Consider the following 72,089-nt stretch of genomic DNA (forward strand, 5'->3'; position numbering starts at 1 on the left):
CAGAGGGTTGAATTTGACCCCGTTGACTGGATTCTGTCTCTGTCCTCAGGTAAAACCTCCTCAGTTGGGTCCAACAGATAGAGCTAGCCCCTATCTCCGGACCAAAAATAGACAAGACGATGGATAATGTCCAAAAACATAATACCTGTAGCAATATACCATCGTCACAAACTTTTAGATCTTATTTAGAATACCTAAATTAAAGCAAAACGTTTTCATAGCTGCACATTTGTATACTTGCCTGTTAGTGGTTTAGTGAACCCTGTAGGTGCATTACACGCCGATTCTGCAACTAGACTGTAGTATACAGCAGTTCTTGACTCGCGACAGGTTACACCAGGTTAGGGTGGTGAAAAGGCAGACCATATTCTGCACTGAAGCACAAGCACTGAAGGCATTCATTTATATTCAAAATAATTTTGGAAACCTGCATTGTGGATCAGCTTTGTTTCGTGTAACGTTCGACGGAGGTACACACCGAATATCTCACGATTTATGATTAAAAGACATTTCGTATAAGAGACAAAACATTCACAAAACTTGGCAAGATGGTTACCCATACGTAATTCCGTAACGCCTTTAGCCATGCAGAACCGACTCAATAACTTTCCTGAACTACCACTGCATAAAATTAACCTCCATTAAGATATTGCACATTAATTTTAGTTTACGCTATACCTATTGCGTGAAACATATGAAAGAATATAGCAAACATAGTTCTTCCACTCTATCTCCTATCACATCGCGTCATTGACCGGCAATCATGGAAGATCGGAGGCTTGCATAACGTACGCTTGCTTCTCTGTACTATTAGTAGATGTCCCTACACGTACTCTCTTATTTTCAAGAAATTTGAAGTAGGAATGTAGGACAAAATCAGGACATAAAGATAGCTAACAGACTTTTGAAAATGTGAACAGTTCAAATATTTGTGATCAAATAATCAAAATTTGATTATAATATTAAGAGAAGATTGAATTCGGCCAATGCTTGCCAACATTCAGTCCAGGGATTTTGTCTTTGCGTCTGCTGCCTAAAAGCATAAAAATTAGATTATACAAACCTGTTATTTTTCCTGTGATTCTGTATTGGTGTGAAATTTAGTCTCTGACATTAGGGGGCAAGGTGCTGAGGAGAATATTTAGACCAAAGAGAGATGAAGTGACGGGAGATTGACGAAAAATGCATAATGAGGAGCTTCATAACATGCATTCTTCTCTAAGAATAATTAGAATGGACTACAGGCAGTTATATCCCAGAAGCTAGATCTTTTTATTACCAGGTACTTTATACGAACTGAAGCCGAACCGAGATGAAAGTATATTAATTTAAAGGATGATTTGCACTGGGGAATTTTCCTGGCAGCAGGGGCCTGAAGTCACAAAATTAGAAGCTAGCAAGCCATTTATATATGGAAGGAACAAAAGCGAGGAAATAGGCAGCAGATTATGACTCTGACTTGAAGTACGTAGAAATTCCGATGTCTGTTGAAATCTACCTGATATTGTAGGCTTACAGGTAATTCAATATATAGTTATCAGCGATTGAATTTGCTGTTGCAAAATCAAAGCTTTCGAAAGAGTTCTTTTTAAAAAAATAAGCAGCAGAACGTGTTCCAAAGTTTTCTAACTCGTCTTTATCTCCGGTTTCGGTAGTACTTTTCAAGTTGAACATTACCTTATTTATACTCAATAGGGCACAATATTCTGTTGTCCCTTAACAACCGACCTGGATGTCATCACAGTCTTTCGATTTTTATTTTGCATGCTAAGAGCTCTGTATTTTCATTTCGATCAATTTCTCGCAATAAACCGTCTTCACATATCTCCTGCACATCAGGATCATCATTACTACAGGCACGGTGCTCTAGATGCTGAATTCAATCATAATAATGTATTTTGAATTACAGATGCATTGGTAACAGGTATAAAATACGTTCATGATTCCGTGGAACACATTTACCTGTGTTATATTTTAGCGTCCTGTTGCACTGATTTAAGTTCATGATTTGTTTATTCCGTCTTGCAGTGCATACACTTATCTATCTTCTTCTCTCACTCTCACTACATGTTTCGGCATAAAAATGCCATCTTCAGGTGCTACTCAATTCACGTCAAACTAGTACATTGTATGCCTTGTCTTCACTTTAAAATAACTAAAATATATGTCCATCATATATATTGACAAATGTCAATCGTAAAAATATTAAAACTGTTCAGGATTCCCGATCGCTACGTCGTATCTTATTACGCCAGTCNGGACTGGCGTAATAAGATACGACGTAGCGATCGGGAACCCTGAACAGTTTTAATATTTTTACGATTGACATTTGTCAATATATATGATGGACATATATTTTAGTTATTTTAAAGTGAAGACAAGGCATACAATGTACTAGTTTGACGTGAATTGAGTAGCACCTGAAGATGGCATTTTTATGCCGAAACATGTAGTGAGAGTGAGAGAAGAAGATAGATAAGTGTATGCACTGCAAGACGGAATAAACATTTACCTGTTGTGATGGACTCGATGGCAAACGTGCAAGTGAAGCCTGCTCGAAATAGTGGCTCAGAATTTTATAACGACAGAGAAACTGTATAATTTTCATTGTTTTAGTGGAATGGGATTATTTTTTATACATGGCACATCTACATGAGGATTTGTAATTTGTTGACCGGTTCCATGGATATGCGATTCATCATGGCCAGTGCAGCGCTTGCTGCGAGGAGCATACGAATTTGGCCGATGAAGCAGCATGCTTGACGGCCAGTAACTTTCGGAATAAATAGAAGTTCTTACCTTTGATCACAGGTGATATTGAAAATGCTGTCCCTCTACCTGTAGACATTTCTCGCACCGGTGGAAAAGGGTTTGATTTACTTGCAATTTCTCTGCGAATATTTTCTTTTGGTTCTTCCATTCGGGGGTCACTGTTATAAACTTTGTCCTTAAAATAATCTCAAAAGAAATAATTACAAGGATTAAGATCGGGTGAACGTGCTGTTCAGTACCACTGTTGATAATTCTGTCCCCGAAGACATCGGACAAAGTTACATACACACATGTGCAATGTGGACAGTATATGAGTCTTGCCGAAACCAGCCATAGTCTTTCTACTTCCGTCGACTCTGGAAAGAATTGCCCAAGAATAACCTGTAAGTGTCATTCACAATTAACTGTTTCCTTAAAAGAATTGCCCAAGAATAACCTGTAAGTGTCATTCACAATTAACTGTTTCCTTAAGAACACAGATCTAACCATCCTTCTTGCACTTATAACACATCAGACACCAAATTTCACTTTCACTGCATCCACTCCATTTCTTCATAACCTAGTGCTTAAGCAGGGTGTGTGCTTTATGTCATGGCTTGTATAAATTAATGATTATCTTTTTAAGTCAGGGGAGAGAATTTACCTCTGGTGCACAGTGTTTTACTCTTGACATGGACAGTAAATATGAAGTAAGGAAAATCCTGAAAATATATGTATTACAAGAACAGTTTCTACAGTATAACTTATACACTAAACATGATCATCAAATTACTAAAATGTGTTTAGTTTTACATATGTTTCTTCTCACTTTACAACGTGTTTTGGCCATACATAAAAGTAACTGTAGTAAATCTGGATACTCAAATCTTATATTAAATATGGGACATTCATGTGGCAAAATAACGGACGCTATAGAGGTCATAAGGATTGGAAGGAAAAGCAGACATTTAAACACACTAGAGAGATATATTTATAAAGTATACAAGAACAATTTACGTATGAATGACATACACTTTGAGACACAATCCAATATGTCAGACTTTGTGATAAATAGCACTAGGAAGATATATAAGCAGGAACAACTACACTATGTTTAATATACAGGAAGACCGCAATAGTATCACATCTACGGGAGAAAGACGACAAGCAATAACATAAGCACACATAATTGTAACGTTTGATATATGAGGACAACATAATAAAAATCATGACGATATTTATACTAATCATACTAAGACACATTATCCATTGCACTATGATGGCAGCAAAAGAGCTCAATGACAGTGTTCTAGTTGTGAGATAAAACTAATCAATGACAATAGACAAGTGAACAGTGCAGTGGTCTCCCTGAAAACAAAAGGAAAATTACCTGATGATGGCCCATGTGCGGCCAAAACATGTTGAAACGTGAGAAGAAACATATGTTAAACTAAATACATTTTAGTAATTTGATGATCACTTTTAGTTACACTTTTAGTATCTTAATGACATTTTATGATTTTAATAACATCGTAAAGTATTAAAGTTGCACCTTTAGTAAGAAACATATTTTAGATGTCTTTTACGAGGGTAATTCAACGAGTAAGTTACAAACAGATATAGAACTTAAACAAATAAGAGTACTGATTTGAAAAATGCTTTTGTTTCTCAATATAATCTCCCTGTACATTGAGGCACTTGTCCCATTGTTTCACAATCCCCTGAAAACCAACAGCATAAAATTCTTTGGGCTGCTGTCGGAAGCAGGCGTGTTGCTCTTGCATGACAGCGCGTCCCCATACTGCCAACAAGAAAAATGAGACACTGCAAAATTTCAAGTCGGAAGTCCTTGAGCATCCTCCGTATAGCTCCGACCTTGCTCCAAGCAATTTCCAGTTGTTCGGCCCTCTTAAACCTCATCTTTCGGCTGAACATTTTCCCGATAATGAAGCTGTAGTAAGCGAAGTCACCGCCTGGTTCCGACAGCAGCCCAAAGAATTGTATGTGTCTCAGTAACCTCATACAGCTTACTTATACAATATAACATTAAGTGTACCCTCAATACACTCAAATCCACATTTCTGCAGTTTAAAATAATGATGCCGAATTTATTAAAAAACACATGACGGCATCGCAATTTACACTACTGACTTGTCATTCACAAGACCTCTTGATAATTCACTTTTGCTACATAGGCTGTGAAATAATTCCAGACATTAAAATCGACTGGAATTAGGTCTGGTAATTCTATCATACAACAGGTCAATCTTGCTCAATCATACAGATCACACCACAGTATACCTCACAATCCAATAGTGTGCTGGAGAGTGCCATAAATTATGAATGAGTTAACTACTCTGTGAAACAAGGTAAAGCTAGCCGTATAGCAGGCCACAAAGGCCCATAGGGTTGTGAGACCTCAAAGCTCCGACATTTTCTAGACAATCAGTTTACACATGGTGGTAATGATGTCAACCTTACGTGCCAGCCACCTGTTACCCTCAGGAAGATCCCTGGTTCTTATTTCTGTTAGAGGCTGAGTCAATCCCAGGGTCATAGTTGGGCTGGAAGACTTAGGTCAATTGAAAAATCCAATGATATCATCGGAAATCGAACCGCAGCCTTCCGACTTGTAGCGGGGTGCCTCAACCAACTACACTACCTCAAGCCCTATAAAAGGTGAAGTGACATTAAATATTTTTGCTCATAAATCCTCCAGTTTACTAGTTATGCTTAAAACTGCATTTGATTACCTTACAAATTAAAAAAATCTTACTGACAATTTCACATACCAAATTGATAGTTTATGGTTATTGAAAAAATTATATACATGGTTAATGGTTATTGGAAAAAATTATGTACGTAGTTAATGGTTATTGAAAAAAAAATACGTATGTGATTAAATTGGAATGTTTTTGAGAATAGTGTGCATAATAAACTTTATAGCTATATATCTTTAATTTACAAGGCAGTTCTGAAATTTTGTGTAGCCATAAACTTCGGGAAAATTTGTGATTTTTTTTTATGAGAACAAGAACGTATATAAATGGCAATCATTGCGAACGGAATATTAAGATGCAGGACTTGAGATTCTCACAGTGGTGATTATGAATAATATTTTCTTAAATGCAACGCCAGTATTTAGTGCTACGTGGTCAGTTCACTGACGTTTCGGAATAGCTTACCCTCTGACCCCTCTGACCTACATGGTTTCTCGTTTTCCGCACGCGGCTAGTCCTGCGTGTCGCATATCTCTGTAGCGCTCAACTCCCACGATACGATGAAGGCAGTATGTTCCTCCGAAATGTCGGCAAACTTTTACCGAACTACAAAGCGTAACCTCTTAGAATACACTGCTCTCCGTAATGTTCCGAATTCACATATTGTTATACGGTACACTACCATTTTCGGACTTTTCATATTCTTCTCGTAACTTCCTTTTCCCTTCGAGAGGGATATTCCGGGCCTTCTGGGCGCTGTGGTGTCTCGTGGTCCTTTCATGGTCGTTGTAATTATAGCCTCAGATTATCAGCATACGACGCACAGAACGGCACAGAGACACAGAGATACGTTGTTTGTAGGATAGCCTTCAACTCGAATACAAAGAGAAGGGGGGTTTTTCGAGCTTAGGTGTGAGCAGTAGAGAAGTAGAGAAATAGCTGCTGTTGTTTACGTATGAACTGTGAAATATGTTCAAAATGTTGATTTCATAATGTAAGCAGCACGTGCATATATTTAAATACAGTATAAAATAGTAAATCGAAAGGATGCAAAATTGACTGCACGTTTCAAGGTTCTTGATTTTTGTTCGTGGAATTGAGAGGTTATTGTTGCGATGTTGAAGCATGACTCATACAAGGTGGTAGATACTTCAAATTGAAACTTCGCTGACAGTCGTGTACATTTTTGACTGTAATAGTTAATCTTCAAAGAGTAAATGTGAGTGAATGTTTGCTGATATAAGAATGATGCATATTGTGGTTCAACTGTTATATTTATGGTGTAAGAAGTGCAGGGACAGTTTATGTGAGACGCAACAAAGACTTCACAAGACTTGAGTTTAAGTGTTATAGGTCACGCCATAGTTGAAGCGGTTAGTCGCTGGCTTCCCATCGCGGCGGCCTCGGTTAGAGCTTTGTTCTGGTTATGTGGGATTTATGGTGGACAAAGTGGCGCTGGGCAGGTTTTCTCCGAGTACTTTGTGGTTTCCCCCGCCAATTTTCATTCCACCAATTGCTCCACAATCACCATCCTTTGGGGCAGGTACAATAGGCAAGCAGTGGCTGCAGTACCAAGTGGCCCCAGTTATATATTGTTCCGTGTATTCAACCATCGCAGTTATGTAAATTTCGTTACATCAAATTCACGGGAGAGAATGCGCGTAGTTTGGGATGTAATGCAATTACTGCAATACAAAATAGAACCTGTAGGACATGGAAACTGACAGTAGAAAGTGTTGTAAATAAGCAAAATGCCTACTGTCTTTCAAAGAGCAGGTGGGTGATAACATGAAGGGTTCCTGATACCCACAGAATAGTGATAGTATGAATTTCTAATTAATATTGACATCCATTGCCTTTGATGTCTATGAAATGTGGTGGAACTTATATCTGAAATAATGGTTGAAATGTAGATGATTGGAATTAGAATCTTCTACATTCGATAGATATAGGAATGTGCCATAATACAAATAAAGGCCTTAATTCTGATATAAATATACATTCATATACAGTACTTAAAAATTTTCAATGATACTAATTTAATATGCAAAGTAGGAATGAGGGAGGAGATAGAGGTAGTCTATTTTAATTCAAGCTTATGTCTTTTAATGTTATATTTTAGCGTCCTGTTGCACTGATTTAAGTCCATGATTTATTTTATCCGTCTTCCAGTGCATACATTTATTTATCCCCTCTTTTCACTCTCACTACATGTTTCGGCATCAATGTGCCATCTTCAGGTGCTGATCCAATCCACGACAAACTAATTCATTGCATGCCTTGTCTTTACATACTAAAATAACTAAAATATATATTTATCATATATACTGACAAATGTCAAGTGTTAAAATACTAAAATTGTACAGCATATTTCTTTTCTACGTCGTGTTTCATTACGCGAGTCACGTCTATCATCCTCTGTTGGAGCACTCTCTCTTTCACTATCGTGTATTGTGCTCTGTGTTGCGTCTCGCTCCTGTGACTGCGTGTGTTATACTCTTTTAATGTTATGATTGTAGCTGTATCCTGTTCCCCTGTCTGATTCGAAACATTCTTTCTGCAAAGTTTGGAACCAGTTTTCTCCTTGTTGAGAGGGGTGTGATTATTGTCTTCCCATTGTAATTTGTTGTGTCATATAACATAGCATATAATGAGTTTGGACCATATAATAATTTATTATCATCTTACTTGACAGTACTTTTTCAACCCCCAACAGGATACATCCATTACTGGTACAGTGTGTAATTTTCACACACTTGGTCTATTGTTGGATACAGATCAGTAATACATATTACTGTCTGCTTATGACTTTCTCATCTTGACCTTTTGCCTGTGCCAAAGAAATCAAATTTAGTGCCAGGTTAAAATTATCTCCATACATGAGCTTCATGCAATAAAGACAATTAAGTTAGGTAGCATTGTGTCAGTTTAGGGTGATTAAACATACCACAATTTCCACCTAACTTCATTACTATGTGCTCCCACCATTTCTTGATCATATTTTACACGATGAAAAAACACCCGATTATAATTGGTGACTTATCCTTTCATCATCTTACTTCTATCTTGTCACTTCTTTTTTTGTGTGTGCATTGCTGTTTGTAAAATTGTTGTGTGATACTCTAATAATAAATAACTTTTTGTTATGATAGCATTAGAACAGAAATATTTCACTGTTTGCAACAATCCACAAAACATATTGTCACGTATTTATTGATTAGACATGGAGTTTGAATTGGTGACTGGATTTGTTGAACTCTTACACAGCTTATGACTACACATTACAAATTTATCATGCACACTACTGTTCCCAGTTATCTGTGAGTTCACTAGACATTGCTTCACCACTGTCTTCATGAGGTGTTGCTACTTAACATTTCCCAACAATGGGGATTTCTCTGTGCCCACACTTCTGCTGGGGGGTGACTGACGGTAACCTCAGACACAACTTGGACTGGGTAACTCAAGTCATAGTCAAAGTTTTGTTACAAATAACTGTCAGTCGGTCAGTCAGTCTTGGTGTCAAGCCCCTTCTGGGGCCCAAGATCAGATTTTTGTTACTTTCAGTTAAGATTTTCTCAATATGGGGCAACCTCTCTGACAAGGGGGCTGGTCTGTTATTTGTTGCAGAGTGTATGAACTCTTAAGCATTCATTTTGCTTCATGACTTTTAATATAATTGTTGTGATGGCTACTATTCTGCCATCTTCTGACTTGGCCCCATTCAGCTCAGGCATGATGTGCTGAAATGCCACTGTGACTACTTTGAACATGTTGTTCAGAGACAAACTGTTTACATTAAGAGTCTGAACTGACTGACTTGGTACTTGTTGGTTGTGCCTCAATGGTCATCTCCTCTGGCTCCACAATTCCATTTTTGAGCAGACATGTCACATTGTTTCATTCTTAATGCTGCTCATCCCAAGCACCCTGTAGATTTACTGCCCCTTCTTCGTTTCTGATATAACTCATGCTATAAAGAGGAAATATTAAGCTGCTGAGACAAGAAACATTTAATTTCCTTTCAGACTGAAGTAATTGCAAATGCAGCTAGCTGTAACTGTCTTATATTCCAGTGTTAACTTAAGCATAGATCTGTGTTCTTGCAACTGAAAGTAAGAATTGTTACAGCTGTATAAGACTCTTACATATTGATCTCTTTATGTGTGCTGTATATCATTTTATGCCCTTTGCTTTTATGTATGGAAGCTGTAAGCCAAGATTTCTGGCTAGAATTTTGTTTGTGATCATGCCGCCATCATCATCATCATCGTCAGTAATCTGTCAGACGACAAGTCCACAGTCTCTTCCAAAACAATTCCTCCACTTAATGCGATCTAGAGCTTTCTCCTTCAAATGACAGTATCCTCTTCTGTCCCCAAGGTTATCCAGCATCTTCTTACGTCTTCTTCCTCGTCTTCTTGTCACTTCTATCCGCCCCTCTATCTTTCCTTCGATAATTTCTTTTAGAAGGCAGTTTCTGCATAAAACATGACCAATCCAATTAGCTTTCCGTTTTCTTATTTCGTGTAGGATATTCCTCTGCTTACTGACTCTAATTAACACTTCTTCATTTCTCACATAATCAGTCCAACTGATCTTCTCCATCCTTCTCCAACACCACATTTCGAAACTTTCCAGATGTTTCTGTAGAAAATTGCATAAACATGGATTTATACTTTTTATTTGCTTTTACAGTAGTACATTTTCAGTGCTACTGGCATTGAAGTAATCTATGAATGTTGTGTTTCTTGTTTTGATTCAATCCAATTTGTTTGTTCCAAGAATCCATATTTCATTTAAAAAGTTCAGGATTACAAGATACTTCACTTTTCTGTGTCTTATTGTTTAAAAGCAGAAAATTCAGTCTGTGAACATTAAATTAATCTCTGTCTTTCAGTTAGTTTTCTATTAAGAGTTCAGGATTACAAAAAGTATTGACTTTTTATGTTGTTTTCTTTTTTCTGTGAAAGCAGGAAGTTCAGTTTGTAAACACTGAAATTCATTTCAGTCTGCCCGTTATATATTAAGAACCGATAACACTGGCTCTGCACTGCTAGATGTGTGCAGTCTTTGACCACTTGAACACTAAATATTGTGGATTTGGATTCCTACACAGAGCAGATATATGTTCATTATTTTCTGTGTTGTCTTGTAAAGACCTAGTGATGGACCAATCCACATTGAACTGTGGAGTACTCATAGATATCTAAAAACCTTATGCTTCTAAAATTAATTTCAATTTGGAATATGCTCCAACAGCTAAAAATTAAGTTTTTGAGATGAACGAAATCTCATTCTGTTCCGAATATTCAACCTATTCTCTAGAATTGTCACGTGTTGATAGTGTAGACATTAATTTAAAATAGATGAAAAGTACTGAAGTTTATGAATGTTTATTACCATAAAAGGATGTTGTTTAGGTTGACATCAATGTAATATGCATAATTCTTATAGTAAACACGTTTTTTGCTGTTATGTGACCTCTAGAATTGTTTGATTTTCACAAATCATAGTTTCTTTGCATTTTGAAATTTCAAAGTTTATGTAAGAAATTTTGAACTCTGAATTTTCTTCATTTCATGAGCATTGTTTGTGTTCAATTTTAGATTTTATGTAGAAAATTACTTTTGACAATGGACACTGTAAGAAGAATGAGACTGCAGACCTTGCGAGAGAAGATTGTGCAAGATGTACATGTCGAGTACATTTTAGATTATCTCATTTCTAAGGATGTCCTTTCTGAAGATGAAATGGAGCGTATTAAAGGAGAGGTGAGTCTAGAACTGCACTTCAGTAGGTTTAGTCTTTATATGTTCCTGTGGAAGAAGGAACATACCAATATATAGAATTTATATAAATACAGTGTTTCTGGAACGAGTAAGAAGCACTGGAATAGCCAGAAACAAATGCAAAGTGGAATTTAGGTTTTCACGTTGGTGGTTATGAAGTTCTATCTTCTGGGATAGAATGCTGTTCGTGCACCTTGCTTCATGGTGGTTTCTTGCATGGCTTACTCTTCAACTGTGATGTGATATGTTCCTCAAAAATATTGGTTGACTTTCACTAGACTGCAGGACAGTACACTTCAGAAGACTGAACTCTTCAGATAATAAGAGATAGGAAACATTATATATTTTAAGATCAGAGTAATTTGACCATGTTTTGCAGATGGGCATTATAGCAACTTATTTCTCTATGATGTAGTTGAATATTTTCCAACAGTCTACAGTAATGCTGAAATGCTCACTTTTCATAGTGTTTTTATACCTACAATTTTAAATATCTGTTTCTCTTTTCCCCATTTATGCCACAGACCTCAGTGTCCTTTGGTTAACTATTTACCTTTGCAGTACTGGTAAACTACAAATTATGAAGTTTCCATTATGTAATTTCTCTGTTCCCCTTAGGTCCATATCTCCTCATTTTTGCCATGTTCACAATGAAAAATTGCAGAAATATGCCTGTCTGTCCACATGTAACAACTCACAAACTGTTAAGTGGATTTACATGAAATTTGTTATTGGGGAGTTTTACTTTCCAGTTTTGGTTAAAATTTAACAACAGTAATGACGTGCATGTCTCTGTACCATCTGACATGTAACTTGCTGAAGTATTTGTTTGAGCAAAAAGTGTTTTGAATGAAAGTTATAGAGGAAAATTATACATTTTATGTATGTTTTATTTCTGTAATTCTTATGGTTTTTGAGATAATTAGAAGTGGGCGAATACACCAGAATTATGCTGTGTGTACATTTGGTAACTTATTTGTGCATACTTTTAGTCTCTGTCCTTCATGAGCAATACATTCCAGCAAAGCCTTTATTGAGTTTCTGTCCTAAGAACATTCGTACAGTGGAACCTCGCTTAACGAACATAATTCGTTCCAGAATCTTACTCGTAATGCAAAACACTTGTTAAGCGAAACAATTTTTCCCATATAAATTAATGTAAAATACAATAATGTGTTTCATGCCAAAAAAAAAAACTCAAAAAATTTCATGTATAACATTTATTCAAAGAAAATTATATATACATTGTTAAGGGGCGTGAATCATCTTCATCTTTTCTTCTATGCTGAATAAACCAACCTGGAATGCGAATTCGATTTGCAGAAAAAAAAATTGAAATAATTTGGTAACCTGAGAAAGGTGAATCAGTGTTTTGGTTTGCATAGTAAACCATACCGTTATTAACACCTGAAACCACAGAATGCATTGTTGGTTAAATGTTTTATGAGCCCCCACAATCCATGCTCTAAGACGGGGGACTCTACATGTATACAGGCAATGCATGTTGGGCTGATAAATCATATATATAATATTAGAAGTGAAAGTCTCACCCAAGCTCTTAAAGGGAAAAAGGACCAAAAGTTCTGGTTGGCTCATAACTTCATCAGCTGACTTTGAAAAATGTCATGAATTTTGGCTCACTGAGCTGACAAATGGTCCACTGATCTAAATGAGAAGAAATCAGATTTGCCATTCTGAAAAGTAGCACATAAATTGGATTATTGAACTGTATCTGTTCAGTAGAGTATGGCACAAGCACTTGCAATAAATGTTATATTCAGAGTCAAGTATGAAATTATTTGCCAGGAAGACATTTTTGGTTTTCACCGGTGACAACATTTTTTGACCCCTGATCTTAACTTTACTGTGTTTAATTACTTTCAGAAAACTCGTAAAGATCAAACACGCCACTTACTGGACATCTTACCCAAGAAGAATATTGATGCATTTGAACACTTTGTTCAAGCCCTAAAGGGTCCGTATCCATGGCTGAGTGAACAGTTAGAGGCAGAGGGTCCAGAGTCATATCAAATTGAAGAGAAAAGTTTCTTTGACAGTTTGCTCTTAGGAGGTTTGCCTCAGTCTCCTCCACATAATGTCGAGAGAAAAGAAAAGGTGGAGTATGATTTATTGTACTGTTTGCATTTATTCAAACAACTATGTTAAAGGTGTTATACATTGCCTTTGCATAAATGTGTGGCGTTAATGCAGACCTGCATTGTGAACATGCGGGGAGGGATAAAATGAACTTCTCATAGTCTGTAGTTTAACTGTTACATAAATTTGTGAAAGATTTATACCAGCAGTTTTTGTTAATAACAAACTATCTGTATAACAGATGTTATAATGATGGGTCAGTTTTTTAAAATGTTCACAATTCTTCGTCCAGTTCTGTGTATGACCATACGATTATTTACAGAGATCAACAAATGTAAGCTTGAATTACCAGCCACTTAAAATTTTTACTTAAGTAACCCAAACATTTCATTAGGAAATATAAAGTTTTTGTAATATATAGGATATAATAATGTAATATTTGCCATTGACAGTTTTCAACACATCACAGATGAATAGTGAAACATATTTGTAGGGCTTTACTTATTCAGTTCATTACTGCTAATATCAGTTTTAAGAAAGTTTCGCTTTACTGAATGGAAACCGAGTTCCCTTACTGGATATTTTTGTATATTTAGTAAAAAGCAACACCTTCAGTATAATTAAAGGAAACAAGAATATATCGTGAAAAGAATTAAGCATGAAACTTATGCATATTTCCTGTATTAAGCTTCCACTCCCAAGACTGCCAGTTCAGTGAACTGCATAGTCTGATTCATTGTCAGCGTGTCTGCGTGTGTGCATACGTGCGCATGTGTGTGTATATGCTCTGGCATGCAGAATAGTCCAAAAACCCCTTAGTCGTGTATGAGATAGAACACAGAACAATTTATAATACTGCATTTAAGCATCCTGTTGGATTAATATATTGTCACATGTATTAGTGACTCACAAATGAGGTTTGGATTGGTGAATCAATTTACTGGATACTCACGTCCTAAGGACAAGTAATTATAACACTCTCATGAATACTGTAACTATAACACATGAAATAACGCCATCAGCACTTTAATTATTCAGCTACCTTCTGAATTCTCTTCAAGTGATGGCTTATCAGCTGTGGCTGAATATCTCATGTTTAACTCTTTGACTGCCTGAATCCTTTGAGTCATCTTATGTTACGACTGACAATCAGTTGGCAGTCTTTCTTGGAATAAAGTGCCCATCTGGGGCTTACGACCAGTTTTTTGTTTCTGTCAGACAGTTGCAGGTTTGTTGATGTGGGGCGCTCTCACTGACAAGAGGACAGTTCTGTTGTTTACAATTGCTGCTGGCCCTCACGAGTGCAGTCATTCTCAGGTCTGAGTCCCGTGGGACTTGTGACCATATTTTACTCTCTCAGATTTGAGACTTCCTTTTTCGTTGCCTTCTACAGCTTGGAGGTACCGGTGGAGGTGTTTGACCCCACAAGCTGCCCTATATTTTATGGCTTTGAGAGAACTGAATATAGATCCTGAATCCTTTGGTCTCACCTGGTCTCCTTACATAACCCTTCAGTCTACCTCATTTGTCATACTGTTCGTAGCAGTTAATGTTATTGCGATCCTCCATTGCTGTGCTTTCAGCAATTCGCTGCCATGGATACTGGCTTTCAACAGTTAAAGTTACACTACATGCATTGATCTTTAGCAATGGACACCTATTTTTGTAGTGCTTGGGAATGCATTCACCCAGCCGTTGGCTGGCAATGGACATTTGCTCCGACTTCACTATTCCGGCTTTCAGGTGCCATGTCACAATATTTATTTTGTATACATTTATTTCTGTCTCAAATGCAGCTTATTATCTTGTTCCGCTTCTTTATCACTACATGTTTTGTCCATACATGGCCATCATCAGGTGCTGTCTGTCTTGCCAAAATTGTTTGATTGTATGCTAAAATTACATATCACATGTGGCTGTGATGTTTTTATTAATTAAAATGTAAAGTTTGAATTAAGTTTGGAATTGAAAATTAAAAATAAAACATTCCATTTTCATTGTAGTCTCCAGCTATTCTTTGGAACATGAAATAAAAAATAAAGTAATGTACAAAACAAAACATAACAAATAATATGCATATAATAACACTACATTGACATCTATAGAAACTGCATAAATATCACATAAGTACAACTACCAAAAAATCTCAAAACTTAACGAAACAAAGAAATGACAAAACACATTATTTACGCATTACAGATAATACGCATGCCATGATAGGGGAATGCAGCACAAGACCCAATATCAGCAAATACACCCACAAATAATTATCTTGCAACAGTAGCTGGAGACTAATGAAAAATAACATGAAGATGTTTTAATTTTAATTTTTAATTGCAATCTTAATTCAGACTTCATATTTTAATTAATAACAACACGTGATATGTGATCTTAGCATACAGTGACACAATTTTTGCAAGATAGAGACCACCTGATGATGGCCATATACGGTCGTAACATGTAGTGACGGAGAAGTGGGACAAAATAGTAAGTTGCATTTGAGAAGGAAATATGTATATATAGAGAATAGAAACAGAATAATTTGTTATAAGAAAAGGATGTTTAAATGGCACTTGTTCAACTGTTGCGTTGCTCTTCAGAATTCTGAATAGCACTGCAAGAGATATGCAAGATGATATTAGGAGCCAGGATAGCTCAGTCAGTATAGCAATGGGATATGAAGTTGGACTGTCAGGGTACAATTCCAAACAGAGGCAAGACATTTTTCTTCACACCAAAATATCAAGACTGATTTTGGGGCCCATCCAGCCTCCTATACAATGAGTACTGGGGACTCTATCCAAAGAGGTAAAGTGGCAAGGGTGTGAAGCTTACCACTTACCTACAATAATGCTGAGGTCCAGGAAGATGGGGCTGTACCTCCACTCCTCCATATGTCTTCATGGCATGGTGCTTAATTAATAGAAACAGCTTCTTTACTTGCTTCAAAGATGATATTAATTTGGAAATTCCACATTGAGCATCAGTGATTGAAAGTTCATACTCATTCATATAGAGTTATAGAGGTCTGCTTCATGGCAGGAGAAAACCATTATGGAAACTACATCCAGTAATGGAAGAGTGCTAATAACAGACTTGATGTGCTTAATGTTGTGGACCCTTTGCATAACACATTTGTCAAAATGTCAAATCCTGTTGCAGATCCGTTTCAGGAATTTGTTGTTAATGTGAACTGTATATCAATTAAACTACTAAAGTGACTGAAATAATTTTATGTTCTCTGTTTTGCTTCCACCACTGCATCAGGTTACGTGTGGTAAGTATGATATGAATTTGCTCAGCATTGCATGGCATTCATTTGTATTTTACAGGCTTTTTTTAAGGCCCTATGCATTTAATTTCATCAGAATAGTGCTGCACAGATGCTGAGTATGTACAATAGATCTTTTCCAACTAGGAGTTACAAATTAATAACTACTGTGGTGTAATATTTTCAGAGAAGTTAAAATAATTTACAGTGAGACCTTCCTGTATTTCAGTATTTTTGTCAATTTTGGACAGGTTTTTATAAAATACATGCACTTGTAATTGTACTCTTCTCCAAGTATAATTAGAATGATCAAGTCAAGGAGAGTGAGGTGGGCAGGTCATGTAGCATGAATGGGGAAGACAAGGAATGCATATAGGATATTGGTGGGGAAACCAGAAGGAAAGAGACCACAGGGAAGACCAAGGCATAGGTGGGTGGACAATATTAAAATGGATGGTATGGTATGGATTGGTTAGATCTGGCTCAGGATAGGGAGCAGTGGAGAGCTCTTGTGAACACTGTAATGAACCTTTGGGTTCCATAAAATGCTGGGAAATTCTTGAGTAGCTGCAGAATTGGCGGCTCCTCCAGAAGGGCTCAGCTCCATGAGTAAGTAACATGCAATTGTAAATAAAGGTAGTCCACAGTGCATTCTCTGATCCACGTCATAAGTAAAAGAATTAATACTACTAATGTACATAAGACTGTTTTCACTTTCTTTCATTCTTTCTTTTCTTCTTTTTTTCATTAAAGTATTCTGCTTACATTTTATCAGTAGTTGAGTGTCTGTTTTTTCCATTTGTGACTGCCATTTTCCTTGCTGCTGAATGCTAGGAAGTTCAGTACAGAACAAAAATTTAAGAATGGGAAACAAATTTATCTCAGTAGCCCCCCCTTGTGATAATCTTCATTCTGTGCTTGCATGCATTTATGTATCTGAGAAGACCACAGTCTAAACACTCGACCACTGTGAAAACCTGTAGTGTTTTGTGATGAAGATATATTAATACCCCCACTATATAATGTTATAAACATATAATTTTGATCATAGAAACTCACGTACAACTTTGTAGAAATTCTTTATGCATACACTGTCCTATCTGTACAATTTTTACACAGTTTTGTTTTCTGTTATTAACATGGGAATTCCTGGGAGTAAAATTCCAATTGACATGGCTTTGCCTAATATTCTTATGCTGCTTAGAGGACAATAAGTATGCTTCAGATTCCTCTCTTAACGTAACTTATCAGTGTTCCAGCTTTCTCTCACAAATATAGTACCTTCAAATTTTGTAGGGTTAGATGCCATTTAATGGATTTATTCTTTTTTTATAGGTAGAAGAGGTTCGGCAACATTTGCATTCTCTCAAGAGAGGTCATTATGTTGTTCTTCATGGAATGACGGGTTCTGGAAAATCATGTCTTGCTGCTGCAGCACTTGACAACAAACAGCTTGTTATTGAAAAATTTAAAGTAAGCGCAGCAAGTTACTCAAATGATGGTACAGGTATCGCCCAGTTTATGAACGTGACTTATAAATTCTCGCTGCAGTGAATTATGTTGATTTGTACTTTTTTTTTCACTTATTGAACTTTATTTTAACTGCAGTGAGCAACTTAAGTTTTCAAGGTCAGCAACTACTACATGTAAAGTAGTGGGAATTAATTTTTATTTATGAATTTTCATCTTATAGACAGTTTTCATATAACAAATGGTCTATGTAAATTGAAGGATAACCATATTTTCATTCATTTCTCTGTGATGGTGGTTAGATACTAGAAGCATGTTATCATGGGGATCTGGTACAATTAGCCAATTTGTTGCTGCACTAGCAGAAGACTCAAGACTCACCCTACACATATTATACATCATTTGAAGCTGGTACCAGACAACTGGAGAAGACGCAACATATGGAGAAGAATTAGTGCTTACTGTAGTGAATTGCATAGTGTGTGAATTTGTGATAGTGCTGTAGTTGCTTATAGTTATGGTCAGTAATTGTTCAGGAAATCCAATTGCCAGTCCAAACCCTGCCTATATTCACTTGTCAGGTTACAATATATTGGAGCATAGAATGCTTCAAAGCAAAAGTTTTAAACAAAATGAAGCACATATTTCATGTTAAATACTCTCTCTCTGTAATTCATATGGTTAAGATGGACTGTTAACATTATGTGTAAATTTCCTTCACTACAGGGATCTTCCACCCACAAAATTTGCAGAACATTCAACAATGATTTTCTGAACACATGCAAAGATTATCGGTTATTTCTTATAGTGATTAAGACGAGCTTCTACCAGGTTGAATTTATAGGTCTACAAGTATTCAAATATAAGTTGATTGAAAATATATTTGATTATACACACATGCACAGAGAGGAGCGAGGGGGGCACCAGAGCACATATTCACAAGATAACATTCATGAAATACACATCGCTGCAAAAACAAAGCACATGCAAGAACAACACTATGAGATGCAGTATGTAATTTTATATCATTTTAAATTACTCTCAAAGTATTTTTATTCATTAAATTATTTTAACAAGAAACAGTTTGGTTTTTAAAAATCATCAATTTTTGTATGTACAGGCCTCATGGTCTATATAGTAATACACTGCAGAATAGTATGTAAGATTTGAGGTTTTCACGGCAGTGACTATGAAGAAGGAAAAATATAAGAAATCCGCAGGCGAAGAGACCGTGAGAACCGGTAAAAGCAGACTTCTACCCTGAAGATGGAGGCGATACGTTCCTCCGAAACATCTGTTAACACCACATATACATGGTGCCAAATCCCAGAAGACTGCTTTCTTTACAGAATAGTAGTTTACAAAAGTCATTATATATACTTGATGGACCTGTGTGGTTAAAAGATGTTGTGAGTTTATATGAAAGCTTGAGTGAAGAGGCGATTTGACCAATAATCTGTGAATTTGCATTGAAGAGTGTTTTACACACCCACCCACACAAGTGATACTGCTACAGTATAAATTATTGATGATTAGCATTCATGAATTGAAAGTCTGGGCACAATAACAGACCAAATATGCTGGAATGTGTGTACATTTCTGAAGTTGCAAAATGCAATCTTTGGCCACTGCAGTTTTGTTGCTTAGCAGCTGTTTAATGCATCAAGCTGTCAGTGTGCAGTCATACAGTGGTAACAGCAAAACACTGATCATTGTAAATATATGTTCAGACGGTAGTCATGATAAGTAAATACTCTGATTTTCTGTACATTTTTTTTTTTCCAAGAAAACCCCGGCCAAGGAAAAAATGTGTCTACTTGTGTGTGTATAATATGATAGGCCTGCTGTGGAAGTCTTAATCAGGTGAACTGAATTAAAGTAAAGTGTTTAACATTGATATGAAGGCTTAAATATAATTTAATAAATATTTCTATTAAAATTCTTGTATTATTGCACTGTATGCTTGCTACTACACAGACTTCTTTGTTCCCATATTTTGTAGACATCTTGCCTTAAACAATTGAACTACATTGAATGTTGCTTTTCCTACACTAATGTTACTTTGTATCATCCTTATATATCTGCCTGTGTTCTTGAAGCAATGAATGTTGTTTCAGGGTGCCGTGTATTGGATTGGTGTTGGTGACATAAATACGGAAAGGTCTGGTGATCTCCTGTGCCATATGACAGATCTGATGGAGAAGCTAAGTCATCATCCAGAAGTTGAACTGAAGAGACAGGTTCAGTCAAGTACTAGTATTAATGGAGCAAGAGAAAGTTTACGCCGATATTTTACAAGTGATGCGCTACGTGAGGGTCTTCTTATACTTGATGATGTTTCTTCCCCTGAAGTCATTGAAGCATTTGATGTAGGATGCAAGATCTTGGTGACCACAAAAGATAGCTGGGTCATGAAAAGTGTTGAAGGACGACAGTGTCTCGTTAAGGTATATGTCTATATATTTACTTGAAGGAAACCACTTCCAAGCCAAAGCAAAAACTGTAGTATGAAACTAATGATACACAAGTTCTATTTGTGTATTTTCGTAAGTTACATCCTGTTTGTATGGATTTGACAGAGTTTTTAGGTATGTAACTGTCACACAAAATAATATTGCATTAATAACTTACCTCATTAGTGTTTTTACCACTGCATGTTTTACAAAATCATCAGGTGGATAATCAGTAACACAGATATAGTAAAAATTGCAACTTTCTGCAGTGGTTCAATAGACCCTATCTGATGTGGGATCAATCACTGAATTTTTACAATGTTGAAAGTTGTATGATCTTGTAAAACATATTAATAGGTAAATAGAAAAAAATTACAAAAGATAGTCTTAAAAGTAATATTTCATGCAGTAAAATACAGAATAGTTAAAATTCACCCAATCTTCTATATGCAGAATAAGAATTTTAAATTATTGATTTTAGTCGGCTCTTACACTCTGTGGTAGTCGCTAGTTATGCTTTGGAGTTGCATGCAGCTTCCATCTTCAGGAANGCCAACAGAATACCATGATATTGCTGCTGAAACCATCACAGAACCTCCCCGTGTTTCACTGTTGGAACCAGTCATTCCAGGTTGTAGGTTTTCTTGGGCATTCTCCAAACATAAACTCTTCCTGATGTAGNTGGTATATTCCATGGCCCCTAGAAGGGCTAGTTGCTCAGCTGTCCCAGCCTGCTATCCCTGTTGGCTCAGACAAGCACTGTCTCCACTTACCCTATTATTTTCCAAAACAGGATCCTAGGTATACACAGAAACTTCCCCCCTCCCCCATACAAACCTTGACCCTGATGTCAGAGACAGCATGTACATCTGATGTCAGAAACATTATCCACATGTGCATAGTTTCACAACCTAAGAACAGAATTAACATCAGGAATCGTAAATGTTACAACACATGCAGCCACATAAGGACACGTCACAAGACACAGTATACACAAGATACAGGAAGAACGACTCCCATGGCGGAAGATTGATATAATACGCGAGTTTGAAATACGACGTATAAGATGATAAATCTTAACAAATTTTAATATATAAATTTTATTATAGTACATGACGAATACATATTTTAAATAGTTTTATAAATGACACATGATGGCAAGCAGTGCAATAGTTTAACATAAATAACACACCTGAGGATGGCACAGTGATGCCGAAACATGTAGTGAAGTGACAAGTGAGATTGTGTGCACTAGGAGATGGTCAATACGTACACATCATGGATCTTAAGTGTTATTAATACCAAATCATTTTGTGTTCTTGACATGCAGGGGTTGGACAAAATACTGGAAACACTACAGGTACTGTACACAATTCTATATTAATATGGTGTTGCACCACTTTTTGCTTTCAGTACAGCAGCAGTCCTTGGAATTGACTTGTACAAGTTTTGAACAGTTTCTAGCAGAATTTTATACAATTCTTCTTGAAGAGCATCTTCAAGTTACTCTAGAGATGTTGGAGATGGGAATATGTTCCACACTCTAGTGCCCAAAACTGACCAGAATGGTTCAGTGATGTTTGCATGCTGGCCTTGGAAGATGTTGAAGTTCACGTTCATGCTCTTAAAACCATGACTGAACAGTTCCAACTTTGTGAAAGGGGGCATTGTCATCTTGGAAAACTGCATCGTTATTGAGAAATAACATTTGGATCATGGGATTTACCTGATTCACAACCTCTCCATATATTCCCTTGCAATAATTCGGCCATGTAGGGCAATAATGGGGCCAACAGAATACCATGATATTGCTGCTGAAACCATCACAGAACCTCCCCGTGTTTCACTGTTGGAACCAGTCATTCCAGGTTGTAGGTTTTCTTGGGCATTCTCCAAACATAAACTCTTCCTGATGTAGGGAACAATGCGAAGGACTGACTCATCTGACCATATCACGTGCACGTTTCCAGTTGTCTGATGTCCAGGTTTTATGGTCGTGACACCATTATTTATGCATCTGAGCATCACTTTTAGTAATGAGAGGTTTAGCGATTGCAGCCCTACCATGGATATTGGATTTGCAGAGCTCATGTTGAACACTGTGGAAACAGGATCCTCAGAGAATATTTAGTTCTGCTGCAGTAGTACTGTGATTTTTTTTTAGACATTCTTTCTTGATATATGTCAATTTCTTTGTGTTGTTGCTGATTTTTGCCTGCTGTTTGTGTTCACTGATGTCTTCCCATGATTCGTATATGCCAACATGGCCTTAGAAACTGTCACTCTTGACACACCTAATCACATGTCAGTCTTTTGTCACAGGTGCTCAGCTAAACATGTACCAATGATCTGTCCACTTTCAAAATCCAACAGGTTCCCATTTTCCAATTCTTTCACATGGACTGTCTCTCATCACAGTCGCTCATTCTCTTGACACGAGCACCGCAGACTGTAAACAAATGGAGGAAGTGCATTCAGTGTTGTTGTCTGTTTCATTGTAACCAATAGAACAAATTCTGTTCCTCAGTTTCTTAGTGTTGCCATTATTTTGTCCACATCCTGCATATACCTAGAAACTCTCACATTATTTGCACAGAACCCTTTTGGAGGTCATACTAACTTCTTGGTGTAGTATGATTCGTCAGGAGGTAATTTCTTATACAGTTCTTAGATTATAACTAACTGTACAGAGTTCATTCTCAGTACGGTATGTTTCATTTTTCTGTTTGCAGCACTTCAGGCTTAATGTTGTGGCATATAGACCCATTGCTGAGCAGTGACTCTGGAACAGCGATCGTTGCTAGCTAACGCCCACAATTTACATGCAACAATAGAATGGTGTTTTGTATGTGGTCCATGCTGCGGCTATTGCTATGCAACTGCAATAAACACACCCCAACAACAATAGAGGGGCTGTGTTTTCTGTATGGTCTGTGCTGAGGAGTTATCCTGAAGATTGTTCCATTATAATTAATTGAGAGTTCACATGTGGAGCGTTTACCAGCAGGCCTTAGCATGACCACGGAAGTTGAAGAATCTTCAGTGCTAAGATTCATTACCAAGAAATCTGTTGAAAACTGCAGAAGAATGGCCTTTGATGAGAGCTGTTACTAAGCAGCATCTAGTAGAAACAGACTGAGAAGACTTAGCGTCGAGTGATTTGTAGTGTGGAAATCATCAAGTGTTATAATTATTTGTAGTTCTGAGTGGTGTATACAAGTGAACAATAAACGCAGTGTCCAATCCATACCCCGTCTCTAGTCACACACCCCCAAAATCATCATAATATCAAGTGATGGAGTGACTATAGATGGAGGTTTAGAGTATTGATTAGATTTATTGGCCACTTTTGCAGCTCATGACTGCACTTGACAGATCACTGTCACACACAAGTGTTCTCAGTCATGTTGTGTGGTAGCAGATTCCAGCAGCAGACGTTGCTCTGCTTCTGAGCTCATGTCCTTACAGGGTGGTGGTCATCTCATGACAACTCATCCTCTGATTGCTGTCATCACTTCCTTTACCTGCTAGCTTCCAGGCTGGACTGACTTCTAGGTGCCAACTTCAGCTGTCAATTTTCGACTGGCTTCCTAGCTGAACTGACTGCCTCCCAACTGCCAAACTAACTGTTTTCCAACTGGCGAACTGACTCACAACTTCAGATCGACTTGTTATACGGCCTTAGTACAGACTACATAGAAGACACCACTTCCAACAATTACTGTATTGTATGTTTACAAAGCTGTTACCTAGCAATAGTTTTTCTCTGGTCTCTTATTTAGTCTGTGAGGCTATATGTGATATTACTCCCTCCCTAAGGATGCTCATCCCAAGTAGCCTATTGGTGTGCCGCCATTCTTTCCATTTATGAGGAGAACACTTATGGAAGTGGCTGGTGTTCCTACAGCGCCAGCATGCAAGTCACTAGTAGTCTCTTCTCTGCTTAGGTGGTGGCCGACTCTTCACCATGTCCAGTAATTAACTTTCCACAGCCCAGTGGAGAGGCTGACTGTTTGCTTCACCACCTTAAGTCCGAAAGTCTGCCTGATTGTCTTGTTGAATGCCTTCTTGCTTTGTAGACATAGCTACTCATTTAGGCCTCAGCCCCTTATGTTGTTGTTACATTCCAAGCCATTCTCTTATCCCTTCTTGGCCATCAGTCCTTTATGACTGTGACCCTGTATGTCCCGCAAATGGCACAGCAGGTTAACCGCCTGCGGTGCCTTACAGCCAGACCAGTCCTTCAGTTCTCCAATCATGTCTACTACATCTTCGCTAGGAGCTTCCTGATGCTGCTCTGTGACCTCTGTTTCTTCTGGATTTGTCTCCAAATCCATGACCTTTACTTCTAGGTCAGTCTTATTTTCAGTTTCCCTTGGTTTCTGGCCAGTCTCTATCCTGGTCTCTGTCTTCCCTATGAAGGCCCCTGCCTCTTCTCGGCAGGCCTTGCATGTCTTTGTGCCAGGCATCCGTCCGGGAAACAAGACAACGTATCTGGGTTTTCATGTCGGCCATCATTTCTTTGGGACTGGCCTTTATTTTTTCTTGACTTATGTTCATCTTGGCTTTCATTTCTTGTTGAGTGGTCTCTGTCCTGGCTTGGATATCCATCTGTGAGGTGAGAGCACCTCTTCAGGTTTTCATTCATCTTCTTGACTGGTCCACATATTTTCTCAAAGGACTTCAACCTTCTCATTATTTGTGTCTGTCTTGGCTTGGTTGGTTCGTATTTCAGCCAGCAGGCATACCATCATCTGCTCCATCATTTGTATGATGTTGTAACCACACAACGCAGTCTTCAATCCAATTATCAACCAATCCAGTCCCACTTCTGACACCATTTGTCACGTGATGGAAGTACTATAGACGGGGTTTGGATTGGTAATTGGATTTACTGGATACTTTTACAGCTTGTGAGTACACATTACAGATCACTATCACACAGAGACTAATGTTGTCAGTTATGTTGCTTGGTAGTAGCTTCCAACAGGACATTCCTCTGCTTCCGGGCTCACGTCCTTACAGGGTTGTGACCATCTCATGCCAACCTTGTACTCTGACTGCTGCCTTCATCCTGGTACTTCTTTCAGCTGCTAGCTCCTAGGCTGGACTGACTTCCACCCTCCAACTTCAGCCATTAGTTCTCATCTGGCTCCCTCCTGCTGAAGTAACTCACAACTGCAGATTGACTTGTTATGTAACCTCAGCACAGACCACATAGAAAACACCACTTCCAACAGTTACTCTGTTGTTGTATGTTTGCGAAGCGGTTGCCTAGCAATGCTTGTTTCTATGGTCCTTTATTCTATGTGTGAGGCCTTATGATACAATATATCATTACCTATGACTCCTGAATCATTTAGTTGATTACGATGGAATTTGTTGTACTTAACCAGTGATAAATTTAGTAAAGTAAAATGGATTTTGAGTCACTTCATTTCATTGTCAATATGTGAAAGTGAAAATTTCACTATTGTCTCATTCAGTTTCCAGACTATTTTCACTTAATAAAATTCAGTACAGTGTTACTTACCTTTATATTGTCAAGGGAATAAGATTTTGGACCACACTGATATATCACTCTTGCTGACACACAGGAACATATGCACTGTTCTCATACTGTATGGTTTTCCAAAGTTGTTTCACTGTATGTACTTATATAATCTTGAGAAGTAATGTATTTCTGTTCTGCATTGAGTTCATACTTCTGCGTGTTGAAATAGAATTGTATTAAAAAACAAGTACTCATGTATTTTTTCTCAGTCAGTTAAGCATTTCATACAACTCATGTACCGTAACAAGAACTTACCATAATACATGTTTGCGTACTTCGTTGACCCCATTAAGAACAACAGTCATGAAATGAAGACTTGAGTAACATTGCCTGTAATAAACAGAAACCGTGAAATAGATGTCAGAATGAAAACTGAACTTCAACAGATGTTTCCTATTCATATAATTCTGTTCTGAATTCGTTCCTAGAATTTATCTGGGAAGGAATGCTCCCGTCACACATAGGAATAAATTGAACTCAGTGTTACCTTCATTCATTATACAAACTGAAAGTCGTCTCTCTTCTGACTTTATAGTCCTACGTTGTCACTATATAGAAGCTGTTAGAATAAATTGTTTTATCTAAGAAAATGCTGTCTCATCATGAAAAATGGATTTTTCTCTCTTTTGCAGAACAATCAATTAAGTGGAGTTTGTATTGTGGTATGTGACATAAATATATAACAGAAGGAAACTTTATTGCAGGTTAGTGAAGGTTTTTTGGAGCAGGAGTCACTGTGTTTAATGGCCAAATGTGTTGGAGTTGATATATCTCAGCTGCCTCCTCAAGCCAAGAAAATTCATAAGTTATGTAAAGGTAATGCGACTGGTTAGATAGTAAGGGAAAACAATGTAACATGCTATCACTTTGATTGTGCATAATAAAAAAATAAAGGGGCAAAGAGTCTTACATATCTTTGGTATTTTATGCTATAAAGCTTAGGTGGGTCATGGCAAGAGAAAATGTATGAAGTATGAGATAAAGTGAGAAGACGCTGAAATGCTGATAGTAGTATAGTACACCAAACATTACAGTGTCCAAAGCTAACCTCTCAATTCCAATTAGTGCCAAGATGAAGACTATATAGAGCTATACGTGCACTCACCAGTACATCTCTGCGGTGTAGTGTGTAATTAGTTAAGCAAAGGGACAACTTTACCTTCTTACATTTTACCTGTTGTTTGATGCTATGTAAACGGAGATACTGATAGCATTGTTAAGTAAGCTGTAAGGGAGTAAAATACAAGACTTCCCACCTGCAGTGAACCAGCTCTTAAAGCAACTTTTTTAGATGTTTATAAAATGACATAAACTAAATATTAATGTTATTTAAAATTGTAAATAAAGTAAAAATCAATTTTATGATATTGTAGGTATACACATTCAAGTAGAAAGTTCCCCGTGTCTTATCATTGCACTTGCATGCACATACACGCGCACACACAGCCTCTTTGCAATGTACCTCTTTTAGGATGTGGAATCAGGCTTGAAACTGTAGTGAGATGTTTAATGAGCATGGAATCAGAGGAGTTTTAAGCTATGTTGTATCTGACATTCTGAAAGCAGAGACCATAAAGAGTACTATTTTGGTTATAATGCCACTCTTCTCTGAAACACTGGTGGACTTCTACCAGACTGCATGGTGTTGCAACTCAGAATATCATACTCTTCAGAGATACAACTGCTTACTATTTGAGTCTAACAATGACTTGCTTGATGTTGCCATGTGTTAGAACAGTGACTGTGAACACTGAAAGATATGGCATTTGCAGTTGGATACTTCACTACATATTGTTCTGACTGGCTGAATTTTACTTTCACTCAGTGCTAGCTTCATGTAAGAGTACATTAAATTAACAAAAGTATTTTGAATTTAACCTGGCTATATTTCCTACCCCATGCAAGTGTAATGGATAAGAAGTTTCGTGCACATATTTGTATGTCTTGATCATCAACCAGTGATAAATAATTCATTTTCTACAAATGTATGTTAATTTTTCAGGTGTCCCCATGGTGATTGCACTAATTGGAGCACAGTTGGCAGATAATAAAGACGATGTGCAACGAAATCCTGGACGCTGGAATTATTATCTTGATACCTTAACAAGGCGTGATTATGGGTATGTTTAGCCTCCCTATTCATCACAGTGGATCCCACAGGATCAAGAAATATAAACTTAAGCAGGAAAACATCCTGAAAGGACTAGCTTCGTCATGTGTACAAGATTACTTCTGTCCCTTGTAGAAAACTACTGGAATACACATTATATTTTTCACTGAGTAAATAGATAAAAACACACAAGATGTGCAGGCTTTCTGATGTATGTTACATGTTCTTGTTGTAGTGGTTAAGGTTGAATAGTTGGTTCTGAAATGTTATTCTTTCTTAAAGAATATAATATGTCTTAGATTGTTTGCTGTAGTTCATTTTGAAACAAATTTGAAGTAAAATTTTCCAATTCCCAGAGCTTTCTGATGATTAACGCTGGAACATCAGGAATGGCACATGCTTCCATCATCTGGATAAAATATATCTTTTACCCTGAAGATGGAGACAGAATATTCATCTAAATGTTATGGAAATATCTATCATAGTACATAGTGTTACATCCCAGAAAACACTAACCTTCATTTTCTTTTCCAGGAAAATAAAGAGACTTAGTTTTTCCCAAGAAGATGGCATGCTTGGTGCTATTGGACTCTGTGTTGATAATTTGCCAGATGATATGAAGTGCTTCTATCACGATTTTGCTCTCTTTGTCGAGGATGTGAACATCAGACCAGAGGTAAAGTTGTTCTTTACTGGGGGCCGCGCCATAGCTCAAGCAGTTAGTCGCTGGCTTCCCGCTGCGGCAGCCCGGGTTCGATCCTGGGTCTGGTCACGTGGGATTTGTGGTCGACAAAGTGGCGCTGGGGCATGTTTTCTCCAAGTACTTCCATTTCCCCTGCCAATCTTCATTCCACCAATTGCTCCACAATGACCCTTACCTATCATCTGGGGCTGGTACAATAGGCCAGAAGTGGCCACAGTACAAGGGACTTAGTCCCACACCACTAGCAATAAAAAAATGTTCTTTACTGTAAATATATTGCTTTCTTGTCATGCACATGTAATTTTCAGACCTCATCTGGTTGCAGGACTGGATTTTGTGCTTCAGCACTGGTTCACAGCCATTCTAAATTTTAGCGTATGCAGTGTCATGCCAACCACATATTTCAGCTACCCATGGATCTCTATTTGTATCTAGTTTCCCTAGTCATATTTGATTTTATGTATCCAGGGTTTTAATATGTGTACACAGAAAAACTGGTGGCCTCCTACACTCCAAGATGCCGACATTTGTTGGGGCAGAGCTATAATGACTGGTTGAGTCCAGTCCAGATCCTTCTTATTTATGTGAGATTAATTTTAATATTATCTCCCATGTATGGTCAGATTTCTGAGTATGTTCCCACTTGCATAGTGTTCCTTACTGTTCCTTCTGTAGTAGCTTCCTTCTTTCTTTCTCACCTTTCCTCCTGTTGTCTATTGCTCTATTTCTTCTGTGCTCTTTGTCTACAACCCAACTTTCCTTTCACAGCTTTCTCTCAACTGCCTCTTGCTCTTTCTGTCTCCCACTGCTTCCCTAAAGTGTACTCTTGCTACCATTTCTATACTGTAGAATGACTTCTTTCAGGGCCTATGCATGTTACTCATTCCTTTGCTTTTCTTGGCTCCCTCTGAGTTTCTTTAATTGTCTGTAGCTGCTTCCATTTGTTCTTGTTTGTTCACTCTTAGTTCCTTTAACTACCTATTTTTCAACTTGATGTTCGGTATGGTTCATTCTGCTTACTCCCTGTTTTTTGCTGGTTACCTGCATGGCTTACTCCTTGACTCTGAAGATGGAGGCAGTATGCTCCTTCAGAACATCAGTGAACTGCCAGGCTACACTGCATATTGTTCCACAAGACAGTCACTGCTGCGAGAACCTCAAACCCAACCAGAATGTAATTTGTATCAAAATATTGAAATATGTTTGAATATGGTTGTTTCTTATAAAATTTGCATTTACTTTTCCATCAGAAATCAGTGTCTCCCAGATAGTGGTTCTGTTCTTAACTTTTTTTATAAAAATCTTCGTCTTTCAGGTGCTGGAAACACTTTGGTCACGAAATAAATATGAAGTGGAAGATATAATGAGTGAGTTTCTGAAGAAATCCCTTGCAGTGTCCAAATGGAATGNTTCCCCACAGTGACCAGGCTGCCTCTGGGGTCCATCCAGCATTCTCTGCAATAGGTACTGGAAGCGGGGACTATTTCCCCCTGCATAAAGCAGGCGGGACAAGAAGCTGACCACTCATCTCCATGTAAATTTGAAGTAAAAAATGGTGGAGCTATACGTCCACTCCCCCACCCCATATAACTTTGTGGCATGATGATTAATTAATTGAGTACAGGGACTTCAACTTTCCATGGCATCATAGTACTTTTTTCATATATATATAAATTAATTAGGAGCCTATTCTGATCAGAGTAAAGCAAGTTTTGTTTGTTTGGGAAGGTCCTTAATTCAGTGTGGTTGAATTTGCATGAGTATGTATATGTATTGTGAATATATATTTCACTTGTATAATATTTTTGTTTATTTCAGGACCTGCATAGGAAACTTCTGAATTGTTACAAATCTGTTTCTGGTGGAAACTTTTCAAATCTTCCTAATGATAACTACATATATTCTTATATCGGTCACCATTTGAATGAAGCGGAGATGTGGTCTGAATTTCCAAATCTTTACCTGGATCTTGAGTTTATTGGTGCTAAGTTGAAAATTACAGGTCCAGGAGATCTTTTGGTTGATTACAAGAAGTACGGCAGTTTCATCACTGGAGGAGTAAGTAATGGAATTACCTTGAAGTACAGTTTGAAAGCTCTGGAATTTGGGTACAGTTTGAAAACTTTGAAGTTTGGGTGAGGCAGTGTTTGTTAAATGAAACATTACTCATGTATTGCCAGATAGTTTGAGACTAATAAGATAATTGAGTTCATTTTTCATAGGACCTGCCTGCCATAAAAATTGGTGTCCACCATGCATATTATCTGGCAGTTAGTTGTTGAAGGGCATAAGAAATTCTGTATAGTGATGGTTAAAGCACATAATTTGTGTTGCATTAATACATTCAGCATATGCATGTAATATTGTACAACCATATGCTCATATATATATTTGTTTTCTGGGTAATACTTTCAAGATTTCTCTTATGGATATGTGGTTTTTATGAGTATAGAAGTTTCTCTTGCCACATACCATGACTCCATCATTTTCCTGCTTCCCAGCAGTACTCTCCCCCAGGCACCCATGCCATTTTAAGGACTTTTTGTTTCTCTTGTAACACTCATCATACAGTCATTAAGTATTTTAGTATTTTGTTACTTATGTTATTTTTAAGAGATATGTTATGGTTGCTGTTTGTGATGTTATGTAGTGAAAACAGGATAGCAGTGCACGTAATCCATATTTCCAAGCCTCACTTCATTTAAATTTAAATTTCAGTAGGTATTTTGAAGAACAAACATAAAATCTGCTAGGAACGATACAAAATTCTTACGAAAAGTGCAGTAGGAGTGATCAAGCTTGTTTTTAAGAAAGTGAGTACAAACATACATGGACTGTTGTGCAAAATAAAAAAGTATTATTCCTTTGTTTGTATTTTATCCTGTAAATCAAAATAAATTGATATAGGACATATCTGTCTATATTATTATCGAAATACATTAGTAATTATGGTATCAACTTATTAGAAATATAGCTTATCAGTAGCCAATATTGCAGAATACTTTATTGAGATAATCTTCTGTTTTAATAGTAGCATCCCTTAATAAGTAAGTCTTTTGATTATTTTTTAAGCTGGTTTATATTGCATGTTCGTTTTATGTTGTTAGCCTTTCTCATATTACCTGCTGAAAGCGAAAGGTGCAGGAAATAATAAGTGTACACTGAGACTTTGTTGATTATGAAGGTTTTAATGTAATAACTTTGAAAATTATGACAAAGCCAGAAGTATAATTCTGTCAGACAGTTTGTATCATTGTAAATCTTCTTGCTTTTGTGTATTACACTTGGGACCAGGATGATTAAAATATGTACATCTCCCATTTAATTTGTATATTTGATCCCAGATTGAATAACTGAATGAACATTATTACAAGATTTGCTATCTAGGAAAAGTGGTAAGAGAATATTAATACATACAAATGTTATCTTTCCAGGATGAACAACTTGTGTCTGTACTGAAAGACTTTGAACAATTCATACAGTCACGTGGCTTAGATTTACACAAGTACCAGGATATAGATATTGTTCAGTGTGGACTGCAGGAACATAGAAACAGTTATGTTTATAAGAAGGCTTTGAAGATTGCTAACGGAAGGCCCAGTAAACTGTACCTGCAATTCTTGTAAGTTATTTGCAATTACTGTTTAGCCATTTATGTAGAACAGGGATGAGAAATCTTGTCAGCTTTCTGTTACTGTTTTACTGTTTTATTTTATCACACAGATACAGATACAGATACAGATACACATAGGTCAAAGATATTCACACACACACACACACCCCTCCACCGTCTGCGTTGTGCAGGATATAAATGTCACAAAATAAAATCTGTTCAGAGGGTCTGTTCTTGTCTACACCATAAGGTTAAATAGATTGCTGTGTTACTGAAAGATTTGAATGGATCACTGACATAAAATATTACTAATGTATTTCTCCTTACATGACAGTCATATAATTTATATACTGTAATATTGTCTCCCCCTTTCTTTTTCTTTTCATTTTTGTTTGAATAAACACTCATCTGGGCCAAGGGCAAATTATAGGTTGTGTTCTGTTGAAGAAGACATCTTGTTAACCATAATTATGCTATATAACAGAGAATCTTTCCCACAAACATCTACATGATTGACATCTAAAGTTTGGACATACTGTATTGTATGGTACAGATGGGCCCTTGTGGAAAGTATGCATAATTCAGAATTTAGCTCTACTGAAATGCATTCTAAGGTGATGCTGCTGCTGTTTTGAATTTATTGTTGTTGATCAAGCATCACAGGTCTTGAATTGTATTCATTGAATTGATTTTACCTTTGAATTTATGTCTGAGAAGTATTATTTAATATTAATGTCTTGTTTCAAATGAATTTAAGAAGTCTGTTCATTCATTTGTTGATGCTGTAGCAGATATAAACCATGTACAAAAGGTTCCAGTGACCCAGAAATGCAAGTGTTAGTAATTCAGCATTTAGTCAAATATTCTTCGACATGTTGGAGAATATGTATTTTTTATTTATTTTAATGGAAGTTTTGCTTCTTTTATTGAATATAATTTATTTTTAAAGGTTTTCTGTGTTTTAATTAAAAGTATTGATATGTGTTTTGCCTAGAACACCACAATGAACTAATGTATTGGCATTTCAGTAAATTTATGATATGATTTATTTATTTACTTACTCATGGAGCTGAGCCCTTCTGGAGTAGCTGCCAATTCTGAAGCTACTCAATTTCCCGAAGGTTCATTACCGTGTTCACAAGAGGCCTCCACTGGTCCCTATCCTGAGCAAGATCTATCCAATTCATACCATCCCATCCTATCTCTCTAAGATCCATTCTAATATTGTCCACCCACCTACGCCTTGGTCGCCCCTGTGGTCTCTTTCCTTCCGGCTTTCCCACCAATATCCTATATGCATTCCTCTTATCCCCCATTCGTGCTACATGCCCTGCCCACCTCATCCTCCTTGACTTGATCAATCTAATTATACTTGGAGAAGAGTACAAGTTATGAAGCTCCTCATTATGCAGTTTTCTCCAACTTCCTGTCACTTCAGCCCTCTTCAGTCCAAATATTCTCCTCAACACCCTGTTCTCAAACACCCTCAGTCTGTGTTCCTCCCTTAATGTCAGAGACCAAGTTTCACACCCATACAGAACCACAGGCAAAATTATAGTTTTGTATATTCTAATTTTTCTATTTTTGGACAGCAAACAAGAATGATTTATTTATTTAATTTTTTAAACAAGAACAGCTCTGTAATTATTCCTAACAAACATTGCTGCATTTTGGTTAGCGCTTTTGCTTCAAAGTCAGGAGAGCTGTGTAAGAATATTAGCTGGAAACTCTTTACAATGACTAGGTTTTCTGTGGTTTTCCTCAGTCTGGCCAGGAAAGTATTAGCATAATACCTTAAACAGGCTATTGTGACTTCTTTCCTTCACCACTCATATTTATCCTGTCATTGATTTCTGTGTGAGCCGTGTGGTAGAGAAAGTTCAATTAACAGACTAATAAACAGACACTATACATATCATTCCTGTTGCAGGCTAGATCAAGGTAATTTACCACAACCAGATACACTGTCAGTAAATGAGGAAGTGTTTGCAGCCTGTTTCACATCAAAAGAGAATAAGATATTGACTTCTAATGGCAATGGTACAATAAATGTGAGTTACACTGAGAATTTTATATTCTGATAAAGAGGTTTGTGTTTACAATTGATTTCCCATATCTAGGGATATACCATACTGCTTTGAATACAAGACACACATTTTACACATTTTTTTCTTGTTGAAAAATCGAGGTGCGTCCTAAATTTAAGGAATATGCACCTTTTTAATTTTTTCCCTAAAACCCACATTCATAAACTGGATGGGTCTCAAATTTGACGGCATCGTATGTATAAAATAAGTATAAATATATATATTCATCATTTTTAGCAGGTCATCCCATTTTGAGCGATAGCCTCCATTAGAAGATTCTGCCAGACTTTTCTGTTCCTGGCTATGTGTCCTCAACTAGATCATCCATTTCTCACATCATTGGATTTCTAGCAGTAACTTTTTTGCAGAGCTTTGTGTCCAGCCCCCAACCTGAAGGACCATGTCCCTGTATTTATGTTCCCCAGTGACAGGGTATTCCAGTTATACCTCCAGGCATCAGGTTCCCTTTTCGTCGCCTTCTGTGCCTTGCCTGCCTATGGTAGAGGTATTCTAACTTGCCTTCACACACAGACCAGCCCTTATTAAAATGGCATTATTTCAGTTAATTGTGGATTAGCACCTTTAACAGAACAGTTTTCTCCATAATCGTTACAGAAAATGTTGCAGTTGCCCCTCCTACCAGGTTTGAAGTAAACACAGTTTGATGTTTTAGTTCCTCCTCTGATGTTTCCTGCATGTTCTCATTTTTTAGCTGTGGGATATGGAGTATGCTCGCATACTGTACACTTTCCAAGGTCACAGACAGAGAATCTTGCACTTGGAGCTGAGTCCAGACAGAACCCAGTTCTTGTCCTGCTCTGAAGATGCTACTGTAAAACTATGGAAACTAGAAGGTTCAGTATGCAAGAACAGGACTGAAGAAGAATTTGATGAACATGGTTTGTTGTTACATATGAATAAACATGTGATGACTTGAAGCATTTTTAATCAGCACATTGTTTACACATTAAAACACCATTACAGTGATTTTCATTTAACCTTGAAAGTGTACTTTTAAAATTTATTCTTTTTCTGTCTATGAAGTCAGGACCTTTCCTAAAATCCTGTTTTGAGCCTTGTTTTGATCTCCATCTTTGTGTTTGTCTTGTATAATTATAATTTCATGATATCTTCAGTCACATATATCTTCATTTTATTTACTTGGATTGCAGTTCTTCGTGTACCTACTAATGTCTTCAGCTATTTTAATGAACTCTTTCCTACATATGTAATTATTTACTTTTTGTTTATATATAACCAGCTGTGAATCTTAATGTTCTCATTTATGCACCTTCTTTTCTTGTATTGTCCCTGTCACTCCATTTCCATGCCTTGGTAGTGTATTTTACAGTTGGCTTAACCACTGTTTTTACAGCTTTGTATATGCTGTACTGAACATTATTTTACCAATATGCTTATAAGTTATTCCAATTATAGATATAAATATGTCTCAAATTTCTATGTATTCACAGTCTGTCTGTAGTGCGACAATTGTTTTTAACACTCAACACAACATGTTTCAGCCATAAATGGCCACCTTCAGGTGTCATGTAGTTGTATATGCCTTTAGTGCGACTACTATTTGTAATTCTGTATTTCAGCATCCTGCTGCAAATCTTTAACCAAATGTCTATGTCTGAAGATGGCCATCTATGGCCAAAACATGTTGTGTTGAGTGTTAAATGGTGAATAAAACAATTGTTGCCCTATAGATGGACTGTGAATACATAGAAGTTTGGTTAAAGATTTGCAACAGGATGCTGAAATACAGAATTACAAATAGTAATCACACTAAAAGCATATACACACCTGAAGATGGCCATTTATGGCCAAAACATGTTATGGTGAATAAAACAATTGTTGCACTATAGACGGACTGTGAATATATAGATATTTGGTTAAAGATTTGCAACAGGATGGTGAAATACAGAAATATGTCTCTTAATTTTTTAAAATGAAAAATTAGTCAGAATTTATATCTGATGTTGAAAACTGCTGTGATGTAAGATTACCATATTGTACATGAAATATGTAAACTTTCTAGACATTTTACATATATCTAATCGATAAAGGAGAGATATGTCTAATTGCCATCTTGTTTGTATTTTAATATGTATTTCTTCATGTATGATTGAGACAATGGCCTATTTTTTAATAAGAGTTAACACTGAACGAATTGCTCTTACAGTTGGCTTAATACGGTACTGTGCTATAATTTGCCTGGAGGAACTGTAGAAAATTGCAAAAATCTTGGTTAGGATAGCCTGTCTTCAGAAAGAGTTTATTCAGACCTGAATATAAAGCTGTAAGAATAAGGGATGTACAGCATGACACTAAATATGTTCTGTTACATTTTGTTTGTGTGTGACACCTATATGTCTGTAGCATATGCATCTGAATGTCTACGCCTGTTTGTAGCTACATCTAAACTGTTTTCAAGTGCTATAACAAGAAGACTGAAAAGAGTACTCTATAATGTAAAGCACAAAATTTCTGACATTGTTTGCAGTATATTGAGCTTACTTAGAGTCTACTTATAAAATTTGATTCACAATTTATGATATGCATGAAGAAGTTAATTTAAAATAAGTGAAGTAAAGTAGACTTCATTATGGTTCAGTATGGTCAGAAATTGGAATTTCTCATCAACTTTTATTGAGTCTCCCATACTGATTTAAAAATAACTGTCAGATGGTTTAGGCATTGATACTAGGACAGATATTGAGAGGCATAATCTCTGAATATGATATTTGTTTTTATTTGATGAAGAATGCCTAATAAATACACTTACCTCATTTTTTAAACAGGGTTTTCTGTGAAGACTCCATCTCCTCGCATGAGGCAGGATAATTGGAAGAACATGTTCTCTAGTGATACTGTTGGTGACAGAAGCTACAAGACATTTAGTGATCATCAGACTGGTGTGTTATATGCTACATTTTCTTATACGGGCGATGAAGTGATGTCTTGTTCCAGTGATGGCTCTGTCAAGGTACCCTTCTGTATAGTATGCCATTTAACAGTAGTGTGTTTTTAGCAATTTGTCATACTCATTGCCCTTGAGATTCTTCTGTAAAACAGATATAATTTCAGAGCTTATCCTGTTGCATAGAATCATACTTTCATGAGATAAGAGTGATTATAGATGGGGTTTGGATTGGTAATCAGATTTATTGGACACTTTGTTACATCACATGACTACACTTTACACTTCACTGTTACACACCTGAGTGTGCATAGTCATGTCTTCATTGCTGTTTCTTGGTAGTGGCTTCCAGTGGTGGACATTCCCCTTCCTGTGGGTTCCTGAACTGTCCCCGGCCTCAACTAACAGCTCACAATGACTGAACCCCAGCAGTTTTCTAACTAATTACAACTCTAAGTTGACTCTGTATTTAAATCCTTTACATTTTATGTTATTTTACCTCATTTTTATTGTGTGTGGGTATGCTGTAACTAGTTTAGAATTGTGTTGATATAAGTATTTTGAATGCTTCTTAATTCAGATGTTTGTAGTCATGTTTTGTTAGTTCCAGTTAAAGACTGCGACATGATGGCTGAAAGCTGGAATAATTTAATGAATAGCTATGGTAGTTTCTAGGTAACAGTGCAGTAAACATGTTTCTGCAGCAAGAAATAAACACGCAACAGTAGAGGAATTCTTGAAAGTGGTGTTTTCTGTGATGTCTGTGGTGAGATTATATGACAAGGATAGGAGCAGAGTTAACAGTCAGTCATGAGTTGGAAATAGTCAGAAGTCAGTGCTGGCCAGTGATAGTGAGTAGTAGCCACTGATGGCCAGACCTAGCTAGGAATTGGAAATCTTGATTTAATGCTGTTTGCAAACTGTAAATGAACAGTGACAGTTTGTAGATTGGCTGTCAAGAAACTCCATGGTTAGCAGCTGTAATCTGGTGGTGCCTAGTGAAGATATGACCAAGACTGAGACTCAACATGTGCTGCATTGATTTGTAAAGTGTGTAAAATCAGCGAGGCTGATGGAGTTACTTGTGGTGACAAGTCACATACATTCAGTAAATCCAGTAGCCAAACCAAACACCTTGTCCAGTCACTAATACATGACAACATGTTTAATATGCAATGTGTTCATTATTTATTTCTTTGCAGGTTTGGAATTGTGAGACTGGTATTGTAAGACTGACATTTCAAGTTCCTTCTCCGGGAAGTTTTGCCAACAGTTGCATATTTTCTGAAGATAGCTCAATGATATTCTTTGGTGGTAATGACAGTGTTGTTTATGTTTATGACAATGATACTGGTCATTTGATCTCAAGATTTGAAACCTGTGGTTGTGTCATTGCAATCTTGGGTACTGCGGGTAAGTATGTAATCTATGGATATTATAAATTTTGTTCGAATGTTCAGTTTTGTATCTTCGGAAGCGTTTTTGGAGTTAAGAGTTCTCATATGATGCCTTATGTCATAATTTCAAGTGTATTTTCAATGTTTAGGCTATTTTTGCTTCTAAAAGTTAAGGGAAAATTATTTTTAATAATGACTAATAGCCCTTTTATGTGTAACATATTTTCATTAAGAAGAAAGCAGTCTTCTGGGATTTGGCACCGTGTATATGTGGTGTTAACCGACGTTTCGGAGGAACGTATCGCCCCCATCTTCAGGGTTGAAGAAGTATAAGTAAATCTGCAAGCGACAACACTGTGAGACACGGTCAAGCAGACTGCTTGACCGTGTCTCACAGCGTTGTCGCTTGCAGATTTACTTATACTTCTTCAACCCTGAAGATGGGGGCGATACGTTCCTCCGAAACGTCGGTTAACACCACATATACACGGTGCCAAATCCCAGAAGACTGCTTTCTTCATAGTCACCGCCGTGAAAGCCTCAAATCTTACATATTTTCATTAATTAAGTGATCAGTCTTCTTGTATATTTTTATATACGTGGTGCAATCCAAAAGTTCTCGAAATATATTAATAAAAACTATTACGTCTTACCTGGATATTATTCTGCACCATCACCTTCAAAGTAGTCCCCTTGGGAGTGCAGACACCGATCCCAGTGTTTCTGCCGCTTTTTGAAATGCACCCTGGAAGTCTTTCTTTGTTAGGGTGTTTAGTACCGTCTGCGTTTCTGCTTGAATTTCCTCAACTGTATCAAATCTTTACCCCTTCAAATTGATTTTCATCTTTGGGAAGAGAAAGAAGACGCATGGAGCTAAGTCTGGCGAGTACGGTGGGTGGGGAACAACTGCCATCTTGTTTTTAGCCAAAAATTCCTGCACAATATAAGCTGTATGCGGTTGTGCGTTGTCATGATGGAGTACCCAGTCATTCGTGTGCCACTTCTCTGGACGTTTTCGCCTCATGTTCTCCCTCAAACACCTTAGAACATCGCGATAGAACTCTTTATTGACTGTCTGACCAGGAGGGATGAACTCCTTATGAACAATCCCGTCAGTATCAAAAAACAGATCAACATGGACTTAATGTTGCTCTTGACTTGTCAAGCTTTTTTTTTGGCCGAGGTGAAGAAGGGCTCTTCCATTGCGATGATTGCACGATTGCTGCTTACTTTCAGGGTCGTAGCCATAAACCCAACTCTTGTCTTGTGATATCCTTTGAAAGAAAGTTTGGATCCTCTTGAAGCTGTTGTTGAAGTTACCTGCAGACTTCCAGACGATGCTGCTGCTGTTCATTTTGCAGAAGTCGTGGCACAAACTTTGCCACAATCCTCCTCATGTTCAGTTCCTCTGACAAAATTCTGTGACATATACCATAACTTAGTCCCAAGGTGTTACAGAGGTCTTGAATGGTCAGTCTACGATCTTACAGAATCAGATCCCTAACTTTCGCGACATTTTCTGCTGTGGTGCCGTTGATGGCCATCCCAAACGATAGTCATCATCAGTTGATCTTAGGCCATTTTTGAAACGCTTATACCAGTCATAAATTTGTGTCTGACCTAATCTGTTGTCACCAAAAGCTTGCTTCAATATCTGGTGCGTTTCTGCAGCGGTTTTCCCAAGTTTAAAACAAAACTTTATACAGACATGCTGCTCTCTCATGTCAGCCATCGCAAAACCGCAAACTCATGGAAACCCAACAATGGAAATACGTTCACCAACAATAAACCCAACTGCCCAACTCAATGCCGCTTGCCACACTGATTCAAGAAGGGTGTGTGGCGAGACACCTAGCCACATTTCGATGCACTCATAACCATATGCACGCAAAATTCAAATTTCAGGAACGTTTGGATTGCACCACATATTTTGTGTTCATTGTATAATCCAGAAAGTTAAAAAATCATATTTAAGAATTGTGTGTCAGTAGGAAATCTAGCATGCTCCTCTTATTGAATTTGTTGTCTCTGTTGAAACTGTAAATTGGTATAGGATAACTGAGGGGCGTAAACATCAAATGTTGGTTTATGTTGGTGTCCTTCAGCTTTATAATTTTGTACCCTTCACCAAATATTAGACTGATCAAGTCAGAGAGGATGCCATGGTTAGCATTTATAACATACACACGAGAGATCAGAAACCCATAAAATTATTAAATTGGAAGTCTGAAAGAAGTAGGCTGTTTGGGATGCAAGGGTTAAAGATAAAGATAATATTAAAGTGGATGTTAAAGAAATTGCTTTTGATAATATGAACCTAGTTAATCTGGCTTAAGATAAACTCCAGTGACCAGTTATTTTGAAAATGGTAATGACCCTTTGGGTTTCATAGATGTCAGGGAATTTGTTGACCAGTCAAAACAGTCTCGGCTTCCCAAGACTAACTTTGCTTCTTGAGGATAATTAAATGTACATATGCTATGTTTTCCCAAGTACTTATTATAATTTCCAGTACAGATGAAACCCCTTACATATCTGCTGCTATTATGTAGTTCCATCACTTTCTCTTAATTTGCATTGCTTTTGCAACACTTTGTTTGAATCCCCTTCCCTCATTTTTTGATACAAATACAAAGTTAAAATTTTTTGCGGTTAATTTTGCTCATAAGGAAGAGGTTACTGTGGTGAATAGTAAATCTCTCTTGTGAAGAGAAAACTGTACTTTGCATCAGTTTACTGATCATTACTTACTGCATGCTGTACTTGAAGGTAAAATGATTTTTCATGAAAGCAATGAGACAGAAGTTTTTTGAACCCACTGAAATAAATATTTTATAACTCCCTCCCCATCATTTTCTGTATGTGTGTACATCAAACTGTTAAAACTCTTGTGTATTCATTTGGGGGTTCCAGGCATAATGCTAAGCCTGGATGCCAGCTATCCTGACAGTTTTTTTTTCTTTCCCCCCCCTGTCACTCAACAGGAATGTTAGGATGATGGCCATAACCACTGCTTCCACCTCCTGTTAGGCTCACTTTGCTATGAAAGTACCTTGTAGGCCAGATTAAGACTGCAGTTCCAGCGGACTTCATCTGTACTCCACTGTACACGTAGCATTCAAGGTCATGAAAACAAGAATAAAAGATCTGCAATAACATTGCATTTATTTCTCATATGTGATTAACTTTGACCATGTCACCTTGCAAATAAAATAAGTTGTTGCTCGGTAGACCATTGTTATTTGCTTATTTGGGAAGAAGGTCTCTATAAATTACTGAAATTCAATCAAAATCATTTGAACTGTTTTCAAGGAAATCTGCATTTAGCATTTTGGGGCCCATTTGAAAGGCCACTCTCTTTAGACCTGGGATGTCCAGACTCATTGAGCACCAGCCTAGGTTGGGATAGGCTCATGACCTCTAAATATAGACAAAACCCATCCAACTATTCATGTCCTAAGACGGTGCACATTGATACCGACCTACCTGCCTATGTACGTAGGTCATACCGAAAGTCATGAGAAACTTTTTTTGCATGCAACCTCGGAACAGCAGATGAAAGAGAGTACAGTGGTAGGTGGAACCAGCTGTTGTGTTAACCTTGAGTGTCTTATGATGTCAGTAGCTTGCATCACGTGACCAATATCACTCCTAACAAAATAGCCAACAACGATATGTCATTTCACCAGAGTCTTCAGCATGCTTATGGAAGTGTGTGCATGGGTGCGAGCAGTATTCGAAGATGGGTGAAACATTTTAAAGATGGGAACACCAGCATCGAATATGAACCTCAGAGTTATTGTCCTTGAACAGCCTCAATTGAACGCAACAAGGAAAGAGTGGATGAGATCATTCAAGATGACAGGCATGTGACTGTGGACACAGTAGCCCGAAAACTTGGAATAGGGCACAGTGCAGTACAGGAGATGATTGAAAGCTTGGGCTGTAGGAAAGTTTGTGCTCATTGGGTCCCGCGGTTATTGACTAAAGACCATAAAGGTCAGCGAAAAGCCATCACCTCAGAACTGCTGCAGAGATATCGACACATTTTAAAGATGGGAACACCAGCATCGAAAATGAGCCTTGGATTGGTCGTCCTCGAACAGTGTCAACTGAACACAACAAGGAAAGATTGGATGAGATCATTCAAGATGACAGGCATGTGACTGTGGACACAATAGCCTGAAAACTTGGAATAGATCACAGTGCAGTACAGGAGATGATTGAAAGCTTGGGCTGTAGGAAAGTTTGTGCTCTTTGGGTCCCGCAGTTATTGACTGAAGACCACAAAGGTCAGCGAAAAGCCATCACCTCAGAACTGCTGCAGAGATTTTGACACGAAGGCAATGATTTTTTGCTCTGTATTGTGACAGGTGACAAAAGCTGGTTTCACCATTTTGAGCCTGAAACAAAACAGCAGAGTATGGAATGGCACCATTTGCATTCTCCATCAAAAAAGAAGGTAAAGACAGTGCCATCAGCTGCGAAGGTGATGGGCACAATCGTCTGGGATGCAGAGGGGTTTATTCTGGTCGAATTCATGGAAGTCCGGGACGAAACATCATCATCCTGCATGACAGTGTTTGCCCCCATGCCGCTCGCCTCACATTGGAAGCAATTGCAAAGATGGGGTGGGAAGTTCTTCCACACCCCTGGTATAGCCCTGATCTGGCACCCTCCAACTACCATCTTTTTGGATTTGTGAACAATCAGCTGCATGGACAACGTTTTGAGACAAGGGAGTCAATTCAGAAAGCAGTGCGTCAGTGTCTTCAGATGACTGGAACGGAATTTTACAGAAGGGGAATTTCAAACTCCCAGAATGCTGGGAGAAATGTGTACAAAGAAGTGGAGATTATGTGGAAAAATAAAGAAAGGTCTGTAGATTGAGGTGGTGTATTTGGTTTGTCAATAATAAAGCATGTTACTTTACAAAAAATTGTTGCTCTTGACTTTCAGTATGACCCTTGTACATACACACTCAAAATTCACTTTTACATTCATATGTACTTATATACATACACTTTCTCACATATACTACTTATATGAGAAACTAGAAATACTAATGCATTAAAATGTTTTTAATTACTGTTGCTGTGACAGTAGGAAAAAAAAAAGATGTTGTTCCCATATTCCATAAGCAACATTAAATGTGTATTTGTTGCAGACAATGAAATTGCTGTGGTGACTGATAATTCTGTTTGTCTTTGGAGGTGGGAAACTGGAGATAAGCCATGCTCATCTGTTAATGCTCAAGATTTACTTAAGGAAAGGTCACATAATGTGATCCACAGTAATAAGAAAGCTGTGAACACATCTACATTGGAACTATCTGTTGTCATGCAAAATATCGTATCTGAGGAACTGGACCAATCTACATATTCAGGCTATACATGTGCTACATTATCTCAGGATCATCTGTATATCATTGTGGGAGCTTCAGACTCCTGCATTAGGGTCTGGGATATCGAAGAACGCAGACTGGTGAAGGAGTATCTCAGTCATAATGGGTTAGTTACTTTTCCACACTTGTACTACTGTGATTACGGAACTGTAACGTTCATAACCACTAATACTAAAACCCATTAAATTGATCCAGTTGCATTCACTATACATCTTCACAGTCTGTTCCCTCAAGATCCATCTAAGTGTCATCCTTACATCCCCTACTTTATCTTTTCAGAGGAAATTTTCCAAGATTTTCCCACCAAAATTCTATATGTATTTCTTATATCTGTTCCATACTATCCACATGCCCATCCAGTTGTTTCACTATCACATCAATACTAGAAGGCCTGTACAAATGACATGCATGTTTCAGTACCCATATTGATAGATATACTGGAACGTGAGTAAAAAGTTAAAGGTGTGGAATTGTAACTTACTGTGTACCTTGGCCTTCTTATGTATGTATTGTCCCAATCCTTTTTAATCTTCAGCAAATAGATAGACGGAGGTAAGTGGTTATTGACATGCAGCAGTTGCTTTATCGGTGGGGATAGAGCCCCTGGTAGCCACTGTTTAGGAAGCTGGGTTGGCCACAGAGCTCATCTGAAAGCAGTGATGAAGAGACCCCCACCAAGAAATGAACCCTGATTCTCCATCAGCCAGCCCATAGCCTGATGACTGTGCTGATTAAGCTACTTAACTTGACCGGAGTATAGACGAGTATCATATTGTAACGTGCATACCCATTGGTAGGCAGTGGAACTCTAAACATGCGTCCATAAAAATACATGACAAGAATGAAAGGTGTTTCTGTGGGGTCTTTGCTAAAGGTATATAAGGGACGACGAAGGTCCTTTGCAGGCAGTCATATAATGAGAAGTAGAATGAAGAGAGGTCTTGGTGGTCAAGATTGATTGTGAGCTGTAATAATTGATTGGAATTGTAAAGAAGTGCCAGTAAATCCAATCATCAAATCCAGAACCCATTGCTATTAGTCACACTAACCCTGGACATGTGACAATATGCTGAATGAATGCAGGTACGAAAGGGAAAAGTGATAATTAGGTAGTGTTTGAGGATTAAAATGTTGACACCTCGATTGTCTCTTAGATATTTTTTTTTTTTTAGATATATGCTTTTATATTTGTAGAGATTATAGACTGATGAGTGAGGTCAAAATCTAATCATGACTGATTAGTGGATAAGGATTGGTTACTGTGTTCGTGCATGAAAATTAATTGCCCTGTTAACCAACCCACAAACATAGACATGTCTTCCATAAAAAGCAAGAAAAGAAAACTTGGTTCTGTAACCAACCAAGTGCCAAGTCAGGGATGAAGCCCAAAACTTAACAACAGAAGATGTGATAATGTGCAACCTGGGTAGGACTGTTGCACACTTTAGGGGGGGTGATAAAAAATATGAAGTGATGATGGGAAGGAGATTACAGGGGCAAACCAAAGAAATTTAGACAAGAACCTGCTCCAGTGCTTCTTTGTCCATCCAGAAACTCACACGAAGTAAAGATATTTATTCAGAGTAGTTTCATCGTAACATAAAACAATAATGTACACAGTGACACACATTTCCTAATTAACAGTGTCTGCATGACTAAACTGTCTTTTTAATTGTATGTTCATTTTTGTACCCACTTGAAACTTCATGCAGTCACTATAATGGCATGTTTAACATACTTATATGTCAGAATTTAAATGTTCATCCTAAATTGTAATAGTTTTTAAGATCAGTAAAAGAACCATCACTATATTAAACATTTATAAAACAGTTTTTGATTGGTATTTGGAAAAAATGAAATGTACAGTATAAAAATTGCACCTTATGAAACTTGTGGCCATCATTTTGAGATTATAGCATTGGTAATTTATATTATGAAGAAAACATGTGAACACTTGGGAGCACATTTAAGGTTTATGGGCATAGAATGCACCAAAAAAAATTATTTTAGAAGAAGGATTTACATAAATTTCTACTGATGGTGTTTGTATTCCATTATAATTCAAAATAATTTTCTCCGTGATATTTGCTTGAACATAGTATTTTAGATAATATCCTAACAACAGTTACAGAGAAGGACACCTGCTCAGAAATTAGTATGGACAGGATGCTGTAGAAGTTTCTGGTATAACTCATAGGTGACTTTTTTTTTTATAAATACGAGTATATTGACTTTGACTTTGAAGAAAGTCTATTAGAATTCTAATTACCTACACTAATTGTAAGTCAGACTCTTTACCTTATCTTTAAATATATTTAAAAATCCTGTCTTGTGTTTTACCAAATTGTGTAAGATAGATGTCCCAGTTCTGCATTGTTTCATTTTTTTGAAAGAATTATTCATATGGAAGTTTCTGATACCCTTATTAACACCTTGATAATGTGCTGTTTCTTTCTTTGCAGGCGTGTGAGGTGTTTGGATACGTTCTATGGAGGCAGCTACCAGCTGTTGCTCTGTGGTTCAGATGATAAGGCCATAAAAGTGTGGCATATTGAGCCAGCCGAGCCAGAACAAGAAACTAAACTGCAACAAAATTTTGATGCTGTCTGGGATGGGAACTCTACAGATCAGTGTATACCATTACTAGCAGCTCTAGATAACCGTAATAAACTGCAGGTGCATCTCTGAATATGCTTACATGAAAGAGATAGTAATATGAGGAGTGTTTACACACTGAAATTCGTCACAAAATGTTTGAGAGTTTTATGGAAAGAAGTTTATGAAAGTGTCATGAGCTCCTTAGATTAGTATATATGTATTTATATATGTGGGTTACTTCAAAAGTCATGGCAACATAATTTTTACGAAATTTCAAAAGCTCTGACTGGAATTTTCAAAATTTGCCGCTGAGAGACAGAAACGTCTGATTTCTAATGATGCCACTAGATGATGCGGAAGTCCAAGGACAACGAAGCGAGTCCAGCGCAAAGTCAGTGTGATCATAACCTTCATCGAGAATGAACGTTAGCCGGCTGGAACAGCGTTGTTATGTGAAAATAGCAGTGTTTCGCGGCAGACATGCGACTGAATGTCACTCAGAGCTTATGGAAGCTCTGGGTGATCGTGCTCTACCATACAGAACTGTTGCAAGATGGATAGAAGCATTCCAACGTGGAAGAGAAGCAAGTGCCAACTTGCAACATAGTGTCCGTTCGTACCAATGTTTCTCGTACTGTGATCGCCCAGTGCATGGAGGAAGATGGGCGCTGGTCTCTGAAGGAGTTAGAGAGACATACAGGGATTGACCAGGCAACTATGCATCGAATTTTACGAAACTCACATTGAATTTTTTATTTCTTAATCACAATTGAATTTTTCAAGGATTAAAGAATGGAAAAAAAACTGTCATTCTGTAATGTGCAATTTTTCTTGTCTACTATACCTATGCCTCTCCACATCTACTTGATCTGACCAAGCCAATCGGAGGGGTATATCATGCATTTTCATAAGTATATTTTGAACTTTCTTCACTGTAACGTGTTTGCCCAAAACAAATTAGTTGCCATGACTTTTGAAGTAGCCCACCTATATATTTACCTGAATATGCCAAACATCTGACACTTAAAACTGAAGCAAAATTATTGCAAAATTTTTTTACATTATTCTTGAGATATTGCAGAGATCCGCTGACTTGTCCAACCATTACACATCTTTTAGATTATTACCACACCATTATTTACATTTTCAGTTACTACGAGGAAGAAACATTGTCACTGAAACTGTTCCAGAGAGAGTGGCAGTGAAGTCATGCAGGCTCTCTAGCTGTGGGCAGTTTCTGGTGTATGGTTGCTGTGATGGATCAGTAAAGATGTTTGAAGTCAAGAGCAAATCTACAGCTGTCATAATTAAATTAAGTGGTGCTGTGCATTACCTTCAGATCTGCAATAATAATGACCTAACTGTCATAGCTGCAGATGAAAACAACAGTTTAAAGGTATCTTGTATTGTGACATCTGTTGTAATGTTCTAGTTAAATGAACAAAAAGGGAAATAATTTTTTTTGTGGCACCATGCACTGAACATGTTGGTCTGGAGATAATGCTGTAGACTTGTATTTGGGAGTTGCTCGGTTTGAATCTTGGTTGGGACAACTGCTATTCTGAGGTTGAGCGTGGTTTCCTTAGTCCATCCAGTCAGAAGCTGGGATAGTGCCACATCTGTATAAACCATTAGTTGTATACCCAAAATATACATTCACTGTGCTAATGTTTTACTTCGGTTCTTGTCCCAAGTTTATTTGTTTGTAATTTTAAAATAATATTCATATAGTAATTTCATGTAACAAATATTCTGTTTACTTGTTAAAAGAGACAGTTGCTTAGAAAGTTAATAGAATAATGAAAAAAGAAATTAGAAAAAGGGAAAGATAAAAGAGCTGAAATCATGTATCTGCTATTCAGTAACAGGACACTGTAACATGAATTCATGACTTGTGAGGCGAGTCATAAATACATTGAATGTATACTGATACATATTATATTTGTGTTTTATGTAGAAGTACCTGTGTGAGATGGAAATCTGTCAGAAACAGAAAAATGTTCAGAGCGCATGGGATTCCTTTAACATCTGTGAGATTTGAGGTTTTCACGGCAGTGACTGAAGATTGCTGACATCTGAGTTTTGATACCATGTAGACTGGTGTTTCAGAAGAATGTGCTGCCCCCCATATTCAGAGAGCTGAGCAGGAGAAAAAGTGGTATGGATATAGGGAGATGGAGTACCGACCTTCAGGGCCCCAGTTCAATTACCCCTTCTCCCTGTATATCTACCACTTGCTCAGTACTCATTATTTTGGTACTCTTCCAACCTAAAGGTGAAGATGGCACAGTCCTCTGAAATGTCACTAAATATACCAGACTACTGGGAATGTCACATTCTAGAAGACATTACTCGACATTACAAGCAGGCTCCACACTTCAAAAGTCAGTACACTTGGTCGTCGACTTATGACCGACTTCCGTTCTGACTGACAGGTCGTAAGTCGCCCATATATATTCATTAACAGTATTTTTTAACATTTCTAATCTTTTTATCATCTTTATAATTATTTAAAAAAAATATTATTAATGAATTTTTTTTGGGGGGGGGTCGTAAGTGCGGCCAATCGTAAGTCAACGACCAAGTGTATTGTCATGTGATGAGTGACTGCAGACAGTGTTTGAATTGGTAATCAGATTTATTGTACTCTTTAAGACTTGTAACTACTATTAAACAACACTATCCATAATTCGCAGACTACAGTTCACTAAGTCTTCTCAGTCTGCTGTGTCTTTGTGGGTTGTCTGGTAACAGCTTCCAATGCCGCCAATTCCTCAGCTTCTGTCCTCACTTCAGGCGTCTGTCTCATAATTCGACTTGGTGTTTCTGTGCAACGACTTAACAACAGTTGGGGCTTCTACACCTCCACAAGGGGCAACATGTCTGTGATGACCTCCAATGGGTCTGCCTTCCAACTGCCAACTGCAGACTCGAGACTCTCTGTAGGCTGACTTAGCTGTGTTTTGATTCTTGACATAGCCTCTGCACAGACCCACAGACAACACCACTTCCCACAATTCCTCTATTGTTGCATGACATAGCTATCAATGTGGACCACATAGAAACCATCATTCCCAGCAGTACTTCTATTAGTTACGTGATATAGCATGACTTGTCCATTGTTCCCTCACTCTCTATTGTTCCATTGCCTAGCAACGGACATCTCTTCTGATTAAACTGTTCCAGCTTTCAATGGATATGCCACAGTATTATGAAAATTTGAATGTGCTCTTATGTTTTATGATTAATAAGTATTCCAGACATGTTTAAACAGCAAGATCTAGGATGGGAGCATTCAACATCTAAGTTAATTATTACCGTATTTACGCATGTATAGGCCGCACATTTTTTGCCAAAAATTCAAGAGGAAAACTGGAGTGCGGCTTATATTCGAAATCACGCTTCATTTAAAAAATTTATATTCATAATTAGTAATACAGGGTGTAATACTCCTGAAATAATATTCCAAGAAAATTATTTTTTCTATAATTTCTGTCTGAAAATTGTGCTGCGGCCTATACACGCACGAGGCCTATACATGCGTAAATACGGTATTTTATTAGATTTATACATATTTCTTTCAGGTGTGGAAAGGAAAACCTAATGAAACAGGGTCAGTAGTAACATGTGCTGGGCAGACTGATGTTGTGGTCCAGTGCTTTCTCGTGAGCATGAACCAGAAGCTGCTATCTTGTGCACAGGATGGGAGTGTAAAGGTAATGTGGAAGTTCTGATTAGGCTGCAAATCATGCTTTAAATTCTATGAGTAAGACATGCCTACTCTATTATAAGTGTTTAAATTATTTCTGTCTTTTATATTAAATGGTTATAGCTTTGAACTATAGCGCATTTTCAGCTATGGTCATAACTTTTGAAAATTTAGGCAGTAAAACCAGCTGAAAAATTACTTTTCACAGAATACATTTATATCTTCATCTCCAGACTAGAAATCCATTTTGTTGTTACTCTTGCATGGTAAGAATTTTTGCAGAAATGTCTGTTTAACTGCTTAAAGTTGTGAAATGTTTTAAATTTATAGTCACAAAATCTGGTTTGTAACTATTTTCTCCAAAAGGTTATGTTCTTTCCAGCAATCTTGCTAATTGGTCTGACTCAAAGCTGTCTTTGTTTCCTCCCCCCCCCACACACACACACACCTTCTTTGTATGCAGATCTTTGGTCAAAACTATGGTTTCTCTGAAGAGTACAGTCGTAAGGGATATGATGCCATGTACACCAATAGAAATTCGTTTCTATTGGACTACATAGCATCACATTTCAGAAGATAATACTCTTAATAGTCACTTCTTTGAGAGCCTGAGATCTGGTCATAGTTTCAGCTTTCTTGTGAAGAATAACTGATCATTTTTCTCAGTTGCAGTTATTTCCACACTCCAGTTTAAGTTTGCAAATGGCTGAATATTTGTATTTTGTCATTTGTAATGTCTTCCCTCTTTATAAACTTGCTGTAACATTTTGTAATTATCATTGGAATTTTTGTCCAATTTTACTAGAAATGTAATGCTGATTATCTTTTCTAAGAATTTGTTTCCTTGTTTTTAAGAAACAAAAACAATCCACCATCACAAGAGAATCCTAGTGACATACTGCTGCAGTTGTCAGTAGTTATGTGATCCAGTATGTGCCAGCTGTGGAACAGAAAGATCAGTCCTGTTATTTAATAACACAATAAAAAGGGAATGGGTGCATTGAAAAGAGCAATCCTTTTGTGGTTATAGCTGTATATGGTAGATGGTATAATTTGCAGAATAAGCATAAAGGTATATATGTTTTTAAGGAATGAGCTTAATAAGGTATTAATGTCTAGTTGATGAATTGTACATGTTGGTTAAAATATTTAATTATATAATTATTTTTCCTTTTATGAATATAGCTGTAAGAGGACTAGTTTCTGTTCTCAGAACTAATATATGTAAATTGTGACATTTTCTATGTTTGATGGCTTTGGTAGCCAGTAAGGATCTATGGAAATGAAAATAAAGATACAAGATACAAGTAAAAATGCAGTGCAAACAGGATTCATAGTTTGATTATGTACTCATATTTGAGTTCATATTTAAAATGTTTTATAATCTGTATGCCTCCTCGTTGGTGTCTCCACCTAATCGTGGTGAGGGGGTTTGAGTATGCCAAGGACCCTGAGAGCTATACCAGCGGTAGCGTAGCTACTGACAGGGCCTCGCTTGCTGGACAGGTCAAAGGGTAGGCATCAGACGAAGAAAAGAGACCAAAAACTAAAAACTGATGCCAGAAGCAGCGTAATCAGCAGCAACTTGAAGCACAGAGCAAATGATGCTAGAGATGGTTCAAGTTCATATAGCAACAAGCGTGACCAGAGTGGTTTGAACAGCTGTTGTACTGCGATGTGGAAAGCAAATGGAAAAACTACCACATTATCACTTTTCTTGGATAGTCTTTTTCCAAAAACAGAGATACCACGTATGTGAGATCCAGAAGACGAAGAAGACATAAGAAGATGCTGGATGATCTTGGGGACAGAAGAAGGTATTTGTATTTGAAGGAGAAAGCTCTAGATTGCATTAAGTGGAGGAACTGTTTTGGAAGAGACTGTGGACCTGTCGTCTGACAGATTACTGATGAATGAACGAATAATCTGTATGACAAATTGTCATTGAGACACTATAACCCACCAGAGAGGAGTACACTTTTGTGAGATCTACAACTGTTATGACATAATATTTGCTTCCTAGATGCAGTCTCGCCTATGGCCAGTACAATATGACTTCTCATTGGTGAAGTATATCTTCATAAAAGTAGAATACTGTAGGGCCAAATCAGGTGTATAATTTGCAATGTTATCAAATTTTTAAGTGGAGAAGAAATATGGTTCTACAGATCCTCTGAGAAAACATTTTAAATGTAAATTGTAAATCCAAAATTCAAAAGTAATGTAGTTCTACAGTTTAATGGTCATATGATACAGACTGTACCAGTTTTCTTCATTTTGCTGCTAAGGACACTCAGTTCCAGTTCAGCTCAATGTATTGACAGGGTATACATTATTTGTGGCAAATATAAAATGTCCTCAATATTCCATGTTCATTTTCAGATATGGGACGTCATAACAGGAAATTTAATTGATGTTCTTGCGGGACGCATTACTCAGACATTTGTCACTATGGCAGATCTGTCATCAAATGAGGACTTGCTTGTTCTCTGTTATACTAGTGGAAGTTTTCTTTTGCGGAGTCTTACCCTGTTACCACATCCACCATACGTGGAGGTCCAAGACAATTATAGTTTTCAGCTTGATGATTCTATTCGCAGCTGTAAATTGTCTCATGATGCATTATTGCTAGCCTTGGGACAAGATACTGGTAACATTATTGTAAGTATACTTTGTGGTGGTATATTGAGAAAGTACTTTCTCTTTTGTTCTTTCCTCCCTTCCTCCCTCCCTTCTCTTCTCCCTCCTTCCAGCACTTTATATAACAATAACTCTTAAGGTGAGGGCACACCAAGGAAACTGGCAACTGCAATTTCCAAGAAACATCACTGATTTCAAGCAGGCAACTGGTTTCCAGATTAGCAGGCGCACACAGAGGAAACTTACACTTCATTAGTTGCTCACATCATCTTAAGTGGGTGTGTTCATACAACTTAATATGTAATTGTAATTTTTAATTTCGTGGATTTATGTTCTGCAATGGTAGGTAATGATATTGATCCTGCCATAATGTGGTGGTTGAGACGGCATGAGAAGAGAGGACAATGACCATAAGGAAAACATTGGGATATTAATTAATTTCATTATTTGTAATTAAGGTCAGTTATTTTAATCAAGAAACAGCATATTCACACACGACACAAAAATTTTGACATTCAGTGCAACAATTTTGTCAAGCTAGAAGACACCTGATGATGGCCATATGCAGGTGAAGCATGTAGTGTGTAAGATGGATGAGTAGATAGTATGTTGCATTTAAGACTGAAATGTATGTGAAATAAATGATACATTAATGCATAAGTACAGTCTTAAGAAAAGAAAACATTGGGTGCATCCGTTCTTCCATAACAATTTAAACTTTAGTGCTTGTATTATTTAGAAAGAACTTAATGAGGTAAGATTTGAGGCTTTCACGGCGGTGACTATGAAGAAAGCAGTNTTCCCAAGCCAAATCTGTTTTGCCCCTCCTAGCATAGTCTGCATGGCATTTGTCATATACAAGGTTCCTGCTCAGTTAAATACACAAAAACAAAATTAGCAGCTTCATCAACCTTTCATTCCATCTAACGAAGCTAGTGAATCACAGAAGTATGTAGAACAGCTGACAGTAGGAAACTACGCTGCAACACATCTGTGAGAAGACCGCCTTCCTCAGTTTGCGCTGCTCCATTCAGTTCCATGTGTTCAAATCAGCCTGATACCAATTCTTCAAAATTGTGGTTATTAGTTTCCTTGAGGTGCCCTTGCCCTTAGAATAATTCTAAATCCCCCCCATATCATTATTATGAGGGAGACTAAATTATCAGTAACTAAAGTATGCTCCCTCTGTCTTTAGGATAGAAGCGCTTTCTGAAGATGGAAGCAACACATTCCTCAAGAACTGTGGTAAACATCTTCCAGGCTATGTTCACATGACATTAATATTCAGTTAACAGTTTCATTTAACTATAATCAGGGTAACGTTAATAAAATTTATAGTTTCTACAATGTAATGTGCTTCCTATATTTTATCATCACACTCTACATCCATCCTCTTTTCACCTCTCCCCCCCCCCTTCTCATTTTATTTTATCTTTCAGATCCATTGTTTAATATTTAAAGAAAGTATGTTAGATTTAAAAATGGTAGAAATTACGTACAAATTAACAGAGTTCTGAAAAGAGACATTTGTGTGTTTATCTGGTTATTGATCTATGCTTTTATAACTGAAAATAGTACATACTATTTGCTGTTGTTTCAACAAAGTAGGACTGTAGATTCAAAAGGGAATGAGTTTTTTCAAGAGTTATGTGAAATAGACAGTTTATCTGTTGTTCCTATTCAGAGTGGTCTGAAAAGGGTGATATTAAAGGATATTGAAGAAGAAAGCAGTCTTCTGGGATGTGGCACCGTGTAGATGTGTTAACCGACGTTTTGGAGGAACATATCGCCTCCATCTTCAGGGTAGAAGGAAAAATAAGAAAATCTGCAAGCAAAGAGACAGTGAGAGCAGGTGCAAGCAGACTAATGTTGGAAATAAACTCACCTATATGAGAGCAGGGAAAGGAAGGGGACAGGTCTGGCAAGCAGGAGCAAGGTTAGAGCAAGTATAGGATATTGTGTCGCGGGAGAAAGGCAAGGTTAATGGGAGGGCATTAACCCTTGAGCTAGGGGGTTGCTATGTGAGTTGGTCATGGACTGCGTGGCCTTGTGGATCTGGCGTCATGTCCTGGGAATTGTGGATTTTCTTATTTTTTCCTTCTACCCTAAAGATGGAGGTGATACGTTCCTCCGAAATGTTGGTTAACACCACATCTACATGGTGCCACATCCCAGAAGTCTGCATTCTTCATAGTCACCGCCATGAAAACCTCAGATCTTACTTAAAGGATCTTGTTTTCAAACTGTAACATTCAACACCATTAGGAAAGTCCAAGACACAAAGATTTCTATGCAACAGAGGTCAGTATTAGTAATTCAGAAGCTCAGGGTGATAGGTTGCCTTTGTATTATGTTTACTGCTGGGACAGTAACAGATTGTAAGGACTCAGCTCATACTTTGAAGCCTAAGGGAAAGTTAAGAAATGGAAAGAGCAAGTGAGCTGTTAAAACCAGAATTGAATTACATTGTAATAGCTTTCACCACTGTTGGCCATAGACCTTTTTGGGAGAGCCAAACATGCAGATCACTGGATGAAGGGAAGGAGAACAGAAAGAAGCGATTAAGTTTGCCATTTGCTTCAGTCATGCAGTGCAGCACTGTGGAAGCCTGATATTAATGTCTTGTGACTTTGCTGTATTGACACCCTGCCACCTGCTCTTTCCAAGTTACGTTCCAAAACATTACACAGTCACAGAGGAAATGTCACCGACATTTGCAGTTTTATGAAATGAGAGACAAGAAATAAAGATTAACTGACTTTGCCAGTGTACTTTAAAGGAATACAAACCCGCAGAAGCTACAGGATTGTCTGAAGGGAACATGAAAATAATTCTGAAAGAGCAAGAAGAATACAAGGAGCAGGGCACTTCATTTGGAATGCCTGGCGAGAAAAGAAACCTCCCTAAATGAATAACTGAAATAGACAACTTTGATAAATGTATTGTTCATGTCACCTACAATTTATATACACAGGAGGAAACTGTTCCAGCAGTTATTAAATTACTTAAAAAACACAAAGAAAGGTGTTCATGCCTCAGAAAAATTGTTAGAAAATAAATTAGGCTTGTATTATTTCTGGGAAAAGCTGTTCATGTAAAAATAATTTTTTGAAAACTACCAACAGATGCCTTTGGCAAAGAAACTTAAAACTAGACATAAATTTTTGTCATTGGTAGATAATACTATTCTTCAGGTAATAATAAAAATAAGATAAAAATTATCTGTAGGAAAGAAAGGCAGAAGGTAAGTAAAAAACTGTACTGCTCATTGCCATTAAACATTTAAATGAGCATCAAATATGTAGCTGGTCACTGAAGGTAGCAACAGTGAGAAGAGTTTACTGGTTATTCTTATATTGACATCGTGTTGAATATAATTTTATTGGCAATAGATTTCTATTGTTTGGAACTTTTGTGTTTTAATTTTATTCACATGTTTTGGCTGTGTTGTTTTCAGTTTTATATTTTATGGTTCTAGATATGGGATGTTACCAATACAGTAATTCTGGGTACATTGCATCTTCACAAGAGCTGTGTTCACAACCTGCTGTTTTCGCCTCCTGCAGCAGTTGCAGGTGCTCTCTTGATATCACCACCACCTATAGTATTAGTGAGTGTAGCTGATCAAATTGGATGGTGGGATGTTAGCCGGTTGGCCACAGGATCCTGTATTCAACAACGAAGGATGAGTAGTGGTCAGCGAAGGAGAAGAAGAAGTGGTAGTTCTCCAAAAATATTGATCAAACCACTTGGTGAAAGTTCTAATGGCTGTGTGAAAACTGAATACTTGGCAGATGTATGGTTTGGAAAAGAAGGACCAAAGGGGAAAACAGAATTATTAGGTTGTGTGAAGCTTCTAGGACGAGAAGCTAGCAAAGTCTCAGCAAACAGCAACTTTTCTGCATTTGCTACAGTGGATGCAAGTGGAATTGTTTATCTGATGAAGGTCTTGTAGTGATGTTGCCATTAATGTCTTGAGTTTCAAGACAGTTTGCTCAAATGCTGTGTGTACATGTAAAGGCCTTTACATATGTTCATGCATGCATTCATATATGTATGTCAGATTTTAAGAATATTATTGTTATGTTTTTCTGTGTTCTGTTTTAATAGAAATATTGTTTGAAATACATACCATATAGAACAAGATCTTAGAACAGTTCTGTTGTGTAAACTGATGTGTTTATATAGAAATTTGTTTCATTGTGACTTCTTTTTAAAGTTTCTTTTTTTGAGATGAATGATTATACCATTGAGTAATTTTTAAAAGAATTTTATGGTCTTGCTTACCAATGTTGAAGCATTTCATGGAGGTATTTTTATATTTTGTTTTATTATTGTATCATCACGTATAAGGGTTAGCTTAACAAAGTTATTTGGTTCTGGATCAGACAAATTAATTTATTGGATCATTACCAGTTGTAACTAAAATTAGTTACTACACTTTCAAGATTGCTGTATCTATGACACATCAACAATTATAACAGTCTCAAGGTTACTGCATTTGTAATACATAAAGTAAAATCTTCAATACTTCAGTTATTGAACTGCCTTAAACGCCATCCTGACGAATCGGTATGGACCACCCACAGAAAACACATAAGTTGCTCAGCAACATATCCTTTATTGTTGTCAGGTGTATCCGCCCATCCGTTACCTAGTAATGGATATCCTGTTGTTGCATATTTGTTGCCACGAGATCTGTTTTCTGGCCTGTTACCTAGCAATGGATGTCCTATTGTTGGATGTGTTTACCTGTCATTTCCCAGAAAAGGCCCAATCTGTCACAGTATAATATCTGTTTCTATAAATATAGATTACACATTTTATGTGTTGCAGAATTGTCATTTGCAGATGTCCTGTTAAAGAAAGAAATTTTACCCACAGTTTTTCATGGACAACATTTTCAACATGTTCAATAAAAATCAACGGGAAATATTTATTATGGCAAGAGAATGTTGGTAATATGCCCTCCAGAATAAACACATTTGACAGCTGAACTGCTGTTAACACAAGAGTTACAGAAAATGGAACAGATGTTTCCACTTTTTAAATGTTTAAAATAAATATGTCAGGTATCGGAATTTTCGTTCATGTTTTCACTGGAATAGCCACAAATACAGGAAATTTTAGTTTCTCATGGTAATGAATGTTGAGATTATGGTCTCCTTTGATGTGACTCCGTGCAATTCAGGAGATAACTGCCAGCATTTTGAAGGACTCTACTACCTCCGTCTTCAGAGTAGAAGAGTCCTACAGAGTTTGTGGTAATGATATTTTAAAATAGCTGAAATAAAATGTCATGTTCAGTTGCATCATCTATACTTTACCATGTATACGATAATAACGTAGAAGAATCATACAGAGTTTGTGGTAATGATATTTTAAAATAGCTGAAATAAAATATGTTCAGTTGCATCATCTATACTTTACCATGTATACGATACTATACATTGATATTGGAAGCGATGAAAGTCCTCTTCAGAATTATAAAATATGCCATTGTATGTTTGGATTTTATTCATAACAGTGGTGTTTTAAATGGCAGTACTCTTATTGAACAACCTTAGTGTTGTTATGGGGCTCTTTTCTATATCCAGTTGTACCTTCTGGAGAACTGCAATGAGCCCTTAATTCTGTTGAATAAAAATATGTAAATTCGTCCAATTGTTGTTTCAGCTCACTGTTGACTGATACTGTGATAAGTAATTGACCCAGCTTGATGACAGTTAATGCTTTTGATATTCCTAGTAGTGAGTCTTTATGAAGTAACTTGGTATTGGAAGGAAAATGCATTTGCTTCTGTTAGTTGATATTTATTTTTCCTATGTGCAAATTTCTTTAGGAATGGTAATGTACTCTTGTTTTCCTTTGTGTTTTAATTAAAATGATATAACTGGATATTTCTGTTATTAAAGTAGGCTGTTTAAATTACTTTAATATTGTTGCGAACTCAGAATAGTTCTCCCACTTATTCCCTTCAACTTTCACCGTGATCAGACCTTCAGATGGTCTGTGTGTATCTGCCTTAAAGAGCAGTGAAACCGTTATATAATTACATTCAGGGATTCAGACATTTAGTTTGATGTGTAATGTTTTCTGAGTTCTCAATTTTTCGTAATTCAGTTTCATTTACTTATTTGATTCTGTATGAAGAGTAGATTGAAATATGTAAACTGTAAGACACTTAGGATTTTTAAGTTTTATATTCAGTGGTCTTCAAGCATTCCTGCTATCAGCCATCTGTTGTAGAGCTTATTCAGGGGGCAGAAGCATCCAATGTTTCAGGATTATCTACAAATTTGTGACAGTTGTTGGATCTTTATACCAGTTTGGACATTGTTGATTGTTTGAGGTGACTACCGTTTACTATATTCTATTTAAGCATCCTGTTGCACTATACCCTTCTATATGTAATAATAGAAATGCTGTCGTGAAATGCAACAATTTATTTGGTTGTAGTTCTTTGTCTTTTCTTTCTCTACACTACACGTTTCAGCCGTAACCGGCCATCATCAGGTGTATTTTCCACTACGTAGCTGTCACACTGCACACAGTCCAAAATCTAAAATACCAGCCTGTCAGTTTTGTTTAAATTCTCGTCAATTTGATTTTAGAATTCCAATTTAAAATTTAAAATTCAAAATGTAAAGTTTTAAATCACAGGGATACCTGCTCTGGGTCTACATGTGCTGCAGCGGCTATTTCTTGTTTTCAGCACCGTTCACGTATTCTGTGCAGGCTCCCTGTGTGTGTTGCTGCTCATCTTTAATACGTTACTGTAGTGTAGAGGAAGAAAAGACAAAAGAACTACAACCAAATAAATTGTTGCATTTCACGACGACATTTACATTTTTATTTATATAGATATAGTGTGAGGTGAACTTATGTACATTATACTAAGCAAGTTGGCTGAACCAGGAACATTTCTAACATCTGCTGGATGTGCTTTGGTTAATCCTCAGCTGGAGCAGTGACTGTTTTGAAGTTTTTATGGTTTTACTCAGTCCAGTAGTCCGATCCCGGGACAGTACCTCAAATTAGGTCATGACCATTTCCTTCCACATCCTTTCCAAATCATTTTCGTTTATCATAACATTCTCTGCTATACAGTCTGAACTACTGAAAGTACTGTTAAATAGCCCAAAAACATATATACATAGTGTTTCAAGCGTTTCATTTACTACTGTTTTCATAGTATTTTAATGCGTTAGTTTAGTAGCTGTGATTATAAATTAACCTGGAATACCAACATCTAAACATTTGGGCCCCAATACTTGAAAGATGCCTGATTAATGCCAACCATTTCCATTAATCTTAATAAAAAAATTCCAGTATAATTTCATGCACAAGTCGGATGGCAATAGAGCCAACCCTGAACAGTGTTCAGCATATCCAGTAAAATAAAGTGGTGCTTATGAAGTAGTGAAAAATAAAGCAGGAATGTGTGCAATACTGATCATATCACAAGCACTGTCTGTAATGAGGAATTAATTTTGTGGAAAGATAATTTTCTCTGTTCTTAATGTAGAAGTTTTTATTACAGAATATGTATTACATGGCACAGAAATACTAAATATATATTTGTGTCATAACCCACAGTTTTCAGTTATGTAGAGATCATCTTGCTGTGGAGGCTTTACTGTGTATTTTGTGTTAGTATGGAAACCGGCACATTAATGTGTATACCACAGACAGATTCAATCATTCTTTTCTAGGATTTGATGTTTTTTTTGCAATTTTAAGTTTTATGTTTGAGTATGAATACATTTCTAAAAAGATATGCTTTTTAAGTGTTGGATTTTCATCTCGTATATACAGGTATTCCTTGACTTCAGCATCAGCTGTTTTCCAAAGGGGTGAGAGTGCATAAATCAAACGTAGTTTTCTTTCCCCTGCATTCCACTCTGCCACTTGCACAATACTCTTCTTGTCCTGCAATTGAAATTTGTCTAATCTAGTTGAGCACATTAAAATGAAAATACCTTTTATGAACTCATGGGTAATGAGGCGCACCTGTATGTAAGCTACTTCAATGTGTACAGAGAAACAGTAAGGTGTGTGTATGTATAAAAATCATCATAGTAGTTTTGCTCACTTTATGTTGTGATTTTCAACCCGGTTTTTTAAGTGGACTTCACAGGTTCAAGTACAACATAAAATCTCGTGGAAGAAAATGAGGTTATGTTGGGTACATTTTTAAATATTTAATGCTTGTTCAGGTGAACTTTCTGGTCTCCAGAATTTAAAAGTAGTAATGTCAGACTTTTTTTAATGGTCAGTTTATTATTATTATTATTATTATTATTATGGCCAGAAAAATTAAATTAACATTACATGTCTTCAGTATTGATGTTACAGTATTGAATTATTTGAAAGGTTTTTTGTCCTACTTTTCATTATGTCTGTTACTCGTATTTTCTCAGTAATTACATTACTATCTCTTTTTACATCACCAGATGTAAGGTACAGGGGTATCACTGTTTAAGGTTCCTATGGGGAGCAGTAGGTATGCACACCAACTGATGAAAACATTTATTGACTTGGGATCATCGGAATTGAGTGTTAAATGGTGGAAGACCTTAAATTAAAGAATAGTAAATGGGGGTTTCACTGTGTGTCATAATTATAATCCCATGTTAAATATACTTAAGGAAACTGCCATTCTCAGAGGATTTTTTTTTTTGTTCTTTCATTTCCTTTACAAAGGCACTATAAATGGGAATAATAGTAAATACATCTATCTTTTGGTTATACAGCACTGAATGCATTTGTATCCCCAAAAGTAATCAGTAAGGTCACAAATTTTATACATTTCATGTAAGATATTGTTTGTTATTGTTTTTCATGAGTTATTGTCATAAAATTTAATAAAGAAAGTGCATAAAATCAAGAAGTCATGCCTGTCTTTTTGTGTTTTATCTGAAAAACTGCATGATGGATTTCAGTGAAGTTTAATGTTGGAGGGCTACACTAAAATGTATCATGTAAGTTTAACTTTCATTTGTACTGTTTCAATGTAATGCCTGTTTTGCATAAACCAAAAATCAACCTATGTTGGTTTTCTCAGAGAGGCTCATTGTACAGGATATGTATGCATGACAAAAATTGTGTATTTCTTTATATCCATAAGTGTTACTACCCATATTTTTAGAATTGTGAATATTAAATAAAATATGTCAGAAAAATAGTTTGTAACTTGTATGTGTTATTTGTAGTACTGCTGGCTGTATAATAATAGATTTGTATCTGTAATAAATGATCATAATTGTGAGTGAGGTATATAGAGTGGCAAGGAATACACTTGGAAAATATGTGTACTTCAGATTAGGGTCTGGAATACAGCTTTCCACTCCCTGTAATTTTATAAATTCACTGAACTTGCCACAGGCACCAAAGTATATAGTTATGTGTTGATATTAATATAACTCTGATCCTGTAGAAATTAAGTCAGAATCCAAATTTATGCACAGTAGATAGTCAACCATGTTTGTTAATCCATAAGCCTCAAGCAGTGTGTATTGCATTATTTAAATACTGCATGTTGCATTACAATGCGTTTGAGTAGTATCTGCTATGAATCTTACCCTAGTACCAGTTGTGAATGAGGCTTTTTGTGTTATTCATCAGTCTCTCATGTTTGAAACAGTTACCAGTGAGCAGCCTGTTATCTTTTACAGCATTATATGCATTTTCTGAAATCAGCCCCTCACTTTCACATCGATCCTATTCCATTGTCATATTAATGTGCATGTTTTTCCTCCAATTTCATTGGCTATTTTCATAATCCAAAATTGCCTATCAACTTTGAATAATAAGATTACTGTATTCTGCAATATGACACCATGGAACACCCATTTAGTATTCTTGATTTAAGGTTTTCCCTTGTCTCATGTTCAGTTTCAGTAATCACAAGTCAACCTCAGTATTATATTACCTCCATTTAAGAGTTTTCCCAGTTTAGTGTTCAAATGCACTGCTCCCTAAAGAAACCTTAATTGGGATTTCACTGTAGGTCATTACCAATGATTCATAGGAACAAGCAGCCGCCCATTTTCTCCCCTGAAGATGGAGGCAGCAGGTTACTCTGAAATGTTGGTCAGTAACAAGACATCACATTCTAGGAGACCATGGCTTTAATAGTCACTGCCATGAGAATCCCAAACCTCACTAAATGAATAAGATTATGATCTTGGATTAGTTTTGCAGATAAGTACATGTTTTGGAGGAACTTTTTGACTCTGTTTTCAGGATATGTACCTTGAAGATGAATTCAGTAGGTTCCCCCACAACATTAGTACCCATGTACCAAACTTTATGGCATTTCATGGCAGAAGGATAGCTTCTCTGATGATTGAGGTAGTAAGTTCCAGGAAATGTTTGTACCCATCAACCAAATTATACAGTGTCACACCTCAGAAGACCATAATATTGATACAGCTACAAGAATCTGTCAACCACAACATCCATTAATGTTTTCTCCAGCATGGATAATCATATGAAAAGGCCCATTGCATTCCTTATTTTCCCACATTTATTGTTCTTGTGTCTCTCTCCAGTCATATGTTTTGTTGGAACTTTCCACTTCTTCATATACCCAAAGGTCATTATCTGGTATCTTTTTGATAAAGGTTTTCAGTAAGATTTGACTGTGCTCTATATTTTCTTTATTACGGCAAACAGAATTTTATAGTTGGAATAAGAGAGAAGACAAGTTATACTAGCATTAACAAAAAGAGCAATTTATGAACCTACAATGCCCATAAGAAAAGACAGTATGGAGGATGTTACCAAGTAACAGCTTTATGAAAATTCTTCTTAAAAAAAACACTAATTAGCTAGGTTTCATAAAGATGTTAGGCACTGAAGGAATTCTAAATTCTTTTACGAAAATTTGTTCAGTGAAAAAGTGGCAGATTATTCATAATTCACATAGAATATAGGAATATTGCACAAAAATTTAATTGTTATTGATGTACATTATGTCAGAGATCCTTTAAATAGGACAAGGCTATTTAGCATGTAGCAATTTGCAAACTTTTGGTAACCTTTGACATAAAGTTATTTAGGTTCCAATGTTATAGTATTCATAATTTCTTGAAATAGTGTTTTATCCTGAAAATGTTTGACACCATCATACCTGACTCATCCTGGTTTATCATTCTATGTATTATATACAGTTTTCTCATTTCTAGTTAAACATGTGAACGTTATTTCCATTACCATCGGTAGTTTAGACTCTAATATTAAGAAAAATGTTTGCTTCACAGAAGCACAAATTTTATTTGGAAGTTATATATTTCCATCTATGATCTTAGATTTTACCAAAAAATTATAGTTGCTTGATAAATGTAACATGTTACAGATGACTTTCATACAAAACGACAAGTTTCAGTACAACTATGGTACACACATAGATAGACTGCCGATTGTATTTTGTTGTTTCATGCCTATGAATTTAAATCTCCCGCTTCCGTTGAATCCGGAGAATAATAATCAGTGGTACTGGAGGACACGCTTATAATAAACTTCCCAAGTACCTGCAGTCCATCTAATTTTCGTAATCCCTGCTACTAATCCACATAATTTGCGTCATATTGAAAATAGAAATACATGGATAACAGCATTGCATTAACATCTGTAATATATAAGTTATTCGAGACCTCAATTCTGTGAAGTCGAGAGCAGAGAGGCTATAACTGAAATATATACTTTATGGAAAGAAGTTTATTTCTTATATGTTGTTCACCTGATTTAACCGACAATTGAGGCATTGCGTATGAAGTCAAATTGTGTAGCTCAGAGTTGCTTCTGAGGTTGCTTGTGCAAATTTTATGTCCAGGTATGGTGAAGTGAGATATAATATCGACGAGGCTGAAGTCTTTACTTTTATATATTTCTACAGTGCTCTAATATGGAGATATCTTTGAACAAAATTTACTTAGTCTATGGGTAGTATTAGTACCTTTTCTTTAGGCCAATATGTATACCAGCAAATACTTGATCTGTATTGACAAGCTTGTCAAAAATCTCACACATTTACCATTGCACTGTATTTTTCAGTCGAGGCAAAAACTGAACCTGAGAGTACCAGCAAACATGTGTGTGTGTGGCGTGCGCCAAATTTTATCGTGCAGGAATGTTATGTAACCATAAATGTTTGTGTCATTGCAAGCCACATAGAAGTTTTACATTTTGCTGAAATTAAAAGTGGATCAAGTTCGAAATCATACATACAAATTCGCATGCAAATCAGAATCTGTTTTAATGGTATTCATGTAATTGTTTCAGGCCTGCGACTCACCAGCACGAGACCTCAAGTGGCTCGTCTGCCATAAGAGGAAGGAGTTGTTGCTGTACAGTCATAACGAGCAAGTTACAGCATTTTTCTGACGTCCATTATGCTCTCCTGTCATCCATGCATGGCTCTTTCAGATAGCCTTTTCTCTTGCAGCTATGCCACCAGAATCTCTGCATGTCAAGACCGAAACATGACAGGAAGATACTGTTACAGTATTACAGGAAGAAATGTCAGTTTGATGTGTGTGTGACCATGTCAAACTGATACTTATTTGTCCAATAAACTGCCTCTCTTGCTTAACTGTGTTTGCATGCAGGAGGGTAACAGATATGCATGATATCTGCTGGTCTGTTGAAGCCAGGGGCAGTATGTTCTCTGGTTTACCATCTACCAGGCAACACAGTGTCATAACTTAGGAGACCAAAATGAGATTTTTCACCATTGTGAAAGAATAAAATCTGATACTGTGTAAACTTGTTTCTATATTCAAATCTGGTGGATACTGTAAGGAAGTAATCACTAAACCATAGTAGTTCTGTTTTTCCTTATAAAGGAAAGAACTATAACGGGCCATGGAGTCCCATAGGGTTGTGAGACATCGAGGCTCCCACATTTTCTCTAGGCAATCAGCTCACAAATGGCAGGAATGTTGTCAGCCTTATGTGCCGCCCCCCCCCCCTCTCCCCATAAGATTGCTGATACTCATTTCTGTTAGAGGCCAATTGCAGACACTGCACAGTGTAGATAAAAGTAATAAGTAATTGCATATGGACAAACACAAAATAAAGTCAAAGACTAATTAAATGTAAGCACTGGAGTGAAGACACATTAATGCAATTATTGTAATTAATAATTCAGTTCATTTCATGCTTATTTACAAGCAAACTTAACAGCACAGAGGCCAGTTACAAAGTTAGCATTAGTACCTAGAAATACACAAAAATAATTAAAGAACAAAATATGACACTATACAAGGGCATTAAATTAATAATAATTACAAGAAAAACTATAAAGTTAGCATTGACAGGAGAAAAAAATTGAATGTGTAAATTCCCAATGGTTATGCCATCTTGTGTAATAATAATAATAATTCAGTTCATGTTTATTTGTGTGCAAGCTGAACAACACAGAGGCCAATAACAAAGTTGGCATGAGTACATAGAAGTACAGAAATAACTAAAAAGCAAAATACAAAATAAGACAGTCTGTATAATGGCAATAAATTAATAATAATTCCAAGAAAAATTAAATTAACATTAACGGGTGAGAAAAATTAAATAAGTACATTTTGAATGGTTATGCTATTATGTGGCGTGAAAGGGCAATACCCATACATACTCACATAGAAGTTAATAATAATAACCCAATTAATTCGTACTTATCTGTGGCAGCTCAACATCCTAATTCAATTCAATTCTTGGTTTTATTTACGTGCAGTACTCAACAGCTGGTAGCCAATTACAGAGTCAGCACGAAGACAAGTAAACAATATACAGACATAACAGCACAGAGGTGAGTTAAAAGGTTGACAAGAGTACATAGAAATACACAAAAATAATTAAAAAACAAAATACAAAATTTGAGAGTTTATATGGTGGCAATAAATTGATAATAATTCCAAGAAAAATTAAAGTTAACAGGAGAGAAAAATAAAACAAGACCAATATACATACATACACAGGCCACACCATAGCTCAAGTGGTTAGTCGCTGGCTTCCCACCGTGGAGGCCCAGGTTCGAGCCAGGGTTTGGTCAAGTGGGATTTGTGGTGGACAAAGTAGCACTGGGGCAGGTTTTCTCCGAGTACTTTGGTTTCCCTGCCAATCTCCATTCTGCCAAATTCTCCATCATCATAATCACCCAGGGCCAATCAATTGCCGCTGTACCAAGTGGACCCAGTTGGACTCCACCCCACACTAAGCGAATTTAATTTAAATTTTACATACATATACACACACATGTAATATTAGGAGTATTATCAAATATTATTAACAATTGTAGGTTCAATGTGATTGACAGAAACTGTTCCAATTGCAAATATGTTGAGATCTTTACCCACCGTGTTGGTAGTACAGGCGCACCGAGCAGAAGGACAGTGTTTATTAGAGGGACAAACACCAAACAATAAGAAGTCCGTAAGATTGCTGGGAGGAACATAAAGGCTAACATTTTCCAAAAGAGAAGCGCAGGATTTAAGACGAAAGACCTGAACAAAAGAAAGTGCATCAAGGTGATGTCTCCATTTATGTAAAGATTGTAGACTTAATTTCTCTAAAGTATATGGAATATGAGGGAAAAAACAATAAAAACAGACGGACGCAAACTTCTGCTGGATGTGCTCAAGCTTATTGGCATCAGTCAAGGTGATGGAGTTCCAAACTACCAAGGCATATTTCAACTTGGACGTGACTAAAAACACTCCAGGGAGGAAAATCTGTAGGTTAGGAAGCGAAGAAGTCCTAAAAGCTTTATGCATTCAGAAAATATGTAATTAACATGTGTGTGTGAAAATGTAGCTTTGAATCAAAGAAAACACCCAGGTCGTTAATGCTGCCGGTGCATGTAATGATAGCATAACAAAGCTGATATTTGTAGCTCAGAAAATTTAGCATTTTCTGTGACAGAACTGTGTCTATATTCCCATTTTTGTATGTTGCAGTTCTCGCAGGCAGCATGCATTTTCATGGAGTGTGATGTGGGAGTTCCATAATGAAACCTGCCTAAAGCATTATATCAGCTTCCACTTTTCATGTATGTCTTACAGAAGTGTTAGAAGTTACAAACGTTTGGTAAAGTTTTTGTGTATAAGTAAAATGGACTCTCTGTGCTTGCACCTTACCTCTCTTTTGCTAGTTTTTATCGAATAAAGTACAGCCAATGATCTCTTTCCCAAAACTCATCCTGTAAACTGTGGCTCTCATATCTGCATACAGTATCAGCATGTGACAATTTGGATTAATTGACAGTGGGCTTTTCTAAACACCTGGTAACTTGAAAAACTGTTGTCTTCTTAGATGTGAGGCCTTGTAGACTGGTAGAATGTTACCACAATTTTGGAGGAACATGTAAAGTGATAAGACCCTGAAGATGGAGGCCTCAAATTTGTCAGAAATGTTGGTAACATTCTACCAGACTACATGGTGTCACATCCCAGAAAACTGAAATCTTTGTGGTTACAGCCATATTCCTATGCAAGACCTTAGCCGAAGACTTGTTCGCTTAGAGAGTATACGTTGTAATTGCACATGTAGGGAATAGTTCAGTTGCAGACTAAAATCGTGGAGTTTTTTTTTTTTATTATTATTATTATTATTTGACGTGGGAGTTAGGTGTAGGAACTGAGAACAGAGTTTCATGTTCTGCATTTGTCGATACTTCTGAATTGTGTGGCGACAGTGAGGAGGCTACAGCTGGAGTACAGCATTCTGAGTTGTAGCTACGTTTAGTTCAGAGAGAACCCCGCGTTTTGGAGGTGACATATTCCTAAACATTGGGCAATCTCCAGACTACACGTTACTACAACACAGGACACTGAACTCCTTATAGACATTGCCATGAAAACATCAAATCAGACATGGTACTCAGAATGTCTCTGTCAGATATGTAAGTTGCTGTCTGATTGCAGAGGTAATTGTAAGTATAAATTGGGTAGGAACTGCTGCAGCTTTGGGGGTTGGTGGGGAGATGTTAAGGCATTTTTCTAATTGGTACCGTTAGAAATTTCTCGGCAGCTAATTCCTCAATAATCTGACAAGGCAAAGTGGACAGTTTAGGCATCGTATTGATATAGAATTCTGTAATACAAGTGTATGGAAGTATGACTGCCATAACTTGGCTATGGTAAAGACAAATGGTTTGCAGCATAGTGAAAGCAATATGAATCACTTCGTTGAATTGTAACATAATCTATAGAATGTTTGACAGTTTAGGACTTACACTGTTGCAAGATATTTTACATTCATTGTATCCAAAAATTATATACAGTTAAGCAAATATAAAAATTCTGATGTATGTGAGGCTATTTGGATCCTTTTGGGTGGGATATTTGTAATCTATTTTAATAAAAATTCTTCAGAGCCAGTTATGTCTTTGCTTCATGTTTAGGAAAACCTGTTATGTGTACACCCTAAGGATGTCTGTACAGATACAGATGACACATGTAAGGGGTAATAAGAATTTTACACACATTGTCAAGGGTTTTATTTGATAGATCCACACAGGTCGGTCGAATCCTCTGATGCAGGGGAGATTGATCCGCTACGAGCCTTGCATTGTCACAGGAAAATGGAGATCAATGTGGGCAGAACATTAATGTCCTGAACATAATTTGAGGTCACCTGAGACTATGCATCTATGACAATGTAGCCAACTAGTTCAGCCTTCATCCCTGCCAGTACATATTTCCGCTTTACAGAATGACTTTACAGGAATGACTGGAATTGAGTGACCCCAACTGAGTCCTGATGGCTTTAATACAACCAATAAAGAAATAAAAACAAATAAAGTTGTACCTGTGCTTAGTGCAGCACTGCACTCAGAATATGTACAGGGTGCAAATAAAATGAAGTATTTGAGAACCTACAAAACAGCTTCTGCCTGAAGAGTCACATTGTAAATACAGTTAACAAGTAATTTTAAAATATTTAAGAATTTGAATGTGTTGGATGAATAACATTAAAAAAAATTGGATTGGGAATAAATTCTGGAAATTCTTGTCCTTTTTTAAAACCTATCTTGAATATTTCAGAACACCAAAACATTAATATTCAGTAGCATGTTGAAAGAATACAGGTTGGTTGTGTTTATGAAGGTAAGTAAAAATGCTGTCACTTGGACGCATAAAAAGCTGCAGTCACATTCCGTGTGGACATGAACATGGAACTTTCCGGAGGTAAGTTCGCTGCCCCGTCCCTGAGACCCACACATCTACTGGTTGAATTTGCCTATAAAGTTACATGTGCCGTGAATTTACAAATATCCTCAGAGCCTTATTGTTTGAAGAGTCCACTTTATGATCAAAATAAACAGAATAAATCACTACAAGACCAGTCATGTTACACAACTTAATATGAATGGTATGTATAAAGCTCAAGACTGCATGTGCCAAACTGTTTAACCTGTACTGAATACAGCATTCATGACAAACATTGGATGGATGATCCAGCATGACAAGCGTTAGCTCAGTGGTGAGACTTGCATGCATGAGAACATGGGTTCAAGTCCATGTGGACTGGGAATATAATAAAGTAACCAATCATCATAAAGGGATGGGGCCAAGTTAATATGCATGAAATTAATACTTAATGCATAATTTGCAGGTACAGTAGGAAATGCAAACGAAACCCTGTACTTTTTGTTGCAGTAACCTTCAACAGCCTTCAAGAGCACAGTACTGCCGCAACCCCAAGCATTGAGCCTGGGATTTGATAGTTTGGCTGCAGATGTAGCTATATTCCAAAGAAGGGGATACAGTGGCCAATCAGCATCAACGGTCAGAGCCAAGTTGATATACATGAATCTAGTGCTAATTGCAAGACTCAAATGTATTGCAAGAAATGTAAACAAACCCTTGAACTGTCCAAACTTGTAACCTCCAAAACACCTTCAAGAGTACATTTACAGCTACAGGATTACTGAGGAGTGTTGCAGATGAACGTTAATGTGTTAGACAGGATGTGAAAATAAACTCTGTTTCCTTGATTCACCATCTGTGCAAGCCAAGTGGTCAATCCTCGTTCAGTAAACTCTTAATTTATTCTGAAATGTCTGCTCTGGGGAAATCATTTATTCTGTATGTCTCCTGTGAGGCATCAGTTGACTGGTTGATCACAACCACTTTAATCCCAGGGGTAAAGCACCATTTCCTTGTTCAGCCCCCCCCCAGGTTCAGTCTTGAGGTTTCATACTCTACTTCATATGGGGTCCAAAGCTTGCCTTCAGTGTAAAGTAGATGAAACAAGTGGACGAGAACTGACCAGTTGGCTTGGCAAAATGGCTAATTGAAGAAATGAAGTTCATCCTCATACCCTATGTAGGAGATAAATGTTCAACTGTGGCAGTGATGTTTAATCTTCATCAGAAAATTCACAGCTTTGGCTTGAAATGTGCTCTTGAAGGTTTTAGATGTTATAAGATGAAAACAATCAGGGTTATAGATACATTTCTTGTATCTTAAAATATTTGCATTTAGCACTACATTCATGTATTTGTACATAGACTTGGCCCCTGACCATTGAAGCTTACTGGCTACTGCAACTCATTTTTCGGAAATAAGGCAACATCTGTGGGCAAATGCCCAGAGCTGCAACAACTCTTGTGTTCTTGAATGTCCTTCAAGGTTATTACATCAAAAAATTGCGGGTTTTGTTTACATTTCCTGCTGTACCTATAAGTAGTGCAGTAGGCACAGAATTCATGTGGACTTATGTGCCCCCGCCCCTTAATGTTGGTTGGCTACAGAGTCTCAGTCACGTGCTGGATGGGGGGGCGGGTCCGA

The 72,089-nt window shown here is 37.0% G+C and overlaps 1 protein-coding gene across 1 annotated transcript; it reads left to right on the forward strand.

The window, feature by feature from the left end:
- Positions 1-6,304: 6,304 nt before the first annotated feature.
- LOC111864625 (apoptotic protease-activating factor 1) lies at positions 6,305-59,741 on the forward strand. The gene is given in 21 exon segments (XM_023851998.2): positions 6,305-6,465; positions 11,081-11,245; positions 13,148-13,378; positions 17,967-18,104; positions 20,219-20,548; positions 26,813-26,924; positions 28,111-28,228; positions 28,753-28,894; positions 30,237-30,330; positions 30,648-30,979; positions 32,356-32,543; positions 34,465-34,585; positions 35,334-35,520; positions 37,429-37,613; positions 38,750-38,960; positions 44,112-44,454; positions 46,811-47,024; positions 48,097-48,342; positions 50,531-50,662; positions 53,038-53,316; positions 56,774-59,741. Coding segments are annotated over 20 exon segments (4,218 nt in total). The 5' UTR covers positions 6,305-6,465; positions 11,081-11,107; the 3' UTR covers positions 57,251-59,741.
- The last annotated feature ends 12,348 nt before the right edge of the window (positions 59,742-72,089 follow it).

The sequence above is a fragment of the Cryptotermes secundus genome, unplaced genomic scaffold (assembly GCF_002891405.2).
Source record: "Cryptotermes secundus unplaced genomic scaffold, Csec_1.0 scaffold138, whole genome shotgun sequence".
NCBI classification, from domain to species: domain Eukaryota; kingdom Metazoa; phylum Arthropoda; class Insecta; order Blattodea; family Kalotermitidae; genus Cryptotermes; species Cryptotermes secundus.